Consider the following 56,236-nt stretch of genomic DNA (forward strand, 5'->3'; position numbering starts at 1 on the left):
ATTCTTGAATGATCTTCGAGTCATTTGTATCATTGGTTATTGGTGTGCTGGACGAGGTTGTGTTTCCATTACTCATATTTTGTATTAGTATTTGTAGCACCTCTGGTGTAAGTAACACGTAAGGCATCTGTCCATGTCCTTTATTTTGATCCCTTGTGGATTCACTTCGAGGTCTGCCTCGTCGTGTTGGAGCCCTTTGTGGTGGCATCTGGTACCCACATTTTATTTTCATAATAAGACAGCAATATAATTTTAATTATTTTTTTTTTAACTCATACCTTATGTTTACTAAATTATTTACTAAATTACTTGTTTGAAAATTCCACTTACCAGAGTATTTGGCATAACTGTGGGCATCACTTAACCAGCCGAACAATCAAACACCACGACTCTTCTAATTAGTAGAGCCTAATTGGCTCAAATGCTCTCATACCAACCTGTAACGACCAGATTCTTACATATTATGGTCCGACTGCTATGACATGCATGCTTAGACTTTTCTATTCTGAGATGAGTTTTGGTAAAAATCTGAAAAGAACATATCTAAGATTTTATTAATTAGGTAGAAAACTATATAAAAAGTTTATTTTACAAAACACCAGGATCCATAAAATATTAGCGTAGTATACAAAAACGCCTATGCCTATAATAGTGAGTGTGATGGTTGGCCATTTGAGCGACATCCAGTTCTGCCACCTACGCTGTGTCCTTACCTACAAAGTCTGTAAAATAGAATGAGTATATAATATTATGAACAATAATGCATGGGGTCCCTTGTCGATAAACGTATTTTAAACATGTAATGCAACATAACAATAACATAATTATGCAACATATTAAAGGTACACTACCATGAAACACTTAAAGAAAGGGTGAGATAACTACTTACCTTGACTGTGATCCTAGTTGTTCCTTCCTTATGGTTTAATCAGTAGAGCTTTCTCTCTTAAATTAGAAGGAAATTTGGGCAGCACTTCCCTTGCGTTTCCTCCTTCTAACTAACAGAATTACTTCACCCTTTTCATACGATTTTTACTACTGAGTTTTGTTTGAGAATCCGTTTATCTTCCAGCCTAAAGCCTCCTATTTATAACCGTTTCCAGATCTTCTCTGTGTGACAACTCATCCTACAAATGGCTTCTTTAAAATTACTTAGGTTTAAGAATTTCTCTTAATAAGACACCTAATTTTGGCTAACGTTTGCCCTTACGTTATCAACCTTTATTTGTATTCAATTTTAGGGTTCTCCAAGTATAATCTATAAGATCGTGGTCAAATTCAACGCATAATTCACGCTTCTGTCCAAATCTCGCTCTCTTTGTTCTCAGAATCTCGCTCTCTCCAGCTTTCTCGCTAGTTTGGCTCTCGTGACTCTCGCTCTCGCTCTCTCCCACTGTCTCACTGAGAATCTCGCTCTCTCCACTCTCGCTCTCTCAAATTTTCTCTCCCATCTCGCTCTCTTCACTCTCGCTCTCTCCAATTTTCTCTCCAATCCCGCTCTCTCCACTCTTGTTCTCTCCAATTTTCTCGCCAATCTCGCTAGTTTTCACGCATGGGTTGCCTTCACTGCTTGTGGATTCCACTTCCCCTTTTTAACTCTTTCAAACTTTAAGAGTATATGGGCAATTAATTCACCTCCAATTCTTCCAATGAGCAGTGCCAAAACAAAAAGTTATTTACTACCCTTTGTCTCCTGAATTAGCTAGCGTCCAACTTATAATTAATCCTCCCTGATTCTGCCCCCTTTTTCATTATTTTTTTTTCCAATTCTAAATTTCCACCCGATTTTACTGATAAAATTTTTTATATATATATTTTATTTGTTTTCCTGCTTTCTAAATTAGGGTTAGGGTATTACATTTACCATCTCTTTAAATAAAATTTCGTCCTGCTTAATATTTGACATTTAATTTCCTGTAGTGTATGCGTACAAATTTGGGTTGTTACATACAGGCTCTGAAGTAGTTATTGATAAGTATAGTTATGAATTGATTCCAGTAGATTTCTTGGAATTGATGTCATGCTAGAGCATGGATTTTCCGAATAAATTTTACAACCGTATGAATTGTTTTAAGGAGTTGAAAGTTCAATTACAGGAATTAATAAATAAGGGTTATAACAGATCTAGTGTGTCACCTTAATGACATATTGGTGTATTCAAGCAATAGGGAAGATCACAGGAATCATTTGAGGATAGTTTTACTGACACTGCGAAAGAAGCAGTTGTATGCCACGTTCAGCAAATGTGATTTCTGGTGAGACCAGGTTGTATTTCTTGGTCATATGGTTCCATCAGTAGGAGGGAATGACTCTAGATGCTTTAAATGTTTTAAGTAAATTGCTAAAGCTTATGAATGTTTAGCAATGTATGTTTACTGAAAGTTATTTATAACAACTGTTCTCAAATAGTTACCAAGCAATGCACCTCACATTATTGTTGTATTTATGCTATGTTTTACAATAACCATGAGGATGCGTTAGTAAGAATGTTTTGGGCAACTAAGTCATTGAGAAATAAGAATATGCAAGTTGAGTATGAGTGGTTCAGTACTGAAGTACACGGAGAAGGTACTTAAACTCAGTCTTAGAAATTGAATAGCTCGATACTGAAGTACATGGAGAAGGTATCCGAGCAGCTCGATACTGAGGTACACGAAGAAGGTATCTGAGTAGTAGAACCTAAAGTATGATGGTACTTGAACTAGAATTGTACAATTAAGGGAAAAGTTGTGATTGATAGTGTCGAAATACTCCATTCTAGCCATGAATTGATGTTGAGAGATTGAGTAAAGATTCTCTCTCAACTAGGAAAGCAAGTTATGATTGTAGGAAGAGAGCAAGAGGAGTTCCTTCCCAGTTAAGTAGTAACGCAGTAAAGAATGATAAGGGGTGAGCAAAATAGCCACTCTAGACTAATAGACTAAGGCACAGTCTAGCAAAATAAGAAAAGTGTTATGTGATGTTTGTTTTGTCAACAAGTGAAACCTGGAGGGCAAAGGCCGACAGGATTACTCAATCTACTACTAGTACCTGAGTGGAAGTCGGGAGTCACACAGGTAAATATAGACTTTTCACTAAAAATAGAATGTATAGCAGGTTTGCTCAGAGGTTAGTGGCAAACTTGAAGTCTATTCTAGTGAATTTAGAGAAAAGGGTGTAATCTAGAGGAAGTCCTAGTCAGATTAATCCTAAGAGGAGGGAAAAGATGAGCAACAGTGACCTTGAAATATACCAGGGGTACGTTGGGTATAAAGTATGGAACAAAATGGTCAGCAGAAGACAAAAAGGAAAAGGTCCAGATCTGCTGATGTTCCAGGTAATAGCTCGAAGTTTAAATTGTAACTGAGTTAGGAACTAGTACAGTTAAGAAAACCTTATGTATACAGTATGGTAAGTCGTAGTTGGGAAATGTTATAGTACAAAGAAATGAGGATGTTGTAAATTTACAACCAAAGGGTGTTGTCAAAGTCTAAGTTATAAGTAGGTTCGAGCAAATTTTGAGGACGAAATTTCTTCTAAGGGGGAAGAATTTGTAAAACCCGAACCCTAATTACTTCAAGTAAGAGTAAGTAATGTGATGTCTTCTAATGAGCTAAATGAATCCATGTCTTAGGAAGGGTAGAAGATGTAAGCAAGAAGAAATAGGCTCTTGGGTAGCTAAGTGTAAAAGTAGGACAAAACTCGGCTAGGCTAAGGAAGGTCATGCTTGATAATGGAATGCATAATAAGCATATGAATGAGACCATGCCATCTAATGAGGTATGGTGCTGAAGTAATATTGTGAGTAAAGTTAGTAAAAGGAAATTTGCTAAATCCTAGCTCTTCATCACCAATAGTGGGCCAGGTGGCACAAGGAGGGCTCATGCTAGATTTTGGGCGGTAATATAAGCAAGTAGGTTGAGTTCATTGGGTCGGTTTGGACAAACTACTTAAGCTATTTGTAATTTCAGTGGCAATCGAAAGCTCTGTGTGTCTATATTCTATGGTTGGGCTGCTGGAAGAAAACTCGCCAGAATAAGGCCGGAGGGGCAAAATAAAGACGAAGGGTTCGTTTCTCGGATGAATCTAGGCCATCAGTGAAGAATTGAAACTCCATGACGAATTATAAAGCGTTTTGAGCTAAAAATTTGAAGAAATATTGTTAACTCAGTTATAAACAACCTTGTAGAATAAAAATTTTTAAGATGAGGTCTAGAAATCGAGTTATATAATTTTGATTTTTGAACTGGAAATTGTTGAACAAGCAGGCAGCTGCTTAAATTAGGGCCAATAATGAAGTTTTGAATCTCTAGATTAAAGACAAAAAATTTTGAGCTGAAATTTTAAAGTAATGTTACTAACTCAATTCTAAATATGCTTGTAGAAGGAATATTCTTCAAAAGAAGGCTGGATTTTGAGTTATGAATTTTTGAAGTTGTAACAGAGAAGCTGTGCATAAGCAGACATCTGCTTGGGAAGAACAAGCAAACAACTCATATAGAGAAAGAGGATCTCGCTAATGAAGGAAATCTTGCTAATTTTGTGAAGATGATCTCGCTCTAGAAGGGAATCTCGCTAGAAATTGGGTTGAATCTCTTTGGTAAGATTAGTATCGCTAGGATGACAGTTTGCCAGGAAAAGATTGATCTCGCTCATGAGGATCTCGTTAATCTCGCTCATGAGAAGGATCTCGCTAGTAAAGCTGTCTTTATTGATGAAAGTTCCTTTAGTAAATGAATTATTTGAGGTATTTTGCTAAGAATTCTAAGTAGTTTAACCGGGAATTATGTCCTTTCAAGCCAAGAAGAGCTAGGAGAGGCATATAACCCGTTGAAAGGCCAACAAACTATGAGTGACTGTGTAATGACTTACTGTTTTAATGATTTAGAAACTATGATTTCTTGAAAATATTTCCCATGCTAAGTGTTTAAATGGATTGCCAAGCAACATATTTATGAAACTATTTCTCATGTTAAGTAAAGCATGTTTTCCATAGAATTGACATGATTTAGATATGTTATCTTGTCCAAATACTATGAGTATGTTTAAATAACTCCATTTTTATGATGAACCAGTATGATGGATGAACTAGTATGATGATTTGAGCACTAAGCCTTAGTGTTCGACTAAATGTTTATGACTAGTTATATGACGGATACTGAAGGACAATGAGAAGGTATCATAAGGATACTGAAGGACAATGAGAAGGTATCCTAGTCAAGTACCTAAGGTATGACGATACTCAATTATAATCACGTGTACGTAGGTAATACGACGTCGAGGGATTGAGCAAAAGGGTTCTCCCCGACAAAGGTTGACATTGAGGGTTAGATCTAATAGTTCACTCTCAACTAAGGATAAGGGTAGTCATATCTTCTCCTAGGCTAGAAGGATAGTTTGGAATTACTAATGCTTATGAATGTTTATCAACGCATGAGGTTACTAATGTATAAGTTTTCCAAGTATGTTTTCCATATCTAACGCATGCTAATAATTTTTACAAGCTAGTTCAACATGATTTAAGTCAACTTATTTTACAAAGTATGAAGCATGCGTTAGGGTTAAAGCTAAGGTTGAATGAAACTTGATATACTATGTTTTAAATATCTAAGAATGTCAAAGTACATGCATTGGTATTCCTAAACATAGAGAAAAGGGATACTGAAGGTAGGAAAGGTATCCTAAAGAGTTTTCTATGCTATATTCGAGAACTTGATAGCTTAAGTAAGCCGGATACTGAAGGTGAGGAAGGTATTTGAATAAATATACCTAAGGTGTTGACGGTACATAGAAAACTCCATGTGCCGTAGGTAGTTCCGAATGAGAGACTGAAGTATGGGTCTCTTGGCCGGTAACAGACGTTGGGAGCTAGAGCGATGTATGCTCATTCTCAACTAAGGAATAATGATGTTTAATGGTGGTTTAAAGATTTTATGTACACGTTTGCTTGGTATACTTTAGTTTCAAGCTTTCGATTTTGAGCATGAGATTTATATTTTTATTATGTCACTCACTAGGCTTCTAGCTCACATTTTCAAATGTTTTCTTTCAGGTAGAGGTCAGTTCCAAAAAGACTATTTTGCTACTACTCTGCCACCCAAAGAAACAAGTTGAAGGAAGCGTAATTAAAGACCTATGTTAGTTAGTACACGTGTCTGTCAAGTGACTAGTATACTAGATGGGGCTCACTAAGTTGTAATATTCATGTATGAACAATGTTGTGAAACTCTGTAATGTAAATGTGTTAAGTTCCGAGTCAATATGTTGGTATATTGATGATATATATGTATTCAGTGTTTGAGCAAAGGTTAACAGGATAGTTAGGCAGTAAGTGCCAGCAAAAGGGTTGGTAACTGCTGCAGTCACCATTCTATCTAGGTTTAGAGAGTAATCTGGGGTGGGATGTGATAGTTTCAAACAAAGTTTGGCCCATAGTTTCAAATCGTGTTGGAACACATGGGTCACTTCCATGTTTGACCTGTTTTTTTTTTAAACTGCATTGTCAAATTTTTCTTTTCCTTTTAACCACTCAATATTGGTAATTATTTCTACTCGATTTTGTAACCATTTTGTTTTTTGTTCTTTATGTTTGAAAATTAAGCTTGTTTCCTCCTCATTTCTTACAATGATGATTTGTATCTTTTTTAAGTACAATGATTGAATTCTTAACCAAATTCCAAAACACAGAAACAAGTTTTTAAAAGCTTCTTTTTTTAGTTTTGAAAATTTGACTTGGTTTTCTAAATCATTGATATGAAGTAAAGATGTACATGGGTTGAGTTGAGTGGGTTGAGAGTGTTTTTTGAACTAACTTGAAAATTATGCAACATTCCTTTTTCAATTTGATGAAAAGTTTTCAAACGGTTCTTATTGATGTGTCAATGGCTTCCCTAAAAAGTGAGAGATCGGTTGGTTTTGCAATGAAGTTTCTTTTTCAATTTTTTTAATAGTGTAAATCATTATCCTTTTATGGAAAGGTGTGTGACTTGGGAACTCTTTAAGATAAATGAGCTTAGACTTTTATGAAAATCTCGAGTCTTTTTTATTATTTGTAAAATAGTATTTGCATACTGGTGAAAAGAGAATGATGAACTTTTAAATTTACCCACAACTCTTGCATGTGCCACATTTTTCAAGAGAATTATTATCATTATTTTTTTGAAAAAAAAAAGTCTATTTGGGGAAGAAAATGTGCAATAATTATTTTTTAAAAAAAAATTATAATAATTTGCTTATGTCTCATTAATTAAGTAAATAAAATAAAACAAAATAAAACAATTCCAAATTGATTCAGATATAAAACTCAACATCAACTTATAAAAATAATGAATGTTTTATAACATCTTAAAATTGAAAATTCATGTCAAATAACATTAATGGTAATGGTAAAAGTTCAAATTGTTAGAAACATAAAATGACAAAAAAAACTGAAAAATAATTAAATTTCACTAAAGAAAAAAACTGAAAAATAACAATAATGGTAATGGTAAAGGTGTAAATTAAAAGAAACATAAAATGACAAAAATCTGGAAAAAAAAATTAAATATCGCTAAAGAAAAATACTGAAAAAACTGGGAAAAAAAAACCTCTTATAAATAGTAGTTCTCTTCTCTCTTCCAATTCTCTATTTCTATCATCAAATCTTCTTTAGCAAAAAATGTCATATGATGGCAGCAATATCTCATCATATAATTGTAATTTTGGTAATAAAATAAATTCAATTTTGAAGAAAGAACAAAGATTTAGAGATAAAAATAGTTCAAAGGCCATCCCAAAATTTGTTTAGAAAAGCTCATAACTTGTAACATTATTATTATTAAGTCCACCATTGCAAGTAAGATTAAAAATTTATTTCCTTTCCCAACACTTTGGTTTATGTTTTTGAAAGATATAATAATCTATTGATTGATTGATTTTTTCCTCTTTAACCGGTGAGATTAGAAAGATGGATAGTTATGAGCCTAGAAATTTTGACATAACTCATAGGAACTAAGAGTTATTGAACGATGATTTGGTTTATCAACGTCATTTCTTGGTCAAATCGTACGAGTTGGGACCCGATAAAAATATGTCAATATTTTTCATCATCAACCAGTTATAGGTTTGAGTTACATTTCTAATTGCATTTTTTATATTGATAAAAGTGATTTTGGATGATTTAAAGTAGTTTTTGGAATGATTTTAAAAGTCATAAAAGTGATTCGTGAACTTCTGTTATTATTTTTAAAAATTACTAATTTTTTTATTATTATTAGTCAAAACTAAACCACTTAAAAAATTGTGGATCGGTGATGACAGGATTGGGCACAACACTGGAAATGACTAAAAGGGCCTCCTATGGTGGTTCATAAATTGTAGGTGGTGGTGGACCAATATCTTTCTTGGTAATTTCATTATTTTTTTCCTTAAAATTTGCATAATTTAACAAGTATTTATTTTATTAAAAAAGAGGGTGGTATTTTTGTATTATATATCTATGTTTTTGTTTTTTCATTTGTTTTTAAGGAATGACGTCATTCAACTACGAACATGGAGTTGTGTTCATGGAAAGAATAGTTATCATCGAGATTGGATTGTTCGTGACTATAAAACTGGTCAAGTCTTGATTCGTGCTACTTGGTAATTTTTTTGTATGTTTTTTTATTAATTTTTTAAAAAAAAACTTCAAATTTGATCATTAATTTAAGTGTGTTTTGCGATTTCTATGTTTTGATGAACAGAAACACAAGAAAATTATCAAAGTTTTATGATGAAATGAAGGAGGAAATGAATCCACACTTCTTGGATAGTGATCCAATCATTGAAGAAGATAACATCATCTCAACAAAACTAGACATGAATGCAAAGAATTACAACTACGTATCTTGAGTGGTAGGTTTAAACACAATTTTCAAAATCCAAAAATTTAATGCCCGTTTGATAGTATTTTGTTTCCTGTTTCTGTTTCTCATTATCAAGAAATGGACTTGTTTGATAAATGTTCCAATTTCTAATTTTTAAAATTTAGGAAACATTTCTAAAAAATGAGTAAATTTGAAGGAACTATAAAAAATAGTTTCTTCCAGTTTTGTTTCTATTTTATTAATTTTTGTTTACTTAAAAGTTTTATAACACGGCTTGGTTGGTAAGGAGGCTATCATAACGAAGTCTCTTCATATATTATTTTAGTTTTCAATTTTAAATTATGTAAATTGATTTTTTTTCCAAATGTTAAAATTTTGAATTTTGCAATATGTATGTTTATTTATTATTTTATTTCCAGTTTTTGTTTTTATTACATTTAAAACCAGTTATAATTTTATAATATATAAAATTTCTCATTTAAACGTTCAATGACTTTAGTAATAAAACAATGATCGTTGAAGATACACAGAATTTGCTAGACAGTTTGCAGAGTAGTATAATTGAGTCAGATGTGAGTTGACATTGATGTTATTATTGTTTTTAATTGAAATAAATTACAAATTTTGGCAATATCGAGGGATAGATACATTTTTGTTATTATTTTTAGTCCAAGACTTATTTGTATTAAATGATATAAACTTGTGTGTGCGTGCGTGCGTGCGTGCGTGCGTGTGTGCGTGCGCGCGTGCGTGCGTGCGTGCTTGCTATTTTTTTTTTCCAAAAAATAGTAAACAAAAATAGTTATCAAACATATTCCTGTTTCCAGTTCTTAAAAAAAAGGAACAAAAGACAAGAAACAGGAAACAGGAAACATGAAAGGGTAACATTACCAAATGGGCTCTAAATGGTGACAATTATTTTTTTTTTTAATGTTTTCAAGAGAAAACAACTCATTTTCTTTTGCAATATTGGGTTCAACAAACCATATTTTTATTATTTTTTTCATTTCTTTTAATATAATATAAATGAAAACTCTCATGTTTATAGTATTTTTTTTAAAATATTCAAAGGTAAATTATATTTGGTTATATATATTTTACTTGTTAAATGAGTATCTCAATATATAGAAGTTTAACATTGTATGTAATATGTTAGGTATTTGATTTGTCAATAAATTTGAATTCTTATTAAATGACCGATCCAACATTATTATCTATAGTAACTAATAATTTCTTCTTTTTTTTATCCTAAAAAAAACCTCTCCTTTTGTTAACCCTTCACCTATTTATAAAAATTCAGACTAAACTAAGTGATTTGGATATGAATCACCATGTCAACATAGCTAGGTATATCAACTTCATTCTTGAGGTACATTACTTGTTTGTCCTTTTTTATTTACCTTCATTGTTTTTTACAATAAATCAATATAAAAGAAAATCTTTACATATGCTTTTAAAATTGCCCATTTTTGTTTCATAAGGATTATAAGTGATATTCATGTATTTGACTTTTAACTAGTGTATTACTAAAATAAGTATCATTAAATTGATATAGTACTTACATTATCAATATGTCAACATAAACATAACTTAGTAGTGATTGATATTTATTTATTCTCTTAAAGCAAGAAGTTGAAATTTTCATATTGTACTTTAAAAAAAAGCTTAAACCAAAAATTTAATGTTAAACCATTAAGTAGAGTCAATGAAAAATTAACTAATAAAAGACATTAATAATATCAATTATATTTATGTTATAGTTCAATAAAATGAAATTAACATGTTATGGTATCTCTCACAACTTTTTCTCAAAACTTTATAGTTCAATTAGTTCAATTAAGATTTAAGCTTAAAATTTTAGTATCTCTCACACCTTTTTCTCTACTATCACACTAGAGAATAAAACAAAACTAGAGTTATCATGCTCCATAAACTTATCTTTTAGTAACTAGTTAGAGGTCACATGTCATACACATGGTTCAAAATCTTTAGAACATAAATTTTTAAATAAACTGCACGCTCATAAAATCTAATTGTATCTCTTCATTCAACAAAATAAAATTTTAAATTTGCTTCATTTGATCACATCTCAATATTTTTCTTACGAACAATAAAAACTTTTAATTTTCATTTGGAAGACTTTAAGCTCTCTAATAAAATAAAGTTTGGAAAGAAAAATGTAATATATGTATTTATTATGTGAAAATGTGTAAGAAAGAGAGTAGGTAATTATTATGTGAGAAATATTTTAAATTTTAATTTACTAATTATTTATCAATAAAAATTAAAAAAAAAAAAGGTATGAGATGAAATAGAAATGGTTGAATAACCTAATGACCAAAGGGGAATGTAAAATTAAATGGAAAAGAAAAAAAAAATACATGAAAGATATAATGGCAAAAGAAGAAAATACATTAAAAAAAAGACTAAACCAAAATAGGAAATGATGTGAGGTCAAAATAGGAATTGTTGAAAGATATAATAACAAAAGAATAAGATAAAATTAAATGAAAAAGAAAAGGTTCGTGAATGTAACTCCTCGACGGGTATCAAAGAATCATCAGTTGTCAGCTGTAACAATCAAATACCATAAAGAATGTGGAGTAGACAAACAATTGCAATCTTTGTCTATACCTATGGAAAACAACATCGTTTTGAATGGTAAAGAAGAAGACATCAAACTCCATCACTCTGTTCCCACGGATGGAATTGAACTTGTTCGAGCAAAGACTCTTAGGACACCAAAATCCATTTAAAATTAATTACTTCTATCCTAAATTCATTCAATCAAATTTTAAATTTATTATTATTTTTAATTTTGTGATTCAGTCTATTAAATTTTCAATATTGTTCTTTAATCAGTCATTTATATGACTAGCTATGGGGTCTAACATAAATGAGAAGGGAAATGTAACTAATGAATGAATTTATGCTCTCATTCACTAACTTATCAAGATTAATATACGACTCTATAACTTAGAAATGTTTAATTATATTTAATATCTATTCTCCATCTTATTGTGATTTTTTTAATATAATATTGAGGGAATGAAGATTTGAATATACGATCTTGATAGAAGCAGTACATGTGTATTACTAAACTATTATTCTCTTAGCTGCATTGCACCTTATAAATTATAAGTAAGAAAACTATTAGAATTATATTTTTGTTATGCTCTTTTTGAAAAAATAAAGAATTAAAAAAAAAAACAAACAAATTAGGTTAGCTTTCAATTTAGGTTGCATTTTGAGTTCGTGAATTTATTATTATTATCATCTCTATTTTTGAAATTTCCTTAATGATGAAGAGACAATACATTTATTATGGAAGGAGAAAATGAATGTAATATGATTTTTTTCCATTTTATTTCGAGGGAGAAAAAATATTTAATATATGTTTTTTCATTTTCAACTAGAGAGACGCGGACACATTTTTATTTGGTGCGGACTGTACGGACAGACGACTGTGCCAAGTTCAAACTAAAAGAACTCTTAAACAAGAGTATCCATGAGCGCGTTCGGATCTTTCCTATTTCATTGTGACCAAATTATCACATACAAATTCTAACAAACAGGCATACAATTTAACACTAATTATAGGCATGCTTTGACAAATAAAATACAACAGATTGAGTAAACATACCAGTTGAAGACTATTTTCAGTCGAACTCAATCAAGCGGAAGCAACTCCTCTACGGTCCAAATCGCCTAGGAATCAGTCACCTAATAGCATGATCGTCCACACGAACAGCAGTGCACGAACTAGTAGCAACCGAGGACGACACCACCACTTGAAGCCCTTGGTTTTCTCGAACTGAATCTAAAGAGTGAACTTTAATGGAATTGGTAGAGGAATGAGGAAAGGACGATCGTGTAGAACAATAAGCAAGTGGGACATAGTAGGTGATTATTGTATAGTCGGGTGCTCGTCGCTTAGAGAAAGGTACATGATTGTGTAGGTTTTACTTAGCGATCGTTTAGTAAAGAGTAAGCGGTCGTTTAGAAAAGCTCGGCGCACTAAGCGATCGTTTAGAGACGGAGAGCGATTGTTTAGAGAACGTGTGCGATCGTTTAGTGCGCGGGTGTGCAATCATTTAGGCGATGGGCTCTATCGTATAGGCTCTCAATTAAGCGGTCGTAAAGTTTCCACACCGTGAGCGATTTTTTCAAACTCTTTGCAAAATGAAACCAATTTTTATTTTATTCTTCAGTTACCATAACCGAATTCAATCTTCCCACTATCACATGACTCAGGAGAAATTTTTGGTCAATTATCACATAATCGACTAATTAATTAATAAATGAATATAATCATATTATATTTATAACCTATAGTTTGATATCATATATCTACTATAATAATTTCTCTTCTACTTAATATAAATCATATTTATATCTAATTTCCTCTAAAATAATGTATCTCATACATGTAGTCAATTATATCATATATAATTAACCAGTTCAATTATATCATATATAATCGAACTCCCTCTTGTCAATTTGAACATTTCAAATTGACTTAAAAACTGATTCTTGACTTTATCCAAGCTACCTAGGGGACCTTATGAACCTGTGACTCGAAACTCCAATGGTACGTGAATAGCTGACTAAACTCTTTAGTCACGAGATCCACCATCCGTTAACTGCCAGGCATTCCATTAAAGATCAACAGCTGAACTCTTCTTACCACAGATATATTTCTGTGTCCATCGGATATAACCAATCATGAGTACGACGACCCTTCACAGATGTTCGTAAGTACAGCTGGACCAATTTACCGTTTACCCCTATAGTTACATCTAACTTCTTAAGTACCCCTGATTCCTCTAATGAACAATACAACATAGTCCAACTATGTGTGAACACCTCTCGGGCTAAGAGAAGGTGTGTGGCGCCACATCGTTCAAGTCTTGGAATCAGCCCTTAAGGGAGCTATCTATCTACTTGTCCCTGCATCGAGGAAGGAGTGAATTCCATCTTATGTAGCTGAGTTCCTAGCTCCCAAATCAGACGAATCCCCAAAATGGTAGGTTTGAGTAGGCGACCTGGCCACTCGCACCCATAAAAATCAAAGGACCGCCCTCAATGGTAGGATTTTTTAACTCACTCAGGATTGAGGTCATGTTACCTATGGTTATCCTAGTGAAGTGAAGTCTCTATCATGAACGATGTTATATAACGAGACATTAACACTTCGTGGTCAGGTCTTATACAAACTTTTTGTATAGGATGCCCCCACTCGCATGTCCCCTGCACGAATTATCAGGATCAGACTATCTATGAAAAGTCACAACCTTTGTGACCATTCCATAAAGTTGGCCACATCTGTAGCGTTACCAGGATAAGGTTTCCCTCCTATATCCATATACTACAGGCCATTTTGGTTAAAACTTAAGACATGATCCACTTGTATGTCACCACATACATACTTAAGTTACATATCGATAACTAGGGATTTTATGTTTATTGGTTTGTGGTAAAGCAAATAAAACAAACAACTGAGCAAAATCAAGAAGTGAAGTAAGATATCATATATTATACATCACAAGCGTTCATACAAACTGTTTACAAACTATAGAACATGAGATTTTAGGGCATCAACCCCAACACAAACGAGGAATTATTCCAAACTACTTATCACCCAGGTAAAGCAAATGTGGTGGTTGATGCTCTAAGTAGAAAGACCGAATCAGCCAGAGCTGTTATCTGTTCAGTAAGAGATGTACTGATACATGAGTTATATAGTATTAAAGCGGCATTATCAGTTGATCAGACAAGAGGTTTGATAGCTTCATTTCAAGTACGTTCTACTCTCATAGATGATATTCTACGTGAATAGTTAAGAGATTCTGATCTTTAGAAGTTAGTTGAAGAAGTAAGTAAATATCTAAGAACAGGCTATCAGTTAAGAGTAGATAAAGTGTTATTCAAGAAAGATAGAGTATGTGTACCTAATACCTTAGCACTTTAAGTAGATTATTCTGAAAGTGGCGCATAGTTCAGCTTATTATATGCATCCAGGCAGTACGAAGATGTATAAAATATTAAAGAAGTCGTACCGGTGGCCTGGTATGAAAAGAGAAATAGCATAGTATGTTGACAGATGTTTAGTGTTCAGCAAGTTAAGCCTGAACATCAGAGGCCAGCAGGATTGCTTAATCCACTTCCAGTACCAGAGTAAAAGTGGGAGCATGTTACGATGGATTGCCTGTTTGGTTTACCTAGGACACTAATGAGCTATGATGATATATGGTTAATTGTGGATAGATTGACAAAGACAGCTAAGTTTTTACCTATTAAAGTTACTTTTACCCTAAACCAGTTAGCTAAGCTATATGTTGACAGAATTGTGAGTCAGTTTGGAGCTCCAGTTTTGATTGTATCAGACCGAGATTCTAGGTTTACATTGAAGTTTTAGCCTAGCTTGCAGAAAGCTATGGGTTCCAAGCTATATTTCAATACAACTTTTCATCCACAGACGAATGGTCAATCTGAGCGGACGATTCAGACACTAGAGGACATGCTGAGGGCATATGTATTACAGTTCAAGTGCAGTTAGGATACGCGTCTATCGTTGATAGAATTTGCGTATAACAACAGTTACCATTCGAGTATCGGAATGGCACCGTATATGTAGAACTCCGATATGTTGGAATGAAGTCGGTGAAAGGAAACTATTAGGCCATGAACTTGTTCAAAGACGTCAGACAGTGTTAAGATTATAAGAGAAAATCTTAAAACAACTCGAGACAGGCAAAAAAGTTATGCAGATCAGCGGATAAGAGAATTGGAATTCGAAGTTGGCAATAAAGTATTTCTTAAGTTTTCTTCGTGGAAAGGAATATTCAGGTTTGGTAGGAAAGGGAAGTTACACCCGAGATACATTGAACCATACGAAATAATAGAACGAGTTGGCCAAATGGCTTACAGGTTAGAATTACGTCCAGAGTTATCTCGTATCCATGATGTGTTTCATGTGGCAATGCTAAGAAAATATGTGCCGGATCCTACCCATGTGTTATCTGAGCAACCAGTGCAGTTGAAAGAGAATTTGTCGTACGAAGAAAAACCAGTAGAGATTCTTGACAGAAAAGAGCAAGTCTTGAGGAACAAGACAATACATTTGGTAAAGGTACTATGGAGAAACCATAGCACTGAAGAAGTTACATGGGAAGCTGAAGAGCAAATGAAAAACAAGTATCCACAATTGTTTAATTGAAGGACTTGAAGTAGAATTTTGAGGACGAAATTTTCTTAAGGGGGAGGTAAATGTAAACCCTGAATCCTAATTTCTCTACTTAATTATGTTCCCTACTGAGACCAGTATGGTGAAAAGGTTGATGTGAGAATTAATGTTAAATTATAGAGAAGATGGTAAAAAGTTAGAAGAAATGTTTAAGTTTGACAGCATGACTTTTGGGTGAAGCTAGAAAAATTGGCTAAGTGTCACTCATGTGTTGGAAGCTAAAAAAAATGGCTAAGTGTTTGCCCATATGTTGGCCTTGAGCTAAGCGTTAGAGTTGAGTCAAGGGTGTTGGTTTTACTCATTTGAGAGGTTAGTTGGGCATTTAAGGAAGCCAAAGTGTGGCCAAGAGGAAAAGCTATACGTGGACAAGGCGTGTAGTAGCCAAGTCTTGACAGGTTAGCATGCATGCGGTAGCATCAGATGTGCGGTAGCATCAATTGTCCTAAGCACCGGATTTAACTCCATTTAAGCTGAAGGTGTCATGCTAAGCTTTAATGGTAAGCGGTGGAAAGCAGTATAAAAAGGGGAGGTTGAACTTCAAACGATCAGTTTGATCAATTCCTCCATGCAAATTGAGAGATCTTAGTATCGTTGGAAAGCTCTAAGAGTCTACTTTCAGAAGTGACTCTGTTGAAAGAAGGTCTCATCGAAGTAAGGCCGGAGAAGGGAAAAAGTGATCAGAGGTTCTGTTCTCGGATGAACCTGGGCCATTAATAAATAATTGAGTCTCCAGGACGAACCACGAAGAGTTTGATGCTGAAATTTTAAGGTAAACTTTCTAAGACAATTATTAATAAGTTTATAGAAGAAAAATTCTTGAGATGAGCTCTAAAATGCGAGTTATAAATTCTATAAATTGAATCTGGAATTTAATGAACAAGTAAGCAGCTGCTTGGGTTGAGTAAGCTGACAGCTCGAAGTAAAATGCTCGGACAGACCAAGGGCTGAGCATTCCTATGCATTGGACCTGTTGTGTGGGCTAAGGAGAGCTTTCATTGAAGTCTTGGACGCATAAGCAGCCTTGGTGGACGACCATGTGCAGCTGAAGGAACACTTAGAGCAAAGTGTTGGTTGCACAATTGGGTTGCGTTTGTAAGGAGCGGTTGGAAGCTTTGCTTGAGCCAAAGTCTCAAAGATATTTCCACAGAACTAAACCTACAGCAAGGTATACGTTGAGTGAAAGTCTTCTAAAGGAAGGCTAAACGCAAAGCTTATTTGAGGGTTAGTCTCAAAAGGGAGACCAATGCCAGTAGCTAATATATGCTTTTGTGTCCACAAGATTGACACCAGTGTTAGAAGCATATCGACCCTCGAGGAGTAATCCTAAAAATTGTGAGTGACTAAATATTTACAATGTTTTAAAGAAACTGTATTTTAAGAAAAATTATTCTCATGCTAGCTAGTTTTACAAAATAGTTTCCAAGCAAAACTTTGAATTATGTTTTAAACTCATGCCATGTATGAAGGTTTATTGAAAAACTATTATGTGTGTTTAAATACACCAAGCATGCGTTAGTATCTTTAAAGACATGTTTTCTATGTGTATTTCTTTATATGCTTTAAAGAGAAAGTCATAGTATGACTAGTTTTACTTGAAGCTCGATACTGAGGAACATTTAGAAGGTATCTGAGCAGCTCGATACTGAGGGACATTTGAGAAGGTATCTGAGCAAAAGTGCCTAAGGTATGACGGTTCTTAGTTGCAACCACGTGCACGTAGGTAGTGAAAGTCAGAGATTGAGCAAAAGGGTTCTCTCTTGACTAAGCAGTTGGCATTGAGATTTAACCACAGTAGGATTATTCTCAACTAAGTAACAGATTAATGTTTTATGATGAAAACAGCTTTACATGTTTTATGCTTGGAAAATGTTTATATCTCAGTACAAGGTTACTGTAGAGATTTATAATTTCAGTATGATCTCTTTATTGAGAATTATCCATGAGAATCAGTTTTCTTTCTTAAGTCACTCACTGGGCTAGCAAGCTTACTCCATTTTCAAATGTTTTTCTTCCCCCAAGTAGTGGTCAAATCCTCAAGAGGTAGCTCTACATCTGCTCTGCCACTGAAAGACAAGAGTTATTGTAACCCGTCTGCTAGGTGGTTACTAAATATTGTCACAAGTTACAGTTGTTCATATAGGGACTAAGTTTTGGGTATCGAGACTTATGAGACTTGTAATGTAATCTCTGTAAATTTTTTGTGTTTAATACTTAATGTTGTTTAGCCATAGAGGGAGCCGCTGTGTATGAGATTGCATATTGGTATCAGATTATTTCTGCTAGAGTTAATAGACAGTAAGTGTTAGCAAAAGGGTTAATAATTGCTCAGTCATGTTCGTTCCTAGGCTGAGAGAGTAGTCTGGGAGGAGGTGTGACAAGTCTGCCCCTATAGTTTGACTAAACTCGACTTTGTTGAGGAGATAGCCTAAGACCAAATTCTTTCTAATCTCTGGAGTATGCAGGACGTCCTTCAACGTGAGGGTCTTCTCAGAGGTAAACTTCAGTTCCACCTCGCCGGTTCCAACAGAATATTCTTATCCTTAGTTTTAGTATAAGTTTTAAATAGACTAAGACCGTGATAGACATGGCACGTAGCGCCAGTGTCTATCCAACACCCTTCACAACTACCAATCACATTTACTGTCACACTCCACCTCAGATCACCCTCTTAGCCTAGAGAAGGGCGTGACTGCAACAGTTATCAACCCTTAGGCTGACACTTAATGCCTAAAAACTCTTGTGGAATAACTTTGATGCCAAATACAAATTATGTGCAACAGGACGGCTGTAGGCCCACAATTTATTAACTTAGAAACTTAATATAATTAGAGTATTTACAACATTAGATTTACAAGTCCCAAAACCCACAAACCTTAGTCCCTATATGCACAATAGTAACATGTGTACAATATTAACAGTAACCACCTAGCAAACGGTTACAAGTCTTTTGGTCCTTTAGTGGCAGAGCAGATACTGAGCTGTCTTTAGAGTATTTGACCGCTACCTGTGGGGGGAAAAACAAAAACATTTGAAAACGAGGTGAGCTTATGCCCAGTGAGTGACCGAGAAAACATAGTAAATTCTCATGCATAATTTCATAAAATAGTTTTATCTGAAATATAAACTTTTGCAGCATAAATATTTTCCAAGCGTAATGTATATAAAACTGTTTTAAACATAAAACAGTAAAATCATTTCTCAAATCAAAGTACTGTATATCTGGTAAAATAATCCCAACACCAACTACTAGTTTAGAGAGAACCCTTTTGCTCAATCTCTGACTTTATTCACCTGTGGCCACACTAAGTACCTTCACACATTAGGTACTACTACTCAGATACCTTCTCCTTGTACTTCAGTATCGAGCTACTAGGATACCTTCTCCAACGTACTTCAATATCCCGTTGGCTTGGTACTTTCTTAAACGTACTTCAGTATCAATAGATACCTTCTCCTTGTACTTCAGTATCTAGTTGGGTGGATGCCTTCTCCTTGTACTTCGGCATCGCATTTTACCAAAACTATTTATAAACAAATTTTCTCTTTAAAGCATGTACAGTATAACACATATACAACATGGCTTTAATGATAGTAACGCATGCTGGATAAAATCAATACATATACATATGTAAATAGTTTTTCAACAATATGCATGCGCTCAAATCACAATTCAAACATGCTTGAAAACCACCTTAGAAAACTAGTAGGCATGAGAATTATTTTCGCAAACATGCTTTCTGTAAAACATTTTCAATCAAAACAGTTTAAAAACGTTTTAGTTCGAAAACATTTTAGCCACTCACCTCGAACTCTTATGAACTTTTCACTCTAGTAGCTCCTCGGGTCCCTTTTTCACCCCTAGAATCCAGATTCAACTTACAACTTAGATTACTTATAGTTCCGAACCTTATTTGGAAATAATTCTTTCTACAAACTTATTCTAAAATATCTTAGAAATCTTACCCTAAAATTTCAGCTCATAATTTTTCGTGGTTTGGCCGGAATCGCAAAATTTTCAAGACTGGCTCAGACTGATCCGACAGTCTGACCCTTCTGCCTTCTTCTCAATCTCCAGCCCAGTTCCTTTGAGCATTTTCCTCCAGCAGCCCTACTCTGAAAACTAGAGTTTCAGAGCTTTCAGATGGCTTTAAAATAACTCTAAACGCACGAGTATATTGGAAGATATCCTCGTCCAAACTTGACACATTCCTCTGAACTCTCACTGCCCTCTACTTTCTCTACGAAATTTATGATTTTTGTGTGATTTGAAAATGAAATCCCAACTCCCTATTTATAGGCGTTTAAATTGCTCGTGGGATTGACAGCACCTACTTGACTGTATGGCCAAATGTTTAATCCTCCCTTTATCAACGTAAACTGACTTCACCTTGGTTCAATGTGTTCTTCCCAAACGCATCCAACACAATTTCTTAGGGTTTAAGAATTTCTCTTAATCGGACACCTAGATTTTAATTAACGTTTGCCTTTATGTCTTCAAGCTTTTTTTGTATTCAAATTAGGGTTTTTACATGCATAATCCACCTCAACGCGTCCAAATACATTGCCCAGAAACTTGCTCGGCCGTTCAATGCATAGGCGAGGCGTGGGCATGACGTTCGAATCGGACAAAGCAAGGCTAACACATAGGCGCTCTCGCTCTTTCCGCTCTCGGTAGTGTCGCTCACTCCACTCTCGGCAGTGTCGCTCTCTCCACTTTTCTCGCTGGTCTCGCTCTCTCCAGCAATCTCACTGGTCAGCTCTCTCCCATCTTCTATCCAATCTCGCTCTCTCCCATTTTCTCTCCAATCTCGCTGGTCTCGATCTCAATGATCTCGCTCTCAATGATCTCGCTGATCTCATTCTCAATGATCTCGCTCTTAGCTACTGCGATCATTGTTCTTCGTACACGTTTGCTCACCACTTTGTGATACTTTTACACGGATTTTCCAAATTTTTCCAAAGTAATTTTCCATATTTTTCGCATTTCACATAAATTCCATTTTTTCCTCAGTTCTTCAGCCATAATGCATTTCACATAACTTCTCTATACTTAGCCGAAATTTCACAAACTCAATTTCTATATTATTCCACATTAGCTCAACCTACTTATTATTTTTCCCTAACTTTCCCAACTCAATTCCATATTTTTTTCCTTTTCAAATCCCCAATCTTTCTTCACCATTTCATACTAACTTTCTCATCAACCTACTCAACTTATTTATACAAATTTAAATAAGGACACATAATTAAGTGAAAAATTAAGACAATTTAAATAAAAAAAACACACTTAAGTGTAAAATTGGGATTCGGGGTTCACATTTACGTCTGTGATCATGGCGACTAACGGTTCTTCTGTCAGGTTCACCTAACCAGCAGGACAATGCCTATTCCTACAGTTCCTAGCCATGTGGTAGGTTTATTACAATTAAAGTAGAGAAACTGTACCATTTCTCCTGAAGGGGGCTTCTGTTTTTTCTGTTGGTTCTGATTGCTGGAGCCACAATTCTACCTTTCCTCTTTGTCCCCTTAGATTTTTTGTCAGGTTTTACCACAGTAGAAGTGGGTTTCCCAGGTACTACGTTCACCTTCTTCCTCTGGTCCTGCTTTCTAGCTTCCTCCTCGATCCTTAGTTGGGCGATAAGACTCTCCAAGGAAAACTCCTTGGTCTTATGCCTCAAAGTGTTCTTAAAGTCCTTCCACAAATTGGGCAGTTTATCAATAATAACAGCAACTTGGAATTATTCGTCTAGAGGCATACCTTCAGTAATTATCTCGTGGGCTATCTTCTGGAGTTCATGGGACTGAGCCTCCATGGATTTGTCATCCGTCATCTGGAACTTGAGATAATGGCTAACAGCATATTTCTTTGACCCGACCTCCTCGCTGTCGTACTTCTTTTGCAGGGCATCCTAGACCTCCTTCGTTGTCTTCATTATACTGTAGTAGTCATACAGATCATCAGTCAAACCATTTAAAATAAAGTTCTTACAAAGAAAGTCTTTCTCCTCCCAGTCAGCAGCTTCTTTAATCTGTTGTTCAGTTGGTTCTTCTAAAAGGACAGTCGGCTTATCTCTGGTACAAGTTTCGACAACTTTTTTGACGGTGAGAAAGGACAGCATCTTTTGCTTCCACTGTTTGAAGTTCGCTCCTTCGAATTGGAATGGATGGTTGAGGTCAGATATCATATCATCGTTGTTGCTAGTGAGAGCCATTAGTGATGTGGTGGTACAGATGTCTTAAACTTGTTGGAAACGACAAGACCCTCAGAACGACGAACAGCAAATGATCAAGGCGTGGCGGTCAAGCAAAGAACAAAACCTGCAAAATAGAAACTCATTATAGGTTGAGTTTCGGAGCTCGCTCTCTTTAAAACGTTTCGCGACTCTGCCCAAGTGTGCAAGCAGGCCTGGAATATTGCCATGTCGTCCTCAGGATAAAACAGTGAAAGAAACCCTATCGAAAATGCACCGATACCAATCGGAACACACACTCTTTCTAACTCACTGCTCGAAAAACGGAAATGGGAGAGTAGGAAAGGAAAGGAGAACATTCGAATGGAAGTGAAAAAAAAATTGTGAATGAACTGTTGAAGGCCACGCCTTTTATAGGCCTTCAGCGTGGAACGGTAGAGTGAGAAAGAGCCGGAGAATCTCAGAACGTGCAAGACTCGCGCTGACAACTCGGATTCGCGTGGATGACTCGTCGGGGAAGACTTTTCTTTTTTCGGTTTTAAAATAATAATATTTTTATTAAAGGGAATAATAATAATCACACACTCGCCTCGCCCGACTGGACGGACGGCGACACGCTTGTAGGATGTCCACCGAAACCACATTGGTCTATCTCCTCACTCTCTCCAAAACATGGGTACCCCTTGAGGCCCAAACCCAAAGTTCAAAGTTGGAGTACATAAGGGAGGCTTCCAAAGCAAAGTTTTCAAATGTGGGATTCTCCAACCAAAGGTTTGTTCCCTCTTAATTTTTAAAACTAAAATTTTCACCCAACATATATGGTTAGAAATTGATGAGTTTCGAGCTGGAAATGTGCTAAAACTTCTCGCTGGAAAATAGGGGTACCGAGGAGTGTTTTGTAGATTTCAGGAGTTCTAGAGCAAATCAGACGCCCAAATTTTGAAGTTAGTTGCTTAATTATGGGTAAAAGGTTTATAAATGTTAATTGAAGTTTTTTTGGCTGGAATTTGATGAAATTAAGTCTGAAAGTGTGGCTGGAAAACATAGCCGAAATTGAGGTTGGAGGTTGAAGGTGAAGTCTCACTGTCATCTATTGTCCGTCATCAAAGGGTAATGACTTTTACGTTGACTTTGTAATTTTAGGCTAATTAAGGTATTTTTCAGCATGATTTGAGGTTCAATTTGAGTAATTTGAGTTCCGAATGTTGAATTAGTGATCAAGTGAGTATGTTTGAAAAATATTATAGCCTTGGAAAGTATAAATTGGGGTCTCGGGATTTTTTTCTAGGGGTTGGAACAATTTAAATGGTAAAAGTATAACCCAAATTTTGTATTGAGTCTCAGGCTGAACGCATAGGCAAAGGTTATAAGCCTGAGGAAACGAGCCAAATACGAGCTAAAATTTGTGAGTGAGAAATGTTTTAGAAAAACAAATTCTTTCCTTTAGATTTTATGTTGTTTTATCAAATGGTTTACCTTTGTGAGTGAAACGTTTTAGAAAATTAAATGCTCTCAGTTGGATTTGATGACTTGTTTTTAAATGGTTTATCATGCTTGACTATGGCAATGTAATTGATTTTCTGAATATAATTCCTATGTTTTTCTTACCACGCTATTATGAGATTTTATGAAAGTTGAAATTCTATTTCTGTGGTTTGATGAAAATAACCTGTGTTTTTATTATGATGACTTGAGTATGGAAAATGATGTTTAAAACCATGATTTGTAAAAAGATATGAAACTTGTACCTTGGATTGTTGCAATAAAAATATTGATACCAAAGGACTAGGAAGGAAGGTATCTAGAAAGGTCTTTGGGACCCACCATTGCATACATAAAGATTTCGGGCCGTGTGCTGGGATGCTTTGCTTTTTGGGGGCATTCTCTATTACCGAAGAAGACGAAGACATATAGGGTTGTTCTCTACCCTAATATTGATGGAGACAAAGGTAACCAGGGAAGATCTCTATGTGCACATATGATTATTATCGACGCTATTGGTGATGAAGAATTCCACCTGATCAGCTAAGATTTTGATATTGGGATTGTGAGCAAGAGGAGCTTTACCTAACTAAGCATAAAAAATGTACAGGAATTTTAATATATCTGTTCATGAAATGTTTTCAAGACTTTCAAAGCTATTATGATATGTTTGATATTTTTATTATCCATGAGCTTAGTAAAAAGCATGTTTAAGCCCTAACATTATGTAAATGTTTTTAGTTGCTATTCATTTTATGCATCTTTAAGTATATATATGTTTATAAATGTTTACTTCAAATAGTCACTCACCGGACATTCTAGTTCATGTTTTTAATGGTTTTCTTTTTTTTCTTGTAGATGAAGAGTTTCGGGTGCTTAGCCTACACACGATCAAGTTGCCCTGCTTTAAAAGACTTAAACTCCATGCTGGTGCATGTTTGTTTATAGTTGGACTTAATGAATTTCTGTTTAGAGATAGATGGAAATGTAGGTTTACAGGTTGGCAGTAGATGTCATAAGAGGGTTGATGTCTGTTGTCCTCACGCCTTTTCTTAGGAAAAGAGAGTAACTTGGGAGGGGGTGTGACATGAGGTTAGAAAGATTGATAGTTATGAGCCTAGAAATCTCGACATAACTCATGGGAACTTAACAATGGGAGAGTTAGTTAACGATGGTTTTGTTTATCAATGTCATTTCTTGGTCAAATCATACGAGTCGGGACCTGATAAAAATATGACAATGTTTTTCATCATCAACCAACTACAAGTTTGAGTTTGATTTTACATTTCTAATTGCATTTTTTGTATTTATTAAAAGTGATTTTAGATGATTAAAAGTAGTTTTTGGAATGATTTTAAAAATGATATGATTTGTAACCCTCTAAAACATGTTATTGTTATTTTTTTTTTATTATTATTATTTTTTTTTTTTTGGATTAGAGTCAAAACTAAACCACCTCAAAAGTTGTGGATTGGTGACGACAAAATTGGGCACAACACTGGACATGACTAAAAGGGGCCTCATGGGTGGTTCATAAATTGCAGGTGGTGAACCAACATCCTTCTCGGTAATTTTTTCCTACAAATTTGCATAATTTAACAAGTATTTATTTTATTAAAAAAAACATTTATGGTGTTTTTGCATTATATTTATGTGTTTTTGTTTTTATTTTTAAGGAATGACGTTGTTCAACTATAAACAGTGAATTGTGTTCATGGGAAGAATAGTTATCGTCGAGATTGGATTGTTCGTGACTATAAAATTGGTCAAGTTTTGATTTGTGCTACTTGATAATTTGTTTGTTTGTATGTTTTTTTCTTAATTAAAAAAAATCTTCCAGTTTGATCACTGATTTATGTGTGTTTTGTAGTTTCTATGTTTTGATTAATAGAAACACGAAAAAATTATCAAAGTTTTATGATGAAATGAAGGAGGAAATGAATCTACACTTCTTCGATAGTGATCCAATCATGGAAAAAGATAACATCATCTCAACAAAACTAGACATTAATGCAAATAATTGCAACTTCAAATCTTTAGTAGTAAGTTTAAACACAATTTTCAAAATCTAAAAATTAAGGTCCGTTTGATAATGTTTTCATTTTCCATTTCCTGTTTTTGTTTCTCATATTTCAAGAAATGGACTTATTTGATAAATGTTCTTATTTTTTGTTTTTAAAATTTAAGAAACGTTTCTAAAAATAGACAAATTTGAATGAACTACAAAAAAATAGTTTCTACCCGCTCTAATTCTATTTTATTAATTTATGTTTCCCTAAAGTTTAATAACATGGTTTGGCTTCTATCCTGGAAGTCAATTTGACTCCTTGTGGCTTTGAAACGTATTTCTTGCGTTTCTTAACCTTAAATTTAAAAATCTATTTATATATTATTTTAGTTTTCAATTTTAAATTTTGCAATATCCACATTATGTATTATTTTAATTTCAGTTTTTACTTTTATTACATTTAATACTAGTTACAATTTTACAGTATATATAATTTTATCACTTAAACATTCAATAACTTTAACCATGAATCAATGATCGTTGAAGATATATAGAATTTGCAAGACAACTTGTAGAGTAATATAATTGAGTTAGGTGTAAGTTGAAATAATTGAAGACATTACTATTGTCTTTAGTCAAAATAATTTACAAATGACTCACCTGAGAGATAACATTGTCGATCAAATTTGGGTAACATTTGAAAGATAGATACAGTTTTGTTATTATTTTTAATTGTGCATCGAAGCTTATTTGTATTAAATGATATAAACTTTTGATAATTTTTTTAATATTTAATGTATGACATTATTATAAATATTAAAGAAAATAGATGTTTATTAGATGCTCATGCTTAGTGTCCATTGACCATGTGTCATGCCCCCATTTTCCAAAGTGATCCATATTCCATATGCCTTGTAAAATACTCAAGTGTCCATGTAAACACATTGGGCAAATTCTATACAAATTGGAGAAAGTAGAGAAATTTGAAATTTTTCTTTTTTCTTATTTTGTTAATTTATTTTCTTTTATTTATTTTATTATTATATTATATTTATTTTAATATTATATTTTATTACCATTCGTGTTCTTGTTGTACTCCTCAAATTCACAACACGTTATTAGCACGAGCTTCTTTCATTTCACCTGCTGAAGATAGATCCAAAAGGTATGTCAGTTTTTCCCTCTTCGTTATAATTAACAAATTAAATGTTGTTTTACATATTTGATATGTATTAAATTTCTAATATAAATATAATATTTTGTAATAGTGAAACTATAAAAATATTATAAAATTAGAATTTGTAGCATTTGATATTAATGGTAATAATTATTTGTCATTAGTGCTTGATGTCAAAATACACCTAGATGTCATAAAAATGTGATCATGAGAAAACAGTTTTTCTTCCTAAAATTCGTTGTAAATGGATGCACTTAAGACTCCAAAATTTTAAATTAATATGTTAGAGAAGACATTTTTCTACATTCCAGATATGCTCCTACAGTAGTAATGTCGAGAGAAATATTTTAAAAGTATTCTACACTCATCTGATGTCTTCTCGTGGCCGAACAAAATAACGAGTTATTTATGAAAAATCATGAATCTCTACCAATCAGAACGACATCATTCCCTGAAGTGAATGTTGTGAATTTTAATAATAATCGTGGTCAAGGTCATGGTCACATCGAGGTGTGACCGTGGCAGAGAAAGAAATAATTATTATTTTCATGGTAGTCATTTTAATCATTCAAATTTCAAAAGAACCACGCAAAATGATGATCACAATGGAAAAGTTCCACAGGATAACAGTTCAAAAAGTGTTGAAAATAAATATTTTCAATGCGAAATGACTGGGTATTGGTCATATACATGTCGTACGTCAAAACACTTAGTTGATTTCTATCAAGTCTCCCTAAGCGAAAAAGAAAAAAATGTGAAAGCAAATTTTGTACAAATGACATTTGACCCATCCCATATGAAAAAAAAAATTTGAATATGGCTGACTTCTTTCAATCTCCTGAAGAGAAAATTGACAGAATTGATGGAACATCAAATGTTTCATTTAACTTTGAAAATATCTGGACTTAATGTTGTTTTTTCATCTCCATATTTTTTTCCTCGTAATAGATGTTAACCTTTGTATATTCCAAATGTTGTTTTTCTTATTATAGTTATTTTCTTTTATGAAAAAATCTTGATCATTTTCATATGTTGGGTGACTCGAAAATGAGTAAAGAAGATCTATGCTAGGCAGACAGTGCAACTACACATACAATACTTACAAATAAAAAATATTTTTCCAAATTGACAATGCTGGAAGCAAAAGTCAATACGAAATCAAATTCTACAAACCTAATTGAAGATTTTGAAAAAGCAAATATTATTTTTCCTAATTGACAATGCATTGTCCTCTAGTCAATTAAAGATAAATGTATTTATTTTTAAAGATATACGTTGTAACAGTTATCATATTGAGACCAATAGTAAGAAAAATGTGGAATATCTATATATCATATCCACTGTCTTAAATGAAAAATGTATATTGGAAGAGTTGTCTGTTTTATCTTCTTGATTATATTATACTCATATACGAGTAATTGAAACATATGCAACAATGAACCTGAAGTTCATAAATCTAGACATATTTACAATTTGGCATATGACTAATTGGGTCATCCAAAATCTATAATGATGAGAAGAATTATTGAGAATTCAAATGGATATCCATTGAAGAACCATAAGATTCTTCAATCTAATGAACTATGTGATGCTTGCTTTGAAAAAAAATTGATAATTAGACCATCACAAGCTAAAATGAGGACTAAATCACCTACATTTTTAGAACAAGTGGACCATTTAGTTATTTTATGATATTAATAGATGCATCTAGCAAATGGTCACACATGTGCTTATTATCAAGTCAAAATACTGCATTTGCAAGATTACTTGCTCAAATAATTAAATTAAAAGCACAATTTCCTGATTATACAATTAAGAGCATTGTCTTGATAATGATAGTGAAGTTACATTCCAAGCTTTTGATAATTATTGTATGTCAATTGGAATAAGTGTTAAACATCTTATAGCTCATGTTCATATACAAAATGGTTTAGCATGATCAGTCATTTATTTACTCCCATTTTAAGCCAACTTTATTTCCAACCATCTTGACTTCCTTGCCAAAATCATCTTACCATGGTCCTATAAGGTGTTTTTCATATAATCACTTATATATCTATTAGAATTTTGTTTTTCCTCTTTAGGCACGTTACATGAAGAAGCAAAACATAACGCTTTACTCAAACCACCAATCTCTAATACCACTAGAATGATTATGACTTACTAATCCATTCAAAATTCCCCTTAAGGCATATGACTTCAATATGTAGCAACCTTTAATAAAATCATAGTCTCTCATTCTTCCCTTTCATAATCCTAAGGGAACTTTAAGTTTGTACCTATGTACATATCTTGTGAAAGAATTTGTTGTGATACCACCACTCTTTACCATTGCAAAACATAATATTGTTTCTTATAACCATTTCATAAGACAAGGGGCGAACCCGAAGGCACTTGGGAATAGGCGTAGGTATAGGCATAAGCATAAGGGGCAAACCCAAAGGTACGCTTTCATAGGTCAACCCTGGAGAGACACAGTCATAAGCATAAGTGGTAACCCCAAGGGAACACCATAACATAGGCATAAGGTATGAACCTAAAGACTCACAACATGCAATATGCATAGCCCGATAAAAACTCTGACAATCACTATCAATCTCACATAGGCATAAGCATACAATCAAAGTCTTAAATCATGCTTAGGGATTAGAACGGTCTCATGATTAATCCATCAATCAAACACTGCAACAATACAAAATATCGAAATTCCATAGCATAAACATAAGCTTCCATACTCCCCACCAATTCAAAACACACGACATAATATTTCAACCCAAAATAGAAACCAATTCTTAACACATACTTGAGTTCGAGGGCAAACCAGCAGTAGGTAATTTACCTGAATTTAGGCCTAAACATTGTTATTCAAGCAAACCAACCCTTCTAGTTTCCACATATTTTGAATCAAATTCTAAAGCATAAACCATAAATTAATTTTTAACATTTAGCTTCATATTCTAAATCACAAATTTATTCTACAAAAATTTAAACTACTTACCCAACACGTGGTTTGTTCCAAAACCATTTCAAAACATCAATCAAGCAACCCAACCTAACATATGCCACAACTAATGATTATGAACTTAGATTACAACATCCTTCAAATTCCAATTGACCATAAAACCTCAAATCCTTACCAAAATCTTGTTGAAATCAGTCTTGAACTTACTGGATAGCATCCCAATACTTTCCAAAAACTCCAATCTAACCTTCAAACACAAAGATCAAAAGTTTTTAAGCAAAAAACTTGTTGGGCAATCAAGAACACCAATCCCAAAAATTAACCCAAATATCCAACAAAAGGGTCCTACACCTTGAATGCTTATCAAAATTGCCCAAATTCGATCCCAAACTCCGTTGGACAGCTTGCTTAATAATCTCAAATTCCTAAATCCAATATCCAAAAAATTGTGGGTAATTTAAATCTTGGACCAAAACTTAAACCATATCAATAGGCATTCTAAAAACAATCAAACCCTTCAAGAGAGGCCATGAAAACTCACCGAAATCGATCTTTGAAACTGCCAGACAACATGCTTTTACCTACGAAACTCCTTCCAAAAACGAATCAGAATCTGACCAAAGTGGGTAAACATTAAATTAGGCCAAACACAATGGGCATTCAACATCCAACCATGGAAACTCAACAAAACTTCTAAAATCTAACCCAAATCCCAAGTCCAGTGAAACAACTTACGGCGGCGGCGCAGGGCAACGTTGGCGGAATGCAAATCAGTGTGTGGAGAACGGCAGGATCGGCGACAAGATCTCAATACCACCAACGATTAACTGGGGGGCGGCGACCGAATGGACTTGCATCTGCCCGACAACCCAATCTACTGACGCTAACAGCGTGATTAAATGGCGATTCGGGGATGCGGCGGTGATTTCGTGTGGCCCGGAGAGGTGGCGTGCGGTGAGCCTAGGCGGCTCGTGAAATAGGACTGAGAGATTTTCCTTTCTCTTTCTATTGTGTGTGCGTGAAAGTAAAAAAGAGAAGAAGGGATGGGGCTTTTTGTGGCTGAAGATGAAAATTAACCCTTTTAAGAGATATATATATAACCATCCACCTAAGGTAAATTTAATTTCTTACCTAAATGGAGAATATATTAAAGAAATAGAATATATTTCATTAAAGTTTTTTTACATTCATGATCTTAAATGTTACTGTACAACGGATTTGTTCGAAAGATAACTTGGTAGCTTATTTACAAAAATATTATCTACCGTAACCTTTGAAAAATTGGTACACAACGTTGAAATATGGCAACTCAGAGATCTCAAATGATGTTTTCATGACAGGAGTAAATATATTGTATCTTTTTTAAGAATATTAGATTATATGGAATATGTACTCTAGTAAATATAGTGATGTTCTCTAGTGAAGGATTTAGGATTTTTTCCCAATGGATTTTTTTCTAATAAGGTTTTAACCAGACATATTTCATATATATATAATTGGCATCTAAGGAGGAGTATTATAAATATTAAAAAAAATAGATGTCTATTAGATGCTCTGTCCATTGACCATATGCCCTAATTTTTCAAAGTGTTATCCATGTGTCTAGTAAATAGCATCCATGTAATCCTAGTTGCCAAATTGCCTATAAATAGTGGCATTGGTAGGTTTTGAAAGACGCACATTGGGCAAATTCATTACAAATTGGAGAAAGAGGAGAAATTTGAGAATTTTCTTATTTCTTATTTTGTTATTTTATTTTATTTTATTTTATTTTATTTATATATTATGTTTTATTTATTTTAATATTTGTTTATTTTATTATTATATTATATTTATTTTAATATTATTTTTTTTACCATCTGTGTTCCTGTTGTGCTCTTCAAATTTATAACAGAAACATATCTTTTTAATTTTTTATTATTATTAAAAAGAAACAAGAAACAGTTATCAAAAAAGTTTCTATTTTTTTTTTTTCAAGAAATAGGAAACAAGAATAGTTATCAAACATATTCCTATTTCTAGTTCTTAAAAATTAGGGAAGAAAAAACAAGAAACGAAAAATAGGAAATAGGAAACAAAAAACAAAAACGTTATCAAACAGGCCTAAGTGGTTACAATTTTTTTTTTAATGTTTTCAAGAGAAAACAATTCATTATCTTTTGCAATATTGGGTTCAACAAATTCATTATCTTTTGCAATATTGGGTTCAACAAACCGTCTTTTTATTATTTGTTTCTTTTTTTTTTAATATAACATAAATGAAAACTCTCATGCTTATGCTGATTTTTTAATCTTCAGTAGTAATTATATATGATTATATTGATTTTTAAATTTATAAAAGCATCTCTTTTGTTATTTTACTTGTTAAATGAGTATCTCAATAAATGTCTAACCTAATATGTTATGTATTTAATTTGTCAATAAATTTGAATTCTTATTAAATGATGAATCCAACTTTATTATCTAGGTATGTTATTTTTTTGTCCTTTCTTACAATAAATCAATATAACAAAAAAATTTACATATGTTTTTAAATTGCCATTTTTATTTCATAAGAGTTATAAGTGATATTCATATATTTGACTTTTAACTAGTGTATCACTATAAAAACTAAGCATAGTTGAATTGATATAGTACTTTATATTATCAATATTATGTCAACATAAACATAACTTAGTCATCATTGATATTTATTCATCCTCTTGAAATAAGAAGTTCAAATTTTCATATTTATATTGTATTAAAAGAAAAAAGCTTAAACCCAATATAGAGTTAAACCATTCAATAGTCAGTGAAAACTTAACTAATAAAATATATTAATACTATCAGTTATTTTTAAGTTATAGTTAAATAAAATTAAGTTAAAATTTTATGGTTAAAATTTTGGCACACCACATAAATACAAACTAAAAAAACAAAATAACACAAGAATATGAAAAAATAATAATAAAAACAACAAAATAAGAAATACAAGAATTTACTTGAAAATTGCCAAAACCAGAGAAAAATTACGATTCATTAGAGAGAAATTTACCTCATCAATCCCAATTACAACAATAGCCTCTCAAAATTTTTGTATTTCTTACACCTTTTTCTCCGTTCTCACACTAGAGAATAGAAAAAGAAAGAAAAAAAAAAAACTAGAGTTAACACTCCCCATAAACTCAATTTATAGCAACTAGTTAGAGGTTCATGCAATATACTTCGTTCAAAATCTTTAGAACATAAATTTTTAAAATCTAATTGTATCTCTTCATCCAACAAAATCTAATTGAAGACTTTCATAAAATCTAATTTATAATTTCACATTCATAAAATTTAATTGTATCTCTTCATCCAACAAAATAGAATTTCAAATTCGCTTCATTTGATCACATTTCAATGTTTTTCTTACGAAGAATAAAAAATTTTAATTTTTATTTGAAGACTTTAAACTCTCTAATAAAATAAAGTTGGGGGAAAGAAAAACGGAATATACATATTTATTATGTGGAAAATGTGCAGGTAAGAGAGCATGGAATTATTATGTGAAGAACTCGTTTTAAATTTTAATTTATTAATGCTTTATCAACAAAAATTAAGAAAGAAAAGATATTAAAAAAAAAAGTAAATGTAAAGGACGTGGGAACAAGATAAGAATTGTTGAAAGATGTAACAAAAAAAAAAGGGATAAAATTAAATGAAAAAGAAAAAATATGAGTCCACCAGTTCTTTTAATCTGAAAAAGAAACCTTTTGTGAATATTATGGTTTCTTTCAGAGAACTTCTCAATAGGTATTGGATAATCATCGATCGTCAGCGATAACAATCAAATGCCTTAAAGAATGTGGAGTGAACAAACAGTTACAATCTTTGTCTACACCTATAGGCGTCGTTTTTAATGGCAAAGAAGAAGACATCAAACTCTACCATTCTGTTCTTACTAATAGGATTGAACTTTTTCGAGTAACGCCTCTTTGGACACCAAAATCCATTTAAAGTTAATTACTTCTACTCTAAATTCATTCAATCAATTTTTCAATTTATTATTTTTTTCCTTATAATTTTGTTATTGAATCTACTACTCATGAATGAATAAATTTATAAGTAGTATAAATGACTGATTAAATATATAATATTTGAATATAACTTAAGAATGAATTTAATATAACTTATGGGTCTAATATAACTTATGAATGAATTTAAGCTCTCCTTCACTAACTTATGAAGATTAATAAACCAATGTGTAACCGAATGATTTAATTACATTTAACATTTATTCTCCATCTTATTGTAAAATCCTTTTTTAATATAACATTAAGGTAATAAAGATTTGAAAATACGATCTTGATGGAGGTAGTATACGTATATCACTTAACTATGCTCTTAGCTGGATTTCATTTTATAAATTACAAGTAAGAAAATTTATAGAATCATATTTTTATTATGCTCTTTTTATAAAAAGAAAATAAAGAAATACTTCTAAAAAAACTAGGTTAACTTCCAACTTAGGTTGCATTTTGAGTTCATGAATTTATTATTATTTTCATACTGATGTGGCATATTGTTACACCCCGTTACTCTCTTTACCTAAGAAGAGGCGTGAGGACAGCAGACATCAACCTTCTTGTGACATCAACCCTCTTATGACATCACTGTCAATCTGTAAACCTACATTTCCATCTATCTCTAAATAGAAATTCATTAAGTTCAACTTTAAACAAACATGCACTAGGGTGGAGCTTAAGTCTTTTGAAGCAGTGGCAACCTGATCGTGTGTAAGCTAAGCACCTGAAACTCTTCAACTACCTAGGAAAAAGAAAACCATTGAAAACATGAGTTAGAATGTCCAGTGAATGACTATTTAAAGTAAGCATTTATAAACACATATACTTAAAGATGCATAAAATGAATAGCAACTAAAAACATTTACATAGTTTCAGGGTTTAAACATGTTTTTCACTAAATTCATAATAAAAATATCAAACATATCATAATAGCTTTGAAAACGCTTTATGAACAAACATATCGAAAATCTTGTACCCTTTTTAATCTTAGTTGGGTGGAGCCCCTCATGCTCACACTCCCAATGTCGAAACCTTAATTGAGATAGAATTCTACATCACCAACAGCGTCGTTAATAATCATACGTGCACGTAGAGGTCTTCCCTGGTTACTTCCATCTCCTTTAGCATTATGGTGAAGAACAACCCTATATGTTTTCGTCTCCTTCGGTAACAACGAACATCCCCAAAAGGCAAAGCATCCCAGCACACGGCCCAAAGCCTTTATGTATACTACGGTGGGTCCCAAAGACCTTTCCAGATACCTTCTGTCCTAATCCTTCGGTATCAATATCTTCATTGCAACAATCCAGGGTACAAGGTTCATATCTTTTTACAAAGCATGGTTTTAAACATCATTTTCCATACTCAAGTCATCATAATAAAAACTCGAAAGGTCATTGTCATCAAACCACAAAAATAGAATTTCAACTTTCATAAAATCTCATAATAGCGTGGTTGTAAGAAAAACATAGAAATTATATTCAAAAAATTCAATTACATTGTCATAGTCAAGCAGGATAAACCATTTAAAAACAAGTCATCAAATCCAACTGAGAGCATTTAATTTTCTAAAACGTTTTGTCACTCACAAAGCTAAACCATTTGATAACACAACATAAAATCTAATGGAAAGCATTTAGTTTTCTAAAACATTTGTCACTCACAAATCCTCAGACTTATAAGCTTTGCCTACACTCATTCGGCCTGAGACTCAAATACAAAATTTGGGTTATACTTTTACCGTTTAAATTGTTCCAACCCCTAGAAAATAAATCTCGAGACCTCAAATCATACTTAAAAACACCTTAATTATCCTAAAATTACAAAGTCAACCTGAAAGTCTAATTTGATGACGGACAATAAATGACAGTCAGACTTCATCTTCAACCTCCCACTTCAATTTCGGCTCTGTTTTCCAGCAGCACTTTCAGACTTAAATTCATCAAATTCCAGCCAAAAAAAAAAAAAAACTTTCATTAACGTTTATATACCTTTTACCTATAATTAGAATCAACTAACCTCAAAATTTGGGTGTCCGATTTGCTCTAAAACTCGCGGAATCGACAAAACACTCCACTGCTCTGTTTTGACCGAATTCCTGAGTAGCTTCGAATTTCCTATGAATTCATCAACTTCCAACTAAAATTAGCAAAAAATACTTCATAAAAAATTTTGGAAACCGTCTTAAATTAATGCCTCAAATTTAAGCTTCTGATTCCTTTTCTACAGCCTGGTATTCTCAAAACACTGCAGCTTGCTCAGGTTTGTCCGAAGATCTGATCATCTTTTGTTTTCCTATCATTCCAGCTGTTTCCAATCAGAATTAACTCAACTATCCTTCATAAGAATTGTTAAGGATTGTGTTGACTAGCTTACCTCCAAATTTCAGATCCTAAATCGTTTTCTACAGCTCGAAATCTTCAAAACACTGAAATTTGCTCAATCTTTCCGAACAGCAGACTCACCTCAAATTTTTCCCTGTTTTCACCATCTCCTTCAACACCGAAAGCTCCGGTATTTCCCGAAACACTTCTCCACTCAACCCTCTATTTTTCCTGAAAGAAATTGAAAGGTTTGCTTCAGAAAATGGTTATCACTGACTTAGCAAAACGCTCTTCTTTTTTTTTTTTTTCTTCCTTATCCCCTTCTCTTTATTTATTTATTTATTTAATATTATTATTATTTATTTACTTACTTATTTATTATTATTTATTTATTTCTCCTTTTTTCTTTTTAATTTATTCCTCTTTAAATTTCTTTTCATTTTCTAAAATTCCATTTTCTTCCATTTTCTTCCTTTTCTCTTTTTTGTTTCCAAACTAAGCCTTAGCTTTAATTATCCTTTAATTAATAATCCTGACCTTAAACCATATTAATTACTTTAATTCCTTCCTTAGGAGGATTCAAGACCAAGGGCTTACAAATATATATTAAATTTTGAGATTTTTTTATTTTTTGACAATGTGTATGGACTATGGTAGAGGAATTTAACTTGTAAGCTCAAAGTTAATAGTATAATATTTATGTCAGTTTAAATATGCTCTTAATATTATGTATTTGATTTTTGATATTTTAGCTCGCAGTCTCCATCTGTTGGACTTTATAAGTTATGATTTGGTCCCGATTTTAAAAGATTATATATTGACTCAAATTAAAACAAGCTTGGCCCGTAGTTTCAAACTGTGTTGAAACACATGGGTCACTCCATGTTTGGCCTATTTTTTAACTACATTACTAAATTTGCCTATTTTCTTTAATCACCCGTCGGATAATTATTTAATTTTTAAAATTTAAGTTTATATCCCTAATTATCACGTCATAAAAAGGAATATCGTGACTAAATAATGATTTTCGGATACACTTTTTGATTTTACGTTGGCATTAGCATTGTAGTGCATATTTCAATCTTGAATACAACGACGTTCTATCTTCTTTCTTGTTTTCATCATCCTGTTTCGTCGATTGTAACGTATTTGACGAGAACTATTCAAACAAGTTTTATTGTTACGTCAATGACTTTCCATAAAAAATGAGAGATGGTTTGTTTTGAAATGAAGTTTCCATTTCAATTTTCTTTTAATAGTAAAATACTATCTTTTTATGGAAAGGTGTGTGCTTTAGGGAACTCTTCGTTTTTCGTAAAGATAAATGAACTTAAATATTTATGGAAATCTTAGTCTGTTTTGATTATTTGGAAAATAATAATAATTATTATAATAAGAATAATAAAGAAAAATGGAAGTTTAGACCTGAGGGATAAATGGACCTAATATTAAAGTAGTGTATGTACATACCCCAATAACATAACATGTGTAGTATTTGCATAACAGTGAAAAGAGAATGAAGAACTTTTAAATTTATACCAACAACCAGATTTTTCAAGGTAATTATTTTTTAAAAAAAGGTCTATTTGAGGAAGAAATTAAACGTGCAAATAATTAATTTTCAAAATATAAAAAGATTTATAAAGTACAAATTCCTACAATTTACTTATTTTTTTAAATTTAAAAAAGAAAAGTATAGTTGAAGAAATTTGTAAAAGAATTAAATGCATATAAAGTTTTATATTGAGAGCAACATAAATGCAAAGGAGCAGAGGTAACAAGTGTTTGTTTGGTTTGTAATAGTGTTCATAGTATATTATTATATATAGGCACATGTGACTATGTTTTGCTTTTTAGATAATTGCATAGATTTAACCATCATCTCCTTTTCCAAAACAAATATGTTGTTTTACTTTTTTAAGCTAAACTTTAATTTAGAGAGAGATATTTTATTTTATTTTATTTTATTATGAAACTTATTTCATTTCTTTGGTAGAAAAAGAAATATGAACAAATTGTTGGATATTTATCAAATATATATTGTACATATTCTCTTGATTTAATATTTTTATTATTTCTTTTCAATATTTAAAGGTCTATTTGGTAGATAATTTTTTTAAAAAATAAAGAATTCAAGAAAAATAAAATTGTATTTTATATTTTCATATATGTGTTTGGTAGTTGAATCAAAAAATAAATTTCAATTTGAACATTTTGTTTTCAAAATATGTTCGATATTATATTTATAAACCATAAAACTAATTACAGTTACTAAACTATTAGGTTAAATATAAACTATATAAACTATTACTAATTAATTTATGAACTTGGTCTATGTTAAAATATTTGTATAATTACATAATATATTATATATTGGTTAAAATATTATTTTGGTCTCCATACTTTCAAGTTTGTTCAATTTTAGTCCTTGTGCTTTCAATTGTCCAATTTTAGTTCTCATACTTTTAATAAATCTTAAATTTAGTCCCTCAAAATTAATTTTTTTCAAAATTAACTAAATAATAATAATAATTTTCATGTTAGGTGAGAATATGTTTTCAAAATTTATATCAAAAAATTATAGATGACAAAAAAATACATATTAAAAAGTTAACAATAAACTAATATTGAATACTAAATTTAAGATTTATTGAAAGTACAAGGATTAAAATTGGACAGTTGAAAATATAGAGAATAAAACTGAACAAATTTCAAAGTATAGAGACTAAAATGGTATTTTAACCTTATATATTATATAATAAATAATTTAATTTAACAAAAATAATGGAGTTTATAACATAAAAGTATGAAATACTATATTTGTTATTGTTTTTATCTTTTCTAATATATAATTTTATATTTCAAAATTTCAAATTTAAATTCTGGATACATCCAAAATATAAAAAATGTTACTTTCAAAATTTACATTGTTTGAATCATAGAATTTGAAAACGATTTTCAAAAATAGAATTTAAATTGTCTACCAAATACAACAGTAACATAAAAGATATATTAATAAAACAAATATATATGTATAGAGTCTACGACATTTTTCCTAAAAGCCCAAAAATGATTAAAAAAAATAATACTATTATAAATATTATGATAATAGATATCGCCTACCAATTTATATATAAATAGTCGTATTTTGTGGATTTTAGAAGCAATTCTCATTATTACCCACCTCAAAACTTTACCAACTAAATTCTTTCTTATTTTGATAACCTTATCGCCTCCATAATTAACCAATTACAAGATTGCTTTTGGGTTAAGTAAAAATTAATGAATTGGGCTTCATGTTTTGTCTCTATAAATGACAAAATCCAACATTTATTTAGTTCATAACACATTTCTTTTCCATATATGGATTACAATTTATGGGAAGTTCCATTATTCTACTTTTGTTTCATAAATTTTAAGATAATTAATTTCTCTATACCACGAGCTCCAATTGTTTTTTCTATTAGAAGTAAGTATTAAAAATATGTCGATTTTTTCTTCTTTCTTATAATTAATAAATTTAATGTTATTTTGTATATTAATATCTATTAAATTTCTAATATAAGGACGATATTTTACGATAGTGTTGCCATGACCATTCTCACAAAATTAGAATTTGTCGCCCTTGATATTAACGACAATAATTATTTGTCATGTGTGCTTGATGCCGAAATCCACCTGGATGCTATGAATCTTGGAGAGACTATTAAAGAAGAAAATACGACATCTAGCTAGGAAAAAACAAAAGCTATGATTTTCCTTTGTCATCATCTCCATGAGGGATTGAAAATGGAGTATCTTACAATAAAAAAAAAAAAGAAGTTATTTTTCATAAAGCTTGTTACGAGTGGAAGCACTTAAGGCTACAAGATTTCAAATCAGTAAGTGGTTACAACTCTACATTATTTAAAATCAGTTCAAAATTGTTGTTATGCGGAGAGAAAATTGTTGATGCTAATATATTATAGAAGATATTTTTACATTTCATGTCTCAAATATGCTCCACAGCAGCAATATCGAGAGAAATGTTTTAAACAATATTATGAATTAATTTCATATTTTCTCGTGCTCGAACAAAATAACGAGTTATTGATGAAAAATTATGAATCTCGACCAACTAGGACGACACCATTCCCTGAAGTGAATGTTATGCATTTTAATAATAATCGTGGTTGAGGTTATGGTCGTGGTCAAGGACGTGACTGTGGCAGAGGAAGAAATAATTATTTTCGTGGTGTTCGTTCTAATCATTCAAATTTCAAAAGAATCACACAAAATGATGATCACAAAGGAAACGTTCCACAAGATAAGAGTTCAAAAAGTGTTGAAAATACATGTTTCTGATGCGGAATGACAGGGCATTGGTCACATACTTGTCGTACGTCAAAATACTTAGTTGATCTTTATCAAACCTCTCTGAAGGAAAAAGAGAAAAATGTGAAAGCAAATTTTGCGTACCAGGATAATGACATATGTAACCCATCCCATATGACAAATTTGGATGTGGCGGACTTCTTTGAATGTCCTGAAGAGAAGATTGGTACAGTTGATGAAACATCAAGTGTTTCTTTTGACTTTGAAAATATCTAGACTTAATGTTATTTTTTTTCATCTCCATGTTTTTTTCCCTCTTAGTAGATGTTAACATTTGTATGTTCCAAATGTTGTTTTTCTTATTGTAATTATTTTCTTTTAAAAAAGAAACCTAGATCATTTTCATATGTTGGGTGACTCAAAAATGAGTAAAAAAGATCTATGTCTTGCAGACAGTGCAACTACACATACAATACTTACAAATAAAAATTATTTTTCCAAACTGACAATGTTGGAAACAAAAGTCAATAGAATATCAGGTTCTGTAAACCTAATTGAAGGGTTTGGAAAAGAAAATATTATTTTGCCTAAAGGAGCAAAATTTACAATTGACAATGCATTGTTCTCTAGTCAATCAAAGAGAAATCTACTTAGTTTTAATGACATATGTTGCAACGGTTATCGTTTTGAGATTGATAGAAAGAATAAATATGGAGTATCTTTACATCATATCTACTGTCTCATATGAAAAACGTATACTAGAAGAGTTGTCTGTTTTATCTTCTGGATTATACTATACTCATATACGAGTAATTGAAACATATGCAACAATGAACCTGAAGTTCATGAATTTAGACATATTTACAATTTGGCATGACAGATTAGGTTATCTAGGACCTATAATGATGAAATGAATTATTGAGAATTCAAATGGACATCCATTGAAGAGCCAGAAGATTCTTCAATCTAATGAATTATCATGTGATGTTTGCTCTTAAGGCAAATTAATTATTAAACCATCACCAGTTAAAGTAGGGACTGAATCACTTGCATTTTTAGAATGAATTTTGGTGATATATGCATCCAGCAGATGGTCACATGTGTGCTTATTATCAAGTTGAAATCTTGCATTTGCAAGATTAGTTGTTCAAATAATAAGTTAAGAGCACAATTTCCTAATTATACAATTAAAACCATTCGTCTTGATAATACTAGTGAATTTACATCACAAGCTTTTTGATAATTATTGTATGTCAATTAGGATAAGTGTTGGCATCTTGTAGCTCACGTTCATATACAAAATGGTTTAGCTGAATCATTTATAAAACATTTGCAGTTAATTGCTAGACCATTGCTTATGAGAGCTAAGCTTCTTACATCTATATGAGGACATGCTATTTTACATGCAGCGTCAATTGTACGTATTAGGCCAGTAGCTTATCATAAGTACTCGCCATTACAATTAGCTTATGGTCATCTATCACACCACGTCCCGTGCCCGGCGTGAGGGACCGTAGATACCACCCTTTTATGATACCTACTATCCAACTGAACCTCTTTCACTACACTCAATAAACTTTAAGTGAAGGAGATAACAACAACTGATTAAGTAGGCCCATTTTATATTACAATAATGTAATGTTCATACAACTCCAAGACTTAATTACAAAGTTTACAACAACCATTCTTAAAACCCTCCGGAAGTGTAACTGTGGCTGGTGGCAGACCTTGACCTTAGCATCACCCTAGAACTCCTCACCTTTCGCTACCTAGGGAAGAAAGACATAAAACATGGAAAACATGAGCTACAAAGCAGTGAGGGGCAATTTTAAATAAACATAAGTTTGATTTTAGAAATTCATTTTTGAGAATACAATTCCACGATCAACAACAATCACATAATAAAATGTAATCACCCCAGCCTGTCAGCTGGACAACCCTGGCATGATCATGTATCTTCCCAGGTATTCTCCGCGAATAACCCATGATGACCAAATTTAGACACAATCCTATAGTCCACTTAGTATATTATTAGTTCCTGTTAGTCATGCTTGAGTACGTTGACAATTCCAGTTAGGTACCTTGACATTTTCAGCCAAGTGTCCACAAGACATGCTAATAGTATCCTGAGTACAAACCTTGTTCCGACATAATGACACATGCATTATGACAATAATACAACAACAATCAAATTTAGGCAAAACACATTTTCCGATCATGCCAATATTTCAAACACAACCTTTATATATATATTCACATATATACATAGAAATCAATCATACAAACAATATAATAATCACTCACCTTGGTTGGTTAGGAACTTTCCTTTCCGAAGTTCCTTAGATTTCCTTGGTTTCCCTTTTGAACCCTAAATTCCAGATTCAATTATCAGCTTATATTACTCATAGTTCCATAACTTATTTTAAGATTCTTCCTTCTGCAAACATGTTCTAAAATGTCTCAGGAAGCTTACTTTAAAATCTTAGCTTATAAATTCTCGTGGTTTGGCCGGAATCATCAAAACATCAAGGCTAGACCAAGCTTACTCGACAGCTCGACCCTTCTGTCTTTTCCTCATTCCCCAGCCCGATTCCTTAAAGATTCGTCTCCGGAAGCCCTACCTTGAAAACTAGACTCTCAAAGATTTTAGGTGGCTTTAGAATCACTCCAAACACACAAGTATTCTGAGAGATATCCTCGTCCCAAATTGATTGTACTTTCAGACCTTCCTGTCCGACAACATCTCCTCCTCTTGGAACTTCATGACCAATGCATGGTTTTTGCCACCAACGCATGCATTCTTCCATCAATGCATAGTCTCCTCTCAATTAGTCTTCATATACTCTTTCTAATGTCCTTTTGAAGAGAATTCGAGTTATAGTCTGAAGAGGTCCTTGGCCCTATTTATAGGCGTCCAAAATCTCTCCAAGGCCGACACCTCTTATTTGGCCGCATGTTCAAGTGTCCTTTCCTTACACTATTAACGCAATCTTTATGTCATCTCAACCCAAGGTGTCTTTCTCCCATTTTACCAACACATAGTCCTCACATTTTCATGTCTTCTTGTGCATCCACCTCATTTGCTTAAGGCCTAAGATTTCTTCTCAACAAGCCACATGTCCGGATGACGACCTTGAATGCGTCCATCCAAACTCATATGCGCCCATCTACTACAAATGCATCCATTCAATCTCATATACGCCCATCCAACGTCATATGCGTTCATTCAACTTCATATGTGTTCATCCAACTGGTGCAACACGCATGTCCGGACACCCCCCCTTGGCACATGCGTCCATCCCATCTTTGCACCCTTGCGGTGTCTTTTTAAATCTCAACATAACACCCTTCAAGCCATTGCCGCCTAGCACCTTTCCCCATATGCGACCTACTAACATCGATTATGCCATTTTCAATTAACGCAACCTTACCTTGTGCATCCGATTGACGCAACTTGGTCGCATATGCTAGATGCTCGCAAGGCTCATCCTAACCTTATTGCTTGGCCGTGCATGTCCTTTTCTTGGTTAGCCATCATCAACTTGTAGCTTTCTCATCAACGCATCACTCGAGTCATAACTCAAGACATTACATCCTTGGCCGCATACCTTCCTCTCCCGCATGGCTTACCCTTGGCCTATACGCTCAACTAAGATTTTGACCAACACTTTTCCAACGCATAGTATTAGCCTTGCCTATGTGCCCACATGCCCTCGGATGTCCAACGCATATAGCATATCACCAATGCATAACAACCTTATGTACTGCAAGCCTTAGCAATGCAAGACGTTTCACCATGCGTCTACCAGGCTTGTCTCATCGTCTAGTATTGCTGTCGCATAGCACCATTGCAAAGCGTTGCCGCATAGCACCATCGCATAGCGTTGCCGCATAGCACCATCGTATAGTGTTGCCGCATATCATCATCGCATAGTGTTGCCACATAGCTCTTGCTCATCGTGTAGCACTGACGCCCATCGTCTAGCGCTGCACTTTACCGCATGTTCACATACCGCATCGCTTAACTCTCTGCTTTGTTACACGATCGTCTAGCGCCCGCTTACACGATCGTCTACCTCATCGTGTAGCTCTGCTCACTTACTATAGATCGCATACCTTATCGCGTAGCGCTGCTCATTTGCTACACGATCGTATACCTTATCGTGTAGCACTACTTATTTACTACACGATCAACCAGCACACGCAACTCCAACGCCCAACATCCATGTCCGTGCAACTTGAGGTTACCGTATGCTTTGCTAACCTCTCAAGACATTGGCTGCCGCATGCTTGTCCCCGCATAGCCTTTCCTTTTGGCAACACTTTAGCCTCTTTCAATACCCAAATAACCTCTCAAATTCTTATGGCCAATGCATTGCACAACACCAACGCTTAGCACAAGGCCAACACATTATCAAATACTTAACCATTTTTCTAGCTTCCAACGTATGGGTTATACTTAACCAAAATTTCACTAGTTACGGCTTATTTCAAAGCTACTAAATAATCTATTTAAACAATTAGAATTTTCCTACTCTTTAACATAGGATTTAACTTATACTTAGTTAATTCCTTTTATCACCCGCTTAAGTAGGAAAAATGGAAATCCGGGTTTCACATCATCAGCCAAATATTACCCATATGAGAATTTTTGGATGTGCAGTATATGTTCCGTGCTCCACCACAACGTACTAAGATGGGTCCTCAAATGAGGTTAGGAATATATGTTGCATATGATTCCCCGTCAATTATTAAATATCTTGAACCCCTAATGGGTGATGTGTTTACTACACGATTTCTGATTGTCATTTCAATGAGACAAATTTTCCAACATTAGGGGGAGGAATTAAGAAGTTGGAAAACTAAATTACAGGAATGCATCGTTATTGTCTCATTTACATCCACATATATATTAATGTGAACTTGAAGTTCAAAAGATAGTTCATTTGCAAAATATAGCAATTTAGTTACCAGATGCATTTATAGATGCAAAGAAAGTAATTAAGTGCTCGCCATAGTTGGTTATGAAAATTCTGGATATTTATCTAATTCACACAAAGCTAGATCTCAAATAAGTTATCTATTCACATGTGGAGGAACTGCTATATCATGACAATCGATGAAACAGACCATAACAGCCACTTCCTCAAAACATGCTGAAATTCTTGCAATTCACAAGGCTAGTCAAGAATGTGTATGGCTAAGATCAATGACTCAACACATTCGTGGAACATGTGGTTTGTCTTCTGGTAAAAATCTACCAACAATATTATACGAAGACAACACAACATGTATATCCCAAATCAAAGGAGGATATATTAAAGGAGATAGAACAAAGCATATTTTACCAAAGTTTTTCTATACTCATGATCTTCAAGAAAATGGTGATATCACTGCACAACAAATTTGTTCGAAAGATAACCTAGTAGACTTATTTACAAAGGCATTACCTGCTGCAATCTTTGAAAAACTGGTGCACAACATTGGAATGCGGCAACTCACAAATCTCAATTGATGTTTCTATGAGGGGAAATAAATATATTTTTTAGGAGTATAAATTATATGAAATATGTATTCTTTTTACTTCACTAGGATTTATTTTCCATTGGGTTTTTTCCTAGTAAGGTTTTAATAACGCATACTTCATATATATATATAATGGCCATCTAAGGGAGAGTATTATAAAGATTATGATAATAGATACCCAGTAGATACTCATGCTTGGTGTCCATGTAATCCACCTCCTATTTGTCAATTTGCCTATAAATAGTAGTATTTGGTGAGTTTTGGGAGTTACACATTGGGAAAATTCCATTATTACCCACCTCAAATCTTTACCAATTAAATTCTTTCTTATTTTGATAACCTTAACCTTCATAATTAACCAATTACAAGATTGCTTTTGGGTTAAGTAAAAATAAATGAATTGGGCTCCCTCTACAAATGACAAAATCCAACATTTATTTAGTTCATAACATACATTTCTTTTCCATATAGATAACAATTTTTGTTCCATTATTCTACTTTTGTTTCATATATTTTAAGATAATTAGTTTCTCTATAACAAATACAACACATTTGTTTTCACTAATTTAACTTTCCGTGCATATATATTTATATTTTCAACGTTTCATTTTACAAATATGTTTGAGAGAGTTATTGGTTTGGTTGTCATAATTATCGGTAATTGAGAGTAACATAGAAAGGTATTTTTCTAATAAAGTTTCAAAGTGCTAGGGTGAGAAAGTACTTATAAAGTGATTTTGACTTAGTGTTTGACCAAAAACATATTTTTCGAAAGCATTATCTTAAGGGTGTAAAACCAAAACGATTGTTTGTGATAAGTATTTTTACTAAGTTATTTGGTTGGATGATATAATATTAATTATCTTCACCCATCAACTTAAGCTTTTAAGTCAATCGATAATTTAAGATAATATCAGAGTAGATAGATTTGGAGATTTCGTGTTCAAACTCCTACAATGGAATTGACGATTTAAGATATTCTTCCACCATAAATTCTATATTTTGTTATTCACTTTCTATTAATGTTTAAAAAACCAAGTCGATTTTTAAAAACTGATTAAGAATATTAGTTTTTTAAACCTTTGTTTTTATTTTTAGAATTTGACTAGAAATTTGAAGTTTCTTAAACAAAGAATGAAAACCTTAATTAAAAATCAGGATGAAACAAACACAAAATTAAAAAACAAGAAACTAAAACCTAAGGTCTCGTTTGGTAACCATTTGATTTTTTTTTTTTTTTGAAAATTAAGCATATTTCATCTACGTTTCTTACAATGATTTGCATTTTTCTTAAGTACAATGATTGAATTCTTAACCAAATTCCCAAAACGAAAATAATTTTTTGAAATCTAGCTACATTTTTTAGTTCTTGAAATTCAGCATGGTTTTCTAAACCATTGATGAAAAGTAGATAAAAAAAATGAAAAAAAATTGGAAGTGAAAGTAGTGTTCATAAGCTTAATTTTAAAAAGAAGAAACCAAAAATAAAATGATTATCAAATGGGATAAAAAAAAAATTACTGTTTGTAAATTTATGATTTTTTTTAATGAAAATATAACTTTAAAAGACAAACTAAAGAAAGAAAAATGAAAAGTGAATGGTAAAGGAGAAGTTTAATAATGTCTTCTCAATACTAAACCTTAAGAAAAAAAAAAATAAACATCGTGTCACATGTAAGCATCATACTTATACTTTTCGATCCTTTGAATTATAAAGAAATTGAGATAGAACAAATAGTGAAGAAAATTGAAACCCAATTTCAAATTATAAAAAAAAAGGACCTTATTAAAAAGGCTAGAATTACACGTTGTGACGTTTACTAGATACAAATTCGAAATACTTTTATAGTTTCTTTCTCATACATTCAACGATTCAAAAGAGTTAGTCACAAAAAGGTTAGAGTCACTCGTTGTGGCGGTCACTAGATACAAATTCGAGATACTTTTATAGTTTCTTTATCATACATTCAACAATTCAAAAGAGTTGGTCACAAAAAGGCTAGAGTCACACGTTGTGGTGGTCAATAGAAACAAATTCGAGATACAAAATAGTTTCTTTCTCATACATTCAACGGTTCAAAAGAGTTAGTCACACGGTTGTGACGGCCACTTAGTAATTGTAAAAGAAAGAAAGTGGGTGGTGGGTCCATTGATATTGAGGAGTGGTAGAGATTTAGTTGAGAGGCAAAATCTAAATAATTTGGTCTAATTGTCTAAATGAAAATGGGTTGGCGTGAAGAACTAAATTAGACATTGGTGACCTTATGATATGCCGGAGACAACTCTATCACGTGTGCCTTTCTCTTTGGGATATGCTTTCCTCTCTTCTTCTTTCTTTCACTCTTCTTCTCTTGTCTAACCCCAAGGAAACATATGCTCGGTTGCTAACAAACATCTCTCTCTCTTCCTCTTTTCTCTCTCTAAACTATACTTTTAACATTCTCGACTACAAGACATATCAATTGTTAACGACACAGCTTGATTTTGAAAAATTGTCGCATCTAGAGTTGGAATAGTGTTCTGAATTTTATGTTTCATATGATCTGCTAGGGTTATTCTATGTCACTTTAAATATAACAATCAGTAAATTAATGAGTTTTAAATGAAAAAATAACTTTAAGAGACGAATTATAGGAAGGAAATGTGGTAAAGGAAAAGTTTAATAATGTCTCCTTTAACAATACTACTAATTAATTGAGATTAAATAGGAGTACACAAGGAAATAATAGCTTTTGATGAGGAGCCTCTTAATTTTACATCAAATAATGTGTTATGTGGTCATTTTGACTATATGTTGTTGTTCATCCCTACATATAACATGCTTTATTGACTATTGTTATAACAACCCTTTATGTGCATCACATTTCAACATAAAAAGGAGGTTAACTATATCTTATTTTATGTACTCTATAATTTTTTGCATTTTTTTTTTTAAATTTTAATATCTATTTAGAATAGTGAGTTTTTCTCATAGTAAAGATAATAATATAAAATATATATAAGAGTTAAACTAATGTTTAAGATTTAAATATATTGAATATTAAATTTAAAATAAGTGATATTTAGATCAAAGAATATCTTATATAATTAAGTGATATTTGGGTCCAAGAATATTAACTTGGGAAGATTTTCTGAACTCAACATGATTGACTATAGAAATTAGAAAATGTAGGATGTTAAATATCTATAGAAAATGGGACCTACTATTTAAAAATACTATTAATTATACAAACCATGACTAACCACCACATTAATTTTAAAAAAGGGAGATTCTTATAAATAAAAAAATTCCAAAAATAATTATATTTTATAGTAAAAAAAATTTGAGAAATGTTTTGTAGTTTTAGAACTTTTTACTATAAAATATAATTTTTAAATATTTTTTATATTTAAAAAGATCTCTTAAAACATAAATTTAAAAATTATCAAATCATTACTTTTTTTTTTTGTTAACCTTTACTGACAAAGGTTAAGAAAACTTTCTATATATAAGAAAGACAAGAATACAACATTTATATATAAAATTCAACTGGTTGAAATAATATATAATTTAACTCGTTAAAATATTATATATTGGATCAAATGATTCATATTGTCAAATTCAAAACTATACGCACATAAATAAATAAATAGAACCAAATTAAAGTTGATAGATTTGAGATGATAAAGATGCATTAGATGAATTAAGTATGAGAATTTATCTAATAATGCAAATATATATTGAAACTTAGCTTCATTTTTTTCCAAATGTCTGATGCATATGATCCTTCTATATTATATTATTATATAAATTGAAAGGACGACATTTCTTTCGTTGATCTAATTTGATCTACACGATCACACTCTTTACTAACAACTCTTCTTCTATCATATCGTATTTAGTTTTGAATGTTTTTGTAATCGTTGAACGTCTTGATAAAATATAAATATTGAAAATATATAAATGCTTTTGTGATAATTTGATTGGAGACATAATTAGTGTGAGGAATTAAAACTCTTGGTTTTCATTATTATTTATGCACACCCAAATCTCCTTGAAACGATTCTCTTCTTTCCATTGATGATGATACCAAAATGTAATCAAACATTTCACTTTTTTGCTTCTCTTTTTTCTTTCATTCATTTCTTTCCAACAAAAGTGTTGTTAGTATATATGTCCCTTTTTTAAAAAATTTCCTTCTAAAATCATTTCTTCATGCACAATAATGTGGAATCAAACAAATTAAATCTAATAAACATTTTTCCCGACAAGACCATCAATCATAATTAAACTAAGTTTCGTTTGAAAGATTTCTTTTTTTTTTTTTTTTTGGTCAGAAGTATAAACATAACCTCATAAAAATTTGAAGCAAGGTGAATAACTCCTATATTACCAAAAAAAATTCTTGAGTAAAGAAAATAAGATCAAACCATGGATATAGTTATAGAGTTTGTTTCGTATACCTTTTAATTTAGAATTATTTTCAAATAAAGAAAAATGAGTCAACTTATTAACAAATGTAGTAAAATTTCAATATCTGTCGGTGATAGACTGCGATAAAATGTATAGCATAATCATTTATAAAATGTCTGCAATTAATTGCAAGACCATCACTTATGTGAGCTAAGTTTTCTTCATCTGTATGAGGACATGCTATTTTGCATGCAGCGTCACTTGTACGCATTAGGCCAGTAGCTTATCATAAGTACTTGCCATGACAATTACCTTATGGTCATAAGCAAAATATTTCTCATCTGAGAATTTTTGCATGTGGAGTATATGTTTCAATTGCTCCACCAACACTAAGATGAGTCCTCAAAGAATGTTGGGAATATATGTTGGATATGACTCCTCATCAGTTATTAAATATCTTGAACCCCTGACGGGTGATGTATTTACTGCATGATTTATTGATTGTCATTTTAATGAGACAAATTTTTCAATATTAGATGAATGAATTAGGAAATTGAAAAAATAAATTACATGGAATGCATCATTATTGTCTCATTTAGATCCTCATATAGATCAATGTGAACTTGAAGTTCAGAAAATAATTCATTTGCAAAATATAGAAAATCAATTACTAGTTACATTTATAGATGCAAAGACAGTAATTGAGTCACATATACCAGCTACAAATGTTTCATCAAAAATTGATATCCCACCACAACAAATTGTCACTAATGAGTTTGGAACTCTCCAGAAGCGTGGTAGACCAATGGGTTCCAAAGATAAAAATCCTAAAAAATGAAAAATAATTAATAGTGAAAAAGATTTGGTTGAGGATTGTTGGGAGGAAAATTAACGTTTGCGTTAATGGATATGTGTTGATAGTCATGCATTGATCATGCGTTAATCTAAAGAATATGCATTATACGTTAATCGTGTATGCGATAACCATGTGTTCCTGTCACAAGTTTTCTTGCTCTCTCTCATCAAGTATAACAAGATCACAAGTTTCTTGGGATGATCCGAGGTCGAAGAAGGAACTTGCAACTAAAAGATGATTGTAAAGTAATGTGTTTGAGGCGGAGAATAAAAATAAAAAGAAAGAAGTTGATTACTATGTGCTACTCCTAAAAATAAAAAGAAAGAAGCTTATTACTATGCACTACTCCTGCCCCTAGCTAAACAGACCAAACAATTGAAGTTTGACTATGAGAATCGGTAGAGATGCAGCAACTATTAACGCGTAATAAGATGTATGGAGAAGTAGGGTTGGGAAAGAGATATCACCAAGTCCTTAAGTTTGGTTACAAGGGTAATCCCAGCTCACCACAATAACGCATCGCACACCTCTCGGTGGTCAACCACATGTTTTATATCTCTATAATGCATGGTTGCATTGAGCATAAGGTTATTCATATCTCTAAGAACACTGCTTACTTTGCTTAGTGAGTTTCACTACTTACCCTCTTGGGCAGTTGGTTATAGCTATTCCGCTCATAGAAAAGCATTGTGATAACCTCGCACTAAGCAAACAGGATTGACTCACTATACTCGCGCAACGCACCTCTCGGTGGTTTGCTATATGTGTCGTATCTCTATGTTGCATGATTGAGTATGCTATAACTCTTGCAATCTGCACTTAACTCATTACGGTGAAAAAAAATTATAAAGTAGAAAAAGATGATGAAGATGATGTTGAAGGAATTAAAGAGATGCATTTATTACAAAATGTATTAATAACTTAAGCCAAATTGTAATACAATATAGAGGTGAGAAGAAAAAATGGATGGCTAGATGTAGGCAATCTTTTGCTTCCATCAGATGTGTGTCAAGACTGTCAGTGGTGCAATGGATGGGCGGTGGAGTAGCCCCTCTCGAGATCTATCTCCGGCAAAGCTCCAGTTGTCAATTGGAGGAAGTTGTGGAAGTGAAGAACTCTCAAATACTTTCTTTCTCATGCTCTCGTCTGTGATCATAGATGTTGTCTTTTTGGCCCTTAATCTCAAATTAATTAATTTTAATTAACTAACTAATCAATATTTTGATGATAACAAACTCAATTTTTAATTACTGAAAATCTTAGTGTTTTAGTATGTCTATAGCGTAGAGCTCGGAACAACAATTCCAAACCTCTTGAATCACTCAAATCGGAGCTAAAACGAAAACGATATGACCGAAACAATTCTATAGAGAAAATACCGTGGTGGATGATGTGGCATAACCCGACCATTTGCATGTAGACATGTGGCAGCATATTGGTTGAATGGTGGATCATTAAGAGATTAACATATGATGGACTTTTGATTTTTGGATTGATTTAAAATTAAAAAAATTGAAATTAAAAATAAATTTAATATTATTTTATGTTTGTGTCTAACGGCTAGTTTATTACACATGGTATGTTTTTTATTTTTGGATTGACTTTAAAAGAATGAATTTTAAAAAAATGAATTAAAAGGAAAATAAATTTAATATTATTTTATGTTTGTGTCTAACGGCTAGTTTTTGACACATGGTATGCTTTTTTATTTTTTGGATTAATTTTAAAAAGAAAATGAATTTAATATTATATTTTGTTTGTATCTAACGACCAGTTTAGTTTAAAATCTCCACCATTAATTTTTCTTTTCCAAAATCCAATGGTCTAAATTAATTGTGGTTTCTAAAAATTTTTCCATCTCTATATAAATCATCTTCCTCTCCAAATTTTACATTTCATAATCTTCCAAAACTCAAAAGTTTAATTGTTGCTCTCTCTAAGTTCCCAATTTTTTTTTCTTTTCATCTTATTCTTGAAAGAGTGTTATTGTATTGTGAGGATAAACTTGTTGAGTGCTTAAACTTGTAAATCCAATCTAGTGAGAGTTGTATTGTGTTCTTCAAAAATTCCAACATTTGTAACAGTTTGATCCTAAACAGTGGAAAGGATCAGGTTTGCTTTTGAAACTGTAAAAGGAGCGGTGGTGTAATGGTTGGGCTATAATCCGTGGAAAAAGTCAGAAATATTTTATTCAAATTCCCATGAGGTGTTTGGGAAGTGGAGTAGGTCGAGTTTGACCGAACCAGTGTCTTCTTCTCTAACTCTTTCTTTTTTATTTTTGCAATTAATTTAAGCAATTTATTGTATGTTTTAGTTTGTTCTTATTTATTTGGTAAATTTTGATAGAATTAAATTATCACATTTTTGTCATCTTATTTGTTGCATAATTGAATTTTTCTTATTATTTATAAAAAGTGTATTAATTAGTTTAATTAGGTTAATTTAGAAAAAAAGTTTAATTAAACCCTATTTACCCCCTCTAGGGTTGCCATATCGATCCAACAACAGGAATCTGCCCAAGATAGAAGTCCCAGATGCTTTGAATATGGGCTTCAAGGCTTTATTTATAGAGCTCAAATCCCGACAGCTTTGGTAATCCCATTTTGAATCACTGTCATTCTTGTCGCGGTAGGTGAAATATCATCATAATCTTATCTCTTTGATACTCTCGAGGTATACGTTCATAATTGTTTCTTCTGAAGTATCAACACATTCCACCCACTTCGCGATCACCCTTATATAATGGTTATAACTGTAGTTGCAATATTTCATGCGACCAATTTTTTTTCATTAAGATCAATGCATGCGATCAACTTTGCGATGGTTTGAGATCAACGCATGCGATCGATTCCTATGATAACTACAAAATAAACATTTTGACGCAAAATAACGCATGATATAAGGTTAGTGGTGATTTTTAATGCTGATCAACGCAAGCTCATTATTCCACATGAATTCTTAGCAAAATTAACGCATGTTCTGCTCATCAACCCTCATAATTCTAAGTAAAATACTGCAATAGCTTGTATTTCTACTAGCTATCAAGGATGTAAATATCCATGAAGAAATCTTCGACATGACTAGTGAGGAAGGTGAAATACCTAAAGATCATAATGAGATTTCAATAAACTATGTCATGACAGGAAAAAGATGGAATCGAACTAACGTAATTATTGACAATATTTTTATGCATAATGTTGCTTTTGATATTATATCTAAAAATGAGGATTCTGAAATAAAATTTATTGAAGAATGTCAACATAGAAAAGATTGGTTTCAATGGAAATAAACAATCGAGGAAGAATTAAACTCACTTTCAAAACGGTAAGTTTTTGGACCAGTAGTCCAAATACCAGAAGGTGTCGAACCTGTGGGATACAAATGGGTATTTGTGAGGAAAAAAAATGAAAATAATGAGGTCACAAGATACAAAGTAAGACTAGTTGCACAAGGTTTTTCACAAAGACCAGGTATTGATTATGATGAAACATATTCCAATGGTGGATGCAATTACACTAAGATATTTAATTGGCTTGACTGTGTATGAAAGTCTGGATATACATCTTATGGATGTAGTCACAACATATTTATATGGATCTCTTGATAATAATATTTATGTAAGAATCCCAAAAGGATTTAAGGTACCTGAAGCATATAAATCAAATTCTCAGGAATGATATTCAATAAAGTTATATAGATCACTATATGGATTGAAATAATCAGGACGGATGTGGTACAATCGCCTAAGTGGATATTTATTGAAAGAAGAATATCAAAATAATCTAATATGTCCATATGTTTTTATAAAGAAAACACAATCAGGATTTGTTATTATAATTGTATATGTTGATGACTTGAATATAATTGGAACTCCTGAAAAGCTTTCAAACGTAATAGAATATCTTAAGAAAGAATTTGAAATGAACGATTTCAGGAAAAAAAAAATTGTCTTGGTTTGCAAATTGAGCATTTGATAGATGGAATATTTATTCATCAGCCAACTTATACAGGAAAAATTTTGAAAAGATTTTATATGGATAAAGCACATCCATTAAATATTCCAATGGAAGTTTGTCCATTGGATATAAAGAAAGATATGTTTCAACCTCGAGAAGATAATGAAGAACTTCTTAGTCCTGAAGTACCATATCTTAGTGCAATTGGTGCACTTATGTATCTTGTTAATAATACAAGATCAGATATTGTATTTTCAGTAAATTTATTAGTTAGATATAGTTCTTCTCCTACAAAAAGACATTGGAACGAAATTAAGCATATACTTCGTTATCTCCGAGGAACAATCGATATGGGTTTGTTTTATTCAAATAAATCAAATTTTAATCTAGTTGATTATGTAGATTCTTGATATTTATATAATTCACATAAAGCTAGATCTCAAATAGGTTAACTGTTTACATGTGGAGGAACTGTTATATCATGGTGATCGGTGAAAGAAACGATAACAGTCACTTCTTCAAATCATGCTAAAATTCTTGTAATTCACGAGGCTAGTCAAGAATGTGTATAGCTAAGGTCAATGACTTGACACATTCATGAAACGTGTGGCTTATCTCTTAATAAAAATCTTCCAACAATATTATAGGAAGACAACACAGCTTTACATAGCCCAAATCAAAGGAGAATATATTAAAGGAGATAGAACAAAACATATTTCACCGAAACTTTTCTACACTCATGATCTTGAAGAAAATGGCAACATCGTTGTACAACAAATTTTCTCAAAGATAACCTGGTAGACTTATTTACAAAGGCATTATCAATCACAACTTTTGAAAAATTGGTGTACAACATTGGAATGCAACGATTCAGAGATCTTAAGTGATGTTTTCATGAGGGAGAGTAAATATATTGTATTCTTTTAGGAGTAT

General features: G+C 32.3%; 2 long non-coding RNA genes across 15 annotated transcripts; both read right to left on the bottom strand.

The window, feature by feature from the left end:
- Positions 1 to 26,563: 26,563 nt before the first annotated feature.
- Positions 26,564 to 30,955, bottom strand: LOC150033616 (uncharacterized). 12 transcript variants are annotated; one of them, XR_016531724.1, is made up of 6 exons: positions 30,624 to 30,955; positions 30,430 to 30,501; positions 30,240 to 30,313; positions 30,064 to 30,135; positions 29,925 to 29,978; positions 26,564 to 26,895 (listed from the first exon to the last, which is right to left on the bottom strand). It is a non-coding gene; the product is annotated as an uncharacterized LOC150033616 (long non-coding RNA). The 12 variants fall into 12 exon arrangements; XR_016531720.1 differs by having other exon boundaries at positions 26,817 to 26,895; positions 30,064 to 30,130; XR_016531718.1 differs by lacking the exon at positions 26,564 to 26,895 and adding an exon at positions 29,121 to 29,390 and having other exon boundaries at positions 30,064 to 30,130.
- Positions 30,956 to 34,385: 3,430 nt separating this feature from the next.
- On the bottom strand, positions 34,386 to 36,571 carry LOC120085109 (uncharacterized). 3 transcript variants are annotated; one of them, XR_016531823.1, is made up of 4 exons: positions 36,311 to 36,565; positions 35,954 to 36,229; positions 34,911 to 35,260; positions 34,386 to 34,676 (listed from the first exon to the last, which is right to left on the bottom strand). It is a non-coding gene; the product is annotated as an uncharacterized LOC120085109 (long non-coding RNA). The 3 variants fall into 3 exon arrangements; XR_016531825.1 differs by lacking the exon at positions 34,911 to 35,260 and adding an exon at positions 35,768 to 35,842 and having other exon boundaries at positions 36,311 to 36,563; XR_016531824.1 differs by lacking the exon at positions 34,911 to 35,260 and having other exon boundaries at positions 36,311 to 36,571.
- Between the last annotated feature and the right edge of the window lie 19,665 nt (positions 36,572 to 56,236).

The sequence above is a fragment of the Benincasa hispida genome, chromosome 9 (genome assembly GCF_027475165.1).
Source record: "Benincasa hispida cultivar pf3 chromosome 9, pf3_genome.v1.1, whole genome shotgun sequence".
NCBI lineage: Eukaryota > Viridiplantae > Streptophyta > Magnoliopsida > Cucurbitales > Cucurbitaceae > Benincasa > Benincasa hispida.